General features: G+C 38.8%; 2 protein-coding genes across 3 annotated transcripts in view; one reads left to right on the forward strand and one right to left on the reverse strand.

Annotated features, from left to right (window-relative positions):
* Nucleotides 1–14,173: 14,173 nt before the first annotated feature.
* On the reverse strand, nt 14,174–54,666 carry CDC42SE2 (CDC42 small effector 2). The gene is made up of 5 exons (XM_053467855.1): nt 54,356–54,666; nt 29,498–29,823; nt 20,713–20,814; nt 18,509–18,626; nt 14,174–16,054 (listed from the first exon to the last, which is right to left on the reverse strand). Exons 2-4 carry the CDS (start codon nt 29,549–29,551, stop codon nt 18,528–18,530), a joined length of 255 nt encoding a protein of 84 aa, XP_053323830.1. The 5' UTR covers nt 29,552–29,823; nt 54,356–54,666; the 3' UTR covers nt 14,174–16,054; nt 18,509–18,527.
* Nucleotides 54,667–58,786: 4,120 nt separating this feature from the next.
* Nucleotides 58,787–72,089, forward strand: part of RABGGTA (Rab geranylgeranyltransferase subunit alpha) — a 15,381-nt gene continuing 2,078 nt past the window's right edge. Inside the window, exons 1-16 of one of the 2 annotated variants that reach the window (XM_053467874.1) lie at nt 58,787–58,872; nt 60,204–60,232; nt 60,491–60,601; nt 60,959–61,083; nt 61,692–61,879; nt 61,980–62,177; nt 62,356–62,439; nt 62,526–62,608; nt 66,211–66,303; nt 66,651–66,756; nt 66,861–66,912; nt 68,426–68,514; nt 70,259–70,347; nt 70,825–70,941; nt 71,031–71,144; nt 71,933–72,020. In XM_053467874.1, the coding sequence (XP_053323849.1) occupies nt 60,230–60,232; nt 60,491–60,601; nt 60,959–61,083; nt 61,692–61,879; nt 61,980–62,177; nt 62,356–62,439; nt 62,526–62,608; nt 66,211–66,303; nt 66,651–66,756; nt 66,861–66,912; nt 68,426–68,514; nt 70,259–70,347; nt 70,825–70,941; nt 71,031–71,144; nt 71,933–72,020 (1,540 nt within the window). In that variant the 5' untranslated portion in view covers nt 58,787–58,872; nt 60,204–60,229. Of the gene's footprint in view, nt 58,873–58,941; nt 58,971–60,203; nt 60,233–60,490; nt 60,602–60,958; nt 61,084–61,691; nt 61,880–61,979; nt 62,178–62,355; nt 62,440–62,525; nt 62,609–66,210; nt 66,304–66,650; nt 66,757–66,860; nt 66,913–68,425; nt 68,515–70,258; nt 70,348–70,824; nt 70,942–71,030; nt 71,145–71,932; nt 72,021–72,089 lie in introns of those variants that run through there. The other variant, XM_053467879.1, reaches the window with a different exon arrangement.

Raw genomic sequence — 72,089 nt, forward strand, 5'->3', positions numbered from 1 at the left:
GTCACTTCTAGGAGGCCATTATGTAGAAAACTGTTTAAAATGTTTTAGGGAGTTAAATATGTCAACATTTAAATGCTGTTTGTATTAGGTGGTCATATTGTATTATGCATAGTATTTTATTGTTTTATTGCTATTTTAATGTCTCCCCTGTGCCCTTAGAGTCTACAATGAAGGTACCAAGAGAGGCTTTAATCTGGAACTGAGCCAATAGAAGGGCATACACTAGGAGAACATGAAGGAGAATCTTGAATGGGGGCTGCTTCCATCACAGCTTTTTATTCCTAGCAGGAATAACAAAAAAAGCTGGGGGGTTACATGATTAAAGAATTATTTCTGGGAAGGATTTGGGTATTCAGTCTTTGATTTATTGATACTACTTTTATAGCATTTTTTTTTCTTGTCAATCGGTGTAATTAGGATAAAAGACCAGATCAATTTAAGACACCTAGGACAATATTTAGACCTATAACACAATACTAAAATATAAGGGCAATATATTCTTTCCACATGACATTGCCAGTTTATGTTCAGCAGCCCAAAGTACAGTCACACGCTACATGAATAGGTTTCTGAGAGCCAAAACACCCTCTTTCATTATACTACTCTATATTATTTTAGATACCATTGGGTTGGTGGGTTTTTATTATTATTAATAATAATAATGTTATAGTGGGAAGGGAGCGAGTTGTTTGGAATGTTTTGAACTAAACTTAACTTTTTCATTTAAAAAAATGCTTTAACTTTATTTTTCTGTTTTGTTGTTTTTGTAGTGCCCTTTATCGAGGAGCAATGTTACACTATCTAGATAACCCTGGGAATTTGTTTTATAACAACAATGTACCGTATTTGCTCGATTATAAGACGAGGTTTTTTCCAGAGCAAATGCTCTGAAAAATACCCCTCGTCTTATAATCGGGGTCGTCTTCTAATCAGACCCCAAAAAAATGGCTGGGGCCATGCTGCTTACCGGTCGCGAGCAGCGTCTCTTCCGTTAGAAGCAGGAGGACAGGAAGCTTGTAGCTTCCTCACAGAACTCTATCTCCCCCTCCCTCCTCTGGGGGCGGGGCCAGAGAAGTTGCTGGTACAGCCGGTCCCCTGCAGAAGTCTTCGAGTGAGAGATCTGCAGTTCAGGTAAGGGGGTGGGGGAGGGTTTTTGGGTAAGTATGTGTGATTAATGTGTGAAGTATGTGTGATTAATGGAATGAATGAGTATTTAAATGTTTGTGAATGTGTGTTTGTGTGTGATAGCATGGATGTGTAAGGGGGGTGGGGGTTGTAGCATGGCATAGGGAGGCTGTAATCCCACTACTATCATCCCCAGGTTCCAGCATGTACTGGCTGCCTTGGCTTGATAGGAGTGTGATTGCTGTTAGCAGCAATCACACTCCTATCAAGCCAAGGCAACCAGTACATGCTGGGTTAAAAGGCATATCATGGGGCTGAGTGGCATATAGGGGGTTAAAATGCATTTCTGGACCTCCAGAAATGCATTTTAACCCCCTATATGCCACTCAGCCCCATGATATGCATATATACCTCCAGAAATGCATTTTAACCCCCTATATGCCACTCAGCCCCATGATATGCCTTTTAACCCCCTATATGCCAGAGTGGCATATAGGGGTATAAGGCATATCATGGGGCAGAGTGGCAAATAGGGGGGGTATAAAGCATTTCTGGGGGCAGAGTGGCATAACTGGGGGGGGCAGGTTGGCAAATAAAAGGAAATTTAAAAAATATATTTACATGAATTAATATTTACTGGTAAAACTTTTTTTCCTATAGGGTCGTCTTATATTCAGGCTTTTTGTTTTTTTCCTAAATTAATATTTTGATTTTGGGGGGTCGTCTTATAATCGGGGTCGTCTTATAATCGAGCAAATACGGTACTCTTGATGCACCGGGAACTTTACTGTCTATGACAGACAGCCTCACAATATATATATGTACATAAATATATATTCATTTACATTGCATTTATTTATAAAGCACGGGCAGATTCCACAGCCCTGTTACAGTCAGAAGAACAATTTAGAAAAACATACAATAACACATACAATAACAAACTGTTGCGAAGAAGAGGAGGGTCGGTGGTTGAGGGGGAAGTGAGACAATAGGAGAGGACTGCTTGGATGGGGATGAGTTGATCTGGTTCAGATGATGTGTTGAAGCTGTTGATTGTTCAGATTGATTATGATGATGGTTGGGAGTAATGGGAAGGAATGTTGTACGCTTCCCTGAACAGGTGGGTTTTCAGAGAGGTTTTAAAAGTTGTGTACGAGGCAGAAAGTCTGATGGAACGGGGAAGGGAATTCCACAGGAGGGGTGCGGCGCGGGTGAAATCCTGCTTTCTGCAGTGGTACTTGGTATGTCGTTTCCCTCCAGTTTAACTCCAGTGTAACTCTTAACTGCCCACTTATGAAGAGTTCATGTGTGGTAAGGCCACAGCAGCTACATTTCCAAGCAAGCTTGTTTCCAAGTGAGGCCTGGAAATTTATAGGGCTGCCTCACAAGTGGTCAGATAAGGTGATTGCATGTATATTTATAAAGTCTGACTTGGTTATCAGTAGGATTTACTCCATCTAGCTACATATATCTTAAAGTGCTAATCTGTTGTGTTATAACATTCACTGGGGCAGTTAATAATGAACCAGAATTTCAGGGAAATATATGTCCATTGACTCATTGCTTTATACACAATGGCTTACAAGAAACTGATGACCTTCTTAAAGGAGCTAAGGGAAATGGATGAAGTTATTTGTGGAAATGTCTAGGGAAAACTTAGTTGGTGGGATTTCTAATTTTGTAATGTGAAGCATGACTCATTCTTATGTATGTTTTGCCATTTATAACATACCTAAATGGTGTTCCGTTTGCTTTCCTTGGGCTTACCTCATCAAAATTGTTTCAGTTTAACCACATAAGTTCAGCGGAAGGGCACTTGTATTACGTCAGTGCCAGACGGTGAGAACTATAAAGCTTGGAATAGCGTTTGGTGATATTTTTAATATACCTATCTATGACGAAATCTAAAAAAAAAATGATGTATTTTACTCCAGGGGAGGTTAATATACTATACAAAGTATTCAAAGAATTTTATTAGCTGTATTTTCCTTGTGAATATATTGGCAATACACTGGCTAGATAGTTTATCTACATTACTTACTATGGAATTACTGCAGAGGTTTGAAGCTCATATATTTGACAGCAACCAATGTGTATATATACCGACATATATAGATAGATAGATAGATAGATAGATAGATAGATAGATAGATAGATAGATAGATAGATAGATAGATAGATAGATAGATACATAGATCTAGCTCTCTCTCTCTCTCTCTCTCTCTATACATGTCTAATAAGACCTCATGCATGTGAGGAAAGGGCTCCCAATTAAACACTTTTTTTCACCATTTATTACATTGGATTGGTAACAAAGTGGGCATTGCGTTGGCTTGGTTATTCTCATGTAGCTGCTATAAGAATCGGCGCATAGAGAACTCAAGTTCATCATGAAAATGTAATCATTTTTTTCCGTTTACAGACTTTGTTGATTTTGCTGTGGCAGCTATTTAATGGCTAAAAATGTAATTCAGCCATTTAATTCATTGTCAGCATCGTATGATTTGTAAATATGTAATTGTACATTAAATATTTTGGTGTAAATACAAAATGCAGCACTATGCAATTCAATTGGCCTTGCCTATTTTGACTTTTTCTATTCTCCCTGTGCTTCTGGTATGTGTTATGTCCATACAACACAATATCTTCTCTGTATCCATTCTGACCGCAGTATACAGACACATGGTCAGATTTTTACCACCTAAGTGAAAATGCAATAGGACGTTTGGAAGAACTTGGCGGATATCTTCAAGTTGGTGTCTAATGTGATTAATTAGTACGGCCACAAGGGGGCAGTCACTCTGCATGTGAGTCACATGACATTGTATTACAGCGTAAGCATTACATTACATTTATTTATAAAACGCCAGCCGATTCCGCAGCGCTGTTACAGTCATTAGAACAATGTGACCCATTAGATATGTGACCCTTATCTATAAATGAGTATGAATGTGTAATGTGTAACATGTAAGAAAACATCGCTTTAATAAACCATTATTTTACAATTATTATATGGCATTTTAGAGTTGGTACAACACCATAAGGGGACATTGAAACAGAGGCCTTGTGCTCCAACCACAAGACCTAAGAAGGCAGAAAGGAAGATAAATTAGGATTAGGGAGATAAAGAGAAAGGGGAGAGATCATGAGAAAGGAAAGAGAGAAAGGTTGGAGTATAATGAGAAAAGGGGGTGATGGGGAGAAAGGGGGGGTAGAGTGTGTGTTTTTAAAGTGTTTGTACATTAGGGCAAGTACTGTATGTCTAAGGGCAATTAAGTGTGTGGGTGCAAGAACAGGCATTTGTATGTGTGGATTTTGACAGTCTATCCATTACGATTACTTTTCTGGGCCTAAAGGATATATAATGATTCACTCTAACACATTCTGTAACCTAGGGGAACTATCTAGTATGGTTTTAAAGTGAAAACAAATGATAGTGTCCTTCACTGAATCCAGCAACAGTGAAAATGTCAGAAACATCAGAAGTAATGTGAAATAATGATACGCATTTCCCTGACACAAAGTTATGGTAGCCCTTCATTTTAAAAGAAACATACCTGTCTGCATGGACTCCATGCCGTTTTTTCATGGTCATGCATAGAAATATATTTTTTAATGGGTATGGTACCCATTTGTTCTTATGTTTGGATTTTATTTTCTGGTACCTGCCTCTTTTATCATCTCTACTCCTTCATTACTTGGGTTGCCTAGCAACAGCATGCACATCAGATATGAAGCAATTGAGGTGATAAAACAAACAAGTACCTTCCCTGCTTTGTTGGTGGAGTTAAATATTGGGATGAGAATTATTTCATTATGTTGTATATTGATTATAACTATGTGTCATTTCATGGGCAACCTTCAACATCACCTCATCATTCATTATATACTGTGTCTCACTGTAAGTTAGGATCTAAAATTACCACTTAATATGAGACCTTGTTGATAACAACATATCAGCAGTCTTCATATCTGAAGACCGAAACTAGGTTCCAGTGTAGTGACAGAATTGGAGCAAAAACCATCCAATTCTGAGTATAATTCAGTGTATAACACACCTTCACACAGTCGTAGATTGGCTTCTTATAGCTTGGGGGAATAGTGCATAATTTTATTCAAATGCATCAGTTGTAATAAATACATGGGAAAATATAGATTTTTTTCTGCTATATCACCTTGAAAATATGTACATACCCACGCATATATTCATGGAATATGTTGTGTAATATGTACCTTGTATTTCCATGTATCTATATATCCCAAGTGCCCATATCCCTCTGGCTTTTTTTCCTCTCCTGATATCCCATACCAAGAATGTTTGGTTGGCATGCATGTCACAGTGTTCTGCAGCTCAAACGTTATTATATTATCTAAGGGAATTACATTATTCTTCTTCACTGGAATGCCTTGTGCATACTAACATGCAATCTTACTCTAACAACCACACACACGCAAACAACATACAGAAAACACAAAAACTCATCAGAGCTTTGTTTTTGTTTGTTTCATTGGGTTTTCCTTCTCGTTTACTGAGATTTTTGCAAATTGACGAAATTGGCAAATTTTGTTAAAATTGAAATGCACATCTTGTAGTGGAAATGTCTAAAATCCTAGGTTACTGAATACGCTCCATTGTTACATGGTCTGTGGAAAGACATGAGTATCTTTAGGAGAACTCTTTTGCAGAAGGGCATTGGGGAGTAACATTTTATTATAATTTTATACTTTCAAAAATGTATGAATTTCTTCTCTCAACATGTTTACAACAGGTTGGTAATTATTCAGGAATTGCAGGAATATAAAAAGAATCAAGCATGTGTCCTGTGAGAAGATATTCTAAAGGGTGTGACAATGAGAAAGAACAAACAAACCTGTGAATAAAACACTGCATAATAACAAAAAAATGAGTTAATATACTTTCTAAGTAGCTTCAAGGTAACTATTGTAGACAGTATACCAACTTATTCACAAAATGCAGTGAAGTGTATAGGCCAATATGAAGTGAATTAAGAGTTAATAAACATAATGCAAACAAAGATTACAGAAATCACTGATGATAATTGGCTATTCTACAAAATGAGAAGTAGTTTGTGAAGTATCAGTAGCGATGGGGAAACCAAAAGCCAATGGTTAGTTAGCCCAAATAAAAATGGCATCGTCATGCCTAAAGGACAGTCAGGGCTTCCATGGGGCAGGAGGGGCAGCTGCCCCAGTCACTACAAGGTGAGGGGCACTTTTGAGCTGAATGGTGGCAATGCCCATGCCCTTCCTTGCACTCCCTTCCTCTGAAAGTGATATTACATAAGAACACGGTTCTACCCATAACCTTACCCAAAATGCCTAGTGAAAGCTAAGGGTAGTCTGTTCCTACTCAAGCATGTTAATAGAGGCTGTAGAGTATTATGCGATTTCCGGGTGGTATTATTTGTATGTCTGGTGCTTTTAAATACCCATTTTTTAAATAATAATAATAACATCTAGTATTTATGTGGCACTCAGAGCACTATTTTTAGCACGCACTAAACCGAATCGGCAGCTGAATAATAGATGTTTTTATTACCCAATGAATGGTAATCATTTATCAGTCTCAAAAGAACAAAGGGCCAAGTTGATCCTGATGGGATTTGAATCTGTGCTGCTGAGGTTTTAACAGTCTCTGTGGTCAGGGCATTTACCAACTGAGCCATCTTACCAGGAAACATGCTCTTTTTAGTGACTTCTGGGGTTCCTAGAATTATACCCATATGTTCTTGTGTATTAACCCTCCGAGTAAACTATTATATATAGTTTATTATTGTGACCCTCTTTATAGTAGTCCTCCCTTGAAGATAAAAATAAAAACAATCTATTCTGGGTGTGCAGTGGGAAGGGTGGTTTGGGGTGGCAGAAGAAGAGAAGAAAAAGGTTGGAAAGAGGAGAAAGAGACAAAAGATAAAGAGGAACTGGGTGGTAAGAGGAGATGCAAAGGGAGAAACAGCAAGTTGGACAGAAAAAAGAAAGGCATAAGGGAGAGAGAGAGAGGAGGGTGAGAGAGAAAAAAGTGAGAGGGTGTTATACTCAGGGTGTCAAAGCCGAACCCTGAAGCGGAGATTCATGTATACCAAGAGAAGAAAGGCACCCTTAAAGGGGGAGAAGAAAGAAAAAAGAGAGCAAAGAGCCTGACACAGTTGCTGTAACTCCGAAGAGTAGATTTTGCTTTCCGCAAACAAAGATCGGCAAAGATCGACATTGTTAATTTTAGATTATCCTACACTGATTCCCATCCATTATTCTGCAACACACCTTTTATATACACAAGCGTCATTGATGAATGGGAGTTGGGCCTCGATCTGTGGCACAGTACAAACATTTTGTTTTATTTGGTCTGTTTGTTCTGTATATACATGACAAGCGCAGAAGAATAAGTTCACATACACCTGACCAGACAGACTTCTTTTTGATACAAGAACAAACATATTCATGTATTCACATGCTTTCTGATTATTTTGCTGTACAGTGCCGCTGTAATCTAGCTCTACTACCTGCAATGGACCTTACTCACTAAGCCTCCGGTTAAAGTCAAGAGGCTCATTTGAAAGATACATATAGATATTCCAGTGCAATAGAGGTCCTTTAATACACAGGTCAAGGTGATTTCAAAGGCAATTTAATTATTCATGTGCTTCCAATCTGATTGCTTTTTTGTTTTTCAGATGTTGTCCCAGGACTACAGTTAATTGTGTGAGCTAATAATAGGGCAAACACTACGGTATATTCACTAAACAGGGAGTATCACAAAGGTTTAACGTGTCATCCACCTTAGTTGGTTTTACATTATGAAGGGTCAACCCCAGCGAGCTTCTCCTGCCCCTACATTATGTATAATTAATGTATGGAGATTTTTTTCCAGGTACATTTACCATTGCAAGAACTGGAAACTGGGTGCCAACCAAAGTTCTGCCTGGTGGTTAGACTTTTTTCCCCGAACGACAACTCAATTCTGGCTTTCGTTTGACTGTGAGCATCACCAGGCCTGACTAAGCTTGGCTTCAGGCAACAGCTGCTTTCATTGAAAGTGATGCCACATGGCGGACTGACATAAATACCATGGACAGTAGCCATGACAATTTGGTTATGAATGTTGGCCACTAAGAGTAAGAAGCAACGGCATGTGTCTTTTATTAATGTCCTCGGCGATGTAACTGTGTAAAATATGACATTCATCATGTTAATAACTGTGATTTCTACTCATATATAGGATTTACAGACATATATACATATATAAAGGGATTTGTTGGAGGGATTGGCAAGTAACTTGCGTGATACTGTTATTTATATCTTTCCAGTGAATTACTTCTTATTTTTAGTTGTTCTATGGAGTGCCTTTACAGTTATTTATTGTCACACAAGACATTTTATGACCGCGGGCCAAAAATAAATATGGTCCGTAATCTATCCTCTTCTGACAAAGACAATTACTGTGTAATTTTATGTTTCTGTCAGAACCTTTTTTTTTTTTTGGAATTAAGAAAATGCTGACATGTTGTACTTGAAGGTTATATTGTGGCAATTTTTTTTTTATTAAAAAAAATCTGTTGACCAATTTGAAGAAATATTGTGGAGGAACTAAGGCAACTGGTTTAGCATTAGAAAAAACAGTCTTATTTTTGATTATAACGTATGCCATACCACTTCCCTCATTCTTGCATCTCAAGATTGCCATTTGCCAGACCACTGATCATGAGTATGATGCTCAACAAACTGCCTAGTTTGCGTCTCAATCATTTGATATTTTTCAGAGGAGAAAAAGCTGAGCTTGCAGAATTCCCTCTCAACAATCAATGTTTTTAATGAGAAAATTGCCAGGTTGTTTTTTAACCATAGTGCTAAAGCTCACAGTCTCTGCAGTGGAGTTTCCAGCTACTCCATACAGAATCCCAAGTGGGTCCGAATGACCCGTCATATATTATTTACTGAGTTTCGAAATTGATGGTACGTTTAAAGTAATTCCTGATGCTAAACCTTATTTTGTGTTCCAAAGAGTGGTAAATGATATTTTCCCTTGGGTTCTGAATTACATCGCTGATCAGAAATATGACAACCTCATCGTAATAATTTTCCTTGAAGATTAATCAGTCCATTATTCTAGGAAAAAATACCTGCATTAATTCCCCTAACAGATTCTTTGTGTAGGTGAGGGTGAATTATTTTACTACTCAAATTTCATCGACAGATGACTTCAAAACAGGAAGATTGAATTAACTGCGGACAGTGCTTTTTGTGCAGACAACTTACATCCCGAATTAAACACTATCATACGTCGAAACATAGAATTTGATGGCAGATAAGGACCATACAGCCCATCTAGTCTGCCGTTTTTACTGATGTATAGACTCACATCTTATTCAGCTCTTGGTCTTGTCTTACATGCAGGGTAGCCATATGCCTATCCCATGCATACTTAAATGCCCTCTCTATATTTGCCTCCACTACTTTTGCTGGGACCTGTTCCACTTATCTACTGCCCTCTTATTAAAGTAAAATATCATTATATTAGATCTACATACCTGGGAACTTCTCGGCTCCAGCTACCCGGAGCCTTCCCTTGTGGGACGCGGCCAGGACTGCGCACTAACGTCAGCGGGCGGTACCCGGTGACGTTGGTGGGCAGTCCAGCTGACGTTGGTGGGAGTTCCCCCTTACGTCAGGGGCGTTCCTGCTGACGGCAGCGAGAAATGCCCCCGTTTCAAGGAACAAATGTGTGGGGAGCGGGGCGTGTCAAGACCCCGCTCCTACGACCCGGAGGATTTGGGTCTTGACATGGAGGACCGGAGGAGCAGCGATCACCTGGCAATCTCCGGGTCAAACCCGGAGAATTCCCAGGTATGTAGATCTAAACCTATATTATGACCACTCGTTCTAACATTTCTTCTCCTTTGAAATAAACTTCCCTACCTTACTTTTTTTTAAATCCCTTTATGTATTTAAATGTATTTTTATTATTTTATTATTTTTATTGATTTTCTATTTTCTTAAAATGTTTGGTGGATATGAGTGTATTAGCTCTAAAGGTTTATTAGCTCTAAAATGCACAATAACGTATAGCAACAGCAAAGATGTGTTTATAAATCAAATATTGTAAATAAAATACACTATTTTCTTAAATGCCTTACTCAAATAGTTTTTCATAGGCTGGGAATCACATAAAAAGTCCTGGTAAAGTTTTCAAAATTAATAAAACCTAGGCTAGTTCAGACTTCTGTAAATACACCTGTTTTATCCCTAATATGCTCTTCCTGGATTCCTTAATAAATAGATATTGTTTAAGTATGCTTTCTAATTCTAAATTAGCTTGGCATTCTATAGTTTTATTATCAGACCTGGCTAATAATCGAGAGTAGTACTTAAGTATCATCTGATGAGCTACTTGTAGATATTTTGGTAAATGATGGAAATATAAACTCCAACCATAGAAAAAAGGAATAAAAACCCAATGTTTTGCCTTTTCTGTGCATGTGCTGCTGAGTAGACTAAATTAGATTAAATTAAATTTAAAACTGCTTTGGTGCAGTAAATGTATACAAAAGTCATTTTGTAGATATTATATTTTTAGGACTAAGTGTATCTGGCTCTGTTTCTGCAATATGATCCGTGTTGGAATAATTTTTATAAAGCAGCTGATGGATACTGACTCAACAAAGATGTTGCATATTTTTTTTCCCGAATGCCCTTTTGAACCTTATCTCACACTTAATCTTAGCAAAAAAGATTGTGACCCAATCACAATCAGCATTCCTGGGCACTCACTGGGTTTGAACCTTTTCTCAGGGCTTTTGTCCCAATCTCAGGATGAAGTGGCATATTCTAGAGGAGACTCTCTCTTATTCTACGCTGCTGTGGTCATATCTAAGACTTCCGATTGGGGCTTTTGCTAACTGTATGTTATGGCTGATTTCCTTTGTTGAATGCAGGTCACTCAGTTAAGTTTATCTTTAAATAATGACAAGTCAAAGTATCCATGAGAACGGTATTAGAGCTTTGCGGTGAGTCACTACTCTTCAGTATGGGCAATTAAAGTTCCTAAGTATGGGAATCGGGCTGCTGAGCCAAGACCCTTGTTGACTCAGACATACTTGCCTTGGGAATTCAGATGTTTTGGTGCTCCATTGACTGTTATGGAGAATTAGCACTTTTCACTTTGCCCCAGAATCACTTTTTTTTTTATACACACAACTCCCACTGTGTTAATATTTAGTGACCAAGTGACTACTCCAATTCTACTTAGTCCATTTGAAGACCTTCATACGCTTATTTGCATCAGCTTTTATTGCAATACCTTTCCTATGTTTATACACTTGTTGTGGTAACAAGACTTGATGTAAATCGTAATTTTTTTATCCCAAGGGTCAGTGCTTTGTGTTATTATTGGCAAAAAGAGAGCTATTTAATATATTTAGTTCTCCTAATCCCTACACTACAAGGCACAGTTCTGCCGATCATTGTCTACACATACATTATGTCTACATAATATATACTTGATGTTATTCTTTGGTAGTACCGTTTTGTTGACTAAAAACTGCTTCAAGAGTTTTAATCAACAGTAGTTCTTTAAAGTCATTTACCCGTATTTCTGTTCACTGTAGTTTTGTGTACCTTAGATAATTTTCCTAAAGTCCATGAGTCTGAAGCTTATGCAGTTACATGAATTCAGAACATAAATGCCAACAAATAATTCCAGGATGTCTAAAGAGATTCCCCATAAGAATAAATGTAACAATGGATTGGGATCTATTCACTAAAGGGAGAGTTGATACATAACACAGCTCAGCCCTTCTTGCTTGAGAAACTAGTCATCATCGTGAATAGTGACGTGAGGGAGTTGAAGCCATAACTCTCTCGCAATCCCGCACTTTACTGAATGAAATCATTTGTGTTAAGAACAATGAATTATTATCCAATAAGCAAACATACTTATATTGTTTTCTATAAACAATTTGCATTGTAGAGATATGCCTTACCATCCAGATATGTGCAGTATAATGTTTCCACAACAAGGCCTCCAGTTTTGGAAGCAACATATTTATAGTTATGTGGCTGATGTACGGTAATTGCAGCTTGGAAAACCAAAGCAAAGGAAAAACTGATGTGTGGCCATTTAATTTAGTGTTCACAAGGAGAGACTTGAATGTTCCTTATGAAATAGGAGCCTGGGTAGCCTAGTATCGGCCTTTGGGTGTGGGAAAGAACCCGAACAATAGTGGAATCTTCTTAAGGAAGCAAGTGTGCATCTTTCACTGAAGGAAAGGTCTTGTCTGAGGTTTGGTACTGAGCCCGTGAGCGGAGAAGTAAAGATCTTGTAGCTTCTGCTTTGAAAGTATATCATGGATATCATTAAATAGATAGGCTTTTGGCCAAAAGTACACAGATATAACATTTTCAGTGTGAATCTTAATCTCTGAAGTTTGGATGTCAATTTAGGATAGCGTTCTTTGATGCTTTTCCAAGTAGCATTTTTCTGGTTTGGCAAAATTTCAAAAGAGGCAAGGCTAATCTAAAGTGTCTTTCTTCCAAACTGGGTGCCATGATCCCAGTTCAACACATATGTGGAGTAAATTAAAAATAACCCAGCACTACCTCACAACGAGGGCCTCTAAACCTACCCATATTGTTGACACACACATTACCATCTCACCTCCTCTCCGTGGATCTCTACCTGATACTATGTCATTCCCCTCAAATGTTGGGAACTACTCATGCTTTTTGTTATCTTTGCTACATATCCTCAATTTATATATATATTTTCACTTATATTTATTCCACGACATTCATGTTGTGATGGCTCTGTACCCCTTCAGGTGAATTTGTTTGTAATTTGAGATTTACCATGGATCTGAAGGTGCATTATTTGTAACTCTTTCTTTCTGTATCCTTGACGTGAAGAACAAAAGAAAACACAAAAAAGAAAAAACTTGAAATAAAAAGAAGTTTAAAAAAAAAAACACAAAACCCCAGCACATAGGAAAAAGGGTGCAGAAGATATTTCTGAAATGTCATTTTATACAGTTCGGATTTATTCTAAAGGTTTTCCAGGAACGAAGAAGGCCAACATAAAGAGACTATGAAGGAAGCTGCATACTAATGAGAATTAAAAAAATATATATTTTGTCTAGCCACATGGAAACACACACGAATAAAGAAGGTAGTGTATGTGTTATTTGGCAGTGACACCAATTCTAGCAAACCTGATGATCTTCTTACAGCAGCCTCACATATGAAAAGATACTGGTGTATTCAGAGTTATAGCTAGAGTGTGGACTCCAACGCCCGTCATAGCACCCATAAAGTAACTCAATGGCAAGTCTCACAATGTGTGGGCAGTACAGGAGGTGGCAAGCAAACCGTCCAGACGATCAGGACATAAGACACACTAATTCAGATGTTGAATGCAATTGTGTCTTTACCGTAATATCAACTAGCAACTGCAAGAAGCATACATTGTTATCATTGGACTTCCTACTAATTACGTTTTTGTACAGGGCCACTTATAGTGTAGCATTAGCGGATAGCACTCTAGTAGTTGTCGAGCTTCCACCCTTGTAATTGCCACTGTGACCAGCCACATATATTATACTATGCCATTTTTCTATATTTGAATAGATAATTCCTTTTATGCCATTAGTAATTTTTTTTTTTTTTTTTTTTTAGAAAAAAAAAAGTGGTAATGCATTCCATTGCCAAACTCTAGGTTAAACAGTAATCCACTGCTCATTACAATATTTCAATCTTTAAGAATATTATTATTTCTAAACTGTTGTAACATACTTCAACTAAAAGACCTATGTAATCATGGAAGACTCGTTTTCCTTTCTATTCTTGAAATGATTAAGTTATTTAGTACTGATGCACATTGTTTAGGTTTGAACAGGTACACTGAAAGTTGCTACCTTCTTTAATGTATATATATATATAATTATATATATATATATAATTATTTTTCAATGAGCACCTTTGTTTTCAGGAAAATGTACATTTACCAAACATTTCGATAAAAAAAACTCCAAATAAAATATGCAACAGAGATGAAAGAAAACATTTATTGAATCAATGTCAATACTTCTCTGTAATATCTACAAGCCAACACTGAACTGACTTCATTCAAGAATGAACACAATGTACAAAAAGTATGCTTTGTTATAAAAATATGTAAATTATTTTTTCCTCTTGATCAAAGAATCTGAAAATATTGATAAATCTGCTGTTCAGACAGATTGGTATTAGGATGATAAAAGCATTGCAAATGAGACTGGCACACTTTGATAATATATATATATAAATTTCTCATACAACGTGTTTAATGTCATCATACAATACTGGATCCTGTGTGGCTGCTGTAAAATTCAGGGTGCTTTAACTGTGGGATTGCGGCATTTATTTGGCTTACACCTTTTAACCCCTTTTTAAAGTCAACACCAACTCTTTGTACTCCACTCCCCAAAGAATTAAGGAATAACTTTGCCCAGCCAAATAGGTATAGCAGGTTCTTAGAAAATCCCTTCTTTTAGCACTGTACAAAATCCATAGTCTATGTAATTTTTCCACCACGTCATTTGATAATCTGATACAGTATACAGGGTTGGGGTTGTTACCATGAGATTCTTAGTTTTACACAGTACTTTTGGCTTCATGCTCCTAGAGAGGCATTACATCAGTCCTATACTATATTCTATGTGTTCACTACTGTGCTGAAAATAGGATAGAAGGCATTCTGACTTTAATGAATGAGACTTCTGTGTCTGCGACTCTGGCATGCCATGAAAACAGAATTAATAACATACACATCCGGAGAACAGTGCAATATTAAGATCATACTTTTCATAACATACAATGCTTTGGAACCTGAGCAAAAAGACTTTATACAACTATTGTAAAAAATATAAACTAAAAAAACAAAATATAATCACCCTGTCCCTCTAGTCAGTTTGCAGATTTCAATTCAACCTGGTATGTTTTTGATTCTGGAGGCTTCCGCTTCACACATGTACAGATTCAGTGAGCAGAACCCAGAGACTACTAATCTGTAAAATACATTGCAGGCAGTCTGACATGCGTAGCAACAGCTTAAATTTGGGGGAAATTAAAAAAGGTTAAAAAGCAGCCACTATTAATTAAGTCCTATTTCTTTTAACAGACAAAAGCACCAACACAACACGTTATAGGTTACTACACTGGTTTACAATCTCGAGGTCAGATCTTTCAAATAAATATATTGAACATTTACAACAGAATTCCTTATAAATGGAAGTATTGTTTTATTATTATCCTTTATTATTATCTTCAGTTTGGGTAGGATTAAAATGCCATCAGTCTTTTTCTTCGCTATTTCTTCCAAAAGACTGGTGCATACTGGTGCTGCGAGACAACATTTTGGCAGACACCAGTCTTAAGCAACAAACAGGTTTGTGTTTCTTGGCCCCAATGGCCCACTGTACAAAGAAACAACACATAGCATGCAAGTCATCTACTTCACTGACAGTCCGAATTTCAATTAGCATTGTGCTTGTAGGTCCCGGACCTTACTAAAATCATATCTGCAATGACATAGAAAGTATTAAGAGCTAAAAAAAAAAAAAAAAAGTAAAAAAAAAAAGAAAATGAACCAAATGTAAATAAATGGGTTGGCCTGCAAAAAGAGATAATTCTAAAATCCATTCAACTTGGGGATGATAAGACGTTTTGGCATGGACCAGTGCCACACACTGAGGTGAAGAGGCTTGGTATGATCTTGCTGTGTCCTCAACACAGGGCAGCATCTTTTTCCAGCTGTCTTCACAAAGGGTGAACGACGGACCATCTTGCACGGGATGAAGAACACAGAAAGCAGTCACCAATGCAAAAATGAGGGCGGTGAAGAACAATGGGGAGGCAAAAGGTATAAATCATCCAGGTGACTCTATGGGGGGAAAAAAGAAAATATATATACATCACTTTATTCAAACATCATTCTCCTAGCATACGCGATTGGTCTTAACCAACAGAAACATATTCCCATTAATAATATGGCCTCTTGTCCACCGCATAGATAAAAATATGGATGATTCCCACCAAATAGGATGGGCAGCTATTTGCCCAGAAGTTGGATGAGTGTTTAGTAGAGAAGAGTTTACGTTATCCAATCATTCTATAGCCAGTAGGGTGCAGGTGTGGAGTCCTGTCATGCAATATACATTGTTATAATGTGATCTCCCAAACTTGCTTCCTCATACCTGATTTGTGAGAGAGAGATTACAGAGAGAGAGAGAGAGAGAGAGAGAGAGAGAGAGAGAGACAGAATGTATGGAAGTCGTAATTTCCAATTTAGAAATTTCTAATTCTAATTTGTAAAGGTGTACCAGATTCAGACAGTTGCATTTTATTTGGTGCCACAAAATCCATCTCTCCTCTACTAGCTCATATGAGACAGACTTCCGAGGCCTTGGGGGTCTGCTAAGTGTGAAGGTGTTGGCTTATTCCTAGTCAGAGAAGTCATCACAGCACATTGGGAGCCTGTCCCATGCAGGATCTACAAATAACTTACCCCGAGTAATATCTCTCTGTATTCTCATCTGCTCCCCCAAATGCCTCCCTGTACCTCCATCCCTCCAATTCCACATGTATATTCTTCATAAATGTGTATGCAACCTTTAAACCACGGGTCTCTATTTATAAATAGTAAGTAAAAGTAGGGTAGTAAAGCAATCCGATACAGCGCTGAAAACTAGGCAGAACTTGACCTCACTTACCAAATAACCTGGTTACGACCCAGGATAAGGATCTAACATTTTTACAGTGCTTAACCTTGTCAGATATTAAATATCTTCTGCAGTTGCCGAAAGGTCTGGTTCTAACAAGACCCATATTTACTAGAATGCAACAAGAGTTGCTCCCAGCTGGTTACTGATTTGACAGCAATCAGTTTTAAGCTTATTACCGATTCTAGTATAGTGAAAACTGGTAAGTATGGTGAAGTCATTATAGCAACCAATATTCCAGATTTACCACTTTCTACCAGAACCGCTCTTTATACATAATCCCTATACTGACATTATTAATGTTAATGTTACAAAACTCTCATTTATAACTCACAAGGAACATTAATATACCAGCAAGTGGAGCAGAAGTCAGCTTTCTACAGCAACAGTTCCCCTTGTAAGAATCATTCCAAGCAGGATATGGGAACCTAGTGTTATCGCTAGTATGCAATAGTATAGTGATATTACGCCAAAAATATATTTTGATAGGGGTAATATACAATCACATTAGGAAATCAATTTCTACGGGACAGCGCTCTGGAATAACCATCAAAAAGGGTATATGGCTTATACAGAATTATTTTATTACAAATAACAGTTTGTATGCATTGTTCTCTGGAACACCGTTCCACGTAGGCATTTGGTATTAAAATATTTCACTATCTCAAAAAGTCCCCTGTGTGCCCGAGATGAAAGCTGATAAACATATGCATTATTGATGCAATAAGACTATAATTGGATGTTTTTAGAACCACAGTATTTAACTGTACCCTCTGAAAAGCAATAACAGGAAACCCAACTCACTTTAGAGTATTACAACAGGACATGGGCTACGAGTAATCACCCAAGTCAACTTGTTTTGTCTACAAAACACTACAGGATACGCAAAGAGGCCAGTGCGTCTTTTCTAAATTGCATTTAAACATAAAATAAAATTTAAGCTCCAAGTATTATTGAAGGTTATCTACCCAAAAATAGTACATATATTTTAAAGATGTCTGCAGTACAGAAGCTACCCCTTAAGGACAATGGGTTGTTCTTAAACCCATTAAAAACAATGCATTGTGGGCCCGTACATGTACAGTCTTTGTCATGAAGGGGTTAAATGTACACTGCACAATTTACTTACAAGATGGAAAAGGATGCTATAAATATACACCCCGGAAAGAATTTTAAGTATTCATCAAAAATATTGAATTTCTATTTTATTACACCCGTCTCTTTTGATCAGACAATTCCCGTATTGGCTGTTCTAGGGCGACGCATGCCACCCCATTTATATCCCTATGAGCATCAAAACAAAGGATCTTCTTTACATACAAAATGTCGAACCCACAGTGTAACTAATATAAAGGTGCCGTCTTTTCTGCTGGTTGTAAAAGTAGACATGGTTCTACAGTATAGTTAGTAGAGCAGATTTCGTCCCTACTACAACTGGATGAGTTAGATGCCTAGAGCCGAACCAGAACACTTCCTCTGCTCCTTATTCTTCAAGCAATGACAGCACCAGACACAAGGAAGAGGCCACAGTGAAATATTAAATTGGCCATCTCACCGCGTAGTTTGAACGGAGTGTTGGTGTACAGCAGTTCTTTTATGATTGGCATAATACTCACGGAAAATGTAGTCCTAACGTTATCCTGCCTTTGTGTCCACAAGTTGCATTTGAACATTTGCCGACATATTTCCACCATAGCCTCCCTTGGACTGCATTTGGTTTTGGATAGAACTCACCTATAAACAAGAAACGTAATTTGAACCGTGTTTCTCAAAACAGCAAAGGTAAAGCATTGTATGTCTACAAGACAAAAGCCTGGTAAACAGTGGGACGGGCAAGTGGAGAAGTAATAAATGGCGATGGTCCAAGGTATATACGCCTGAGTCTTGTCTTTTTGCATTGCCTAAACACATCTAAGGCAACCAGAAAAGATACAAACATATATGGGGTTTATTCACTAAACTGCGTCTTTGCAGAGAAGACATTTTTATTCAGTGTGTTGTAAAGGGCCAACCCCGATAAGTTTTCACTCCCCTCAACCCACTTGCAGTTTAGAGCTTATTCTATACATAATATCGACAAACAGAAACTCTGATACACAAGCCTGAATTTCTAAAAAAATAAAATAAAATGACAGTGGTAGAACACCCCCATCATTGTGTAGGGCTTTTGCTTGTTCTTTCATGTCCCATGCTCGCTAACATCTGGTGCATGCTGAAGAGCACCAAATCTCGGCCTTGGCTGCAGTGAAAGGAAAGGAACTGGGCTGTCAGCCTGGTGTCACCCTGCTTAAAATCAGCAGTGAATATATTCTAGGGGACAGAACAAGACCTACCTTGACGGCTGACAGACACCGTCTGTATCTGTATAGACTAAGGACAATATTATAAATTCATATGTATGTGTGCCTCAACTTCCGTCCATGCAGAAGAGCTGGCGGTGTCTGTTGTGGCATTGTGGTGGCAGCATGCAGAGGTGGTTTATGGGAGAGCCAAGAAAAAGATGGAATATCGAAGGAGGTCTGCTAGGGAGAGTACCCAGAGCTTTCTCTAGCTAATCTCAGCACCAACAAATATTGTACATGCATAATATAAGCTGTCTTTCATTGTGGACACAAAGGCTATGGAGAAAATAATAAAAAAAAAATGCCTTAATATGGATTTTTTGCACACCGCTCTGGTTCTGGTTACAATGAGCATCCTTCCATCAAGCAGCCTTGTATCTGGATTGGTTTTATAGACTATGCTGACCTTTTTAAATGGTCTCACTAGACATTCCACCAGCAGAATTTCTAAATATATCCCTAATTGTTCACAGATACTTTTTACTTGCTTTTAGAGATAACGCTTATCATACTGCACATGCTTGTGGTCTCTCTGGATAGAAGAGGCAAAGGCAGCCAATACCTAAGGTAAAATCAATTCTACTATCAAATCTGCATTTATACATTAGCCTGGAGACTATGGAGAATACTATATGCCTTTCAGGCACAGAAAGGTTCAAACACAGTTTGGCGGGAACTAAATGTTTCTGTAACACTTTGGGGGAAGTTTACTGAACTATGTAGATGTTGGAAAGTGAAGATGTATATGTTATTCTACAGAGGACTATTTTATGAGAATGCAACAGTATACCGTTAGAGCCACTATAGGCTAAATAAGTTTTCTGTAGTACCCTTAACCTTTACCAGCCAAAAATGCAATAGTTGTCTGTCGTCAAATAGTAGATGGAGTACTTGAGGGGCCACAGTTGACTACACTCAGCTTTGGGATATACCTTCATATATTGCCACACTGCTTTGCGTAAGGACTAGGCTTAAAAAACCTTCAAAAAGACTGTGGGTACCAGGACCACAAACAGGCCTATTTATGGTGGTATGGACATAGGCATATTCTGGCAGTTCCAATAGGGTGGCAGCCCCTCTGCCACATATCCTATTGGACGATCAGGCTCCCTGGCGCCCATTAACCCCATGGAGGACGGAGCATAGCGTAGGTGGCAGAGTCCTCCACAGTGAACTTACTCTGTGCCATGAATCCTTAAAACTCAAGGTGTGGGATAAGACATCTGGCTAGGACAGCATGCAGCTCAGGTACATCACTGGGTATGGATGGTTATGAGGCTTCAAAATATTACTATTTATAGCAAAAATGCAGCAAATTTACAAAGTTTACATGCTTTAGGACAAATCTCTTTTTTAATATTCTAATAAGTAGCATTAAAACTGGGAAATTTCTGCTTGCCCACTGCCTACATGTGCATGAGTCCTAAGTACATGGCACACGCAAAACGAGTAAGGCCATGCTTGTCACAGATACTCACTGAATTCATTCCGCTAAACAGGTCCCCAGATCCTACGTGTGCCGTGTGAACAAAGTTCGTCGGCTCTCCGATCATACTTCTGTCGATCCGCCGTCGCCTTTTCTGAAAAAAAGAAATGAAACAAAACACGGATATTTAAAAGCAAGTCTTTTAAAATGAGTGGTTCATGTGAAACTGGCCTTTCATTCATTCTCTCTTTTTTTATCCTAATCCCTTATTGGAATAGTTAGACTTGCAATAGTCGGATTCCCTGTTATTTTCCATACCACGTGGACTATTAAAGCAGGCTATATGCACAGAGAAAGGCCAGAAGGCTCTCTGACCGTGAAACTCAGCAGTATGAAAAAATGCGACAGCTTTAGAAAAGCTCAATAATACACAATGTTTATTCACCAGACAGGCGGCTTAGTCTTTGTGTAACAAGGAAACAAAAAAAGGAATAAGGATGTCCTGCTTCTAAAGATTAAATAAACCAGCCAGGGTCATACAGAAGTTGCAACTTCTGCAGTGTTCAAGATAATTTATGTTGGCTGGAAGTCTCTTATTATAGGGATTAACAATATATACCGTAATATATTTCTGGACAGTAAGTGCAATTTTTTTTTCACTAAAGCTACAATCATTCTTCACCCATAGTTAGCACTTTTTTTTTTCTTTATTATAAAACAAGCATTACTGAGTGATGCATGGATGGGCCTAGGTTTCATTCTGATTTATAGAGGAGGTGTAAGCGTGAAAAAAATGCAGAAAATGTAATCTGCTCCAGTGTATAAATAGTTTCATGTCCAAATAAAAAAAAAAAAAAAGAACACAACGATGCAGTAAAAAGTATGTATGAATGTATGTATGTATGTATATATATTTTATATAATATTTGTCAGGTTTTAAAAATATCACCCTTATATTTCTGGGTGTCAAAGTTTTTAGTGCCTTGTTCCACCTCACATGGATTTACTCTGCCATAAGATCACAAACAGAGGCTCAGGCCTACCAAATACGCAGTGTGTCTCAGTGTATGTGCTCCATTATGTCATGTAGCTCTCATTCCTTCACGGCCACTGTTTAATAGTCACGAGCATTGCACTCTTTAAAGTTGGAAACAAACCCGGCAACAATGTAATCTCTAACAGACAGCATTCTGGCCAACAGAATGTATTGAGAGATTCCTTACGTCGCAGTTGGAAAGAGACAAACTGTTAAGGAACATACATTTACATCATTTCATTGCGGTGGCAGATAACACATCTAGTATAACTTTTCTGTACTTTAGACCCTGTTTTGGGATTTGGCCTAGTCTTGCCTTCAGAGCGCGTTTATGCCTGTCTTGTGCATATTTCAACCACCTCTGCTTGAAATTCTATGTATCCACCATCCTCCCAGGGCCACATTATGAGGATAAAATATAACCGTGCTGGCAGGGAGAATCGACTTCCAGCAACTCACAGCATTTCCCTGCTATTTTATCCTCATTACAAAGATCACTCCGATGGGTTTACTACAGATTTCAACCAAGTCATTGAAAGCAGTCATATAATCAGGGGAGGGCCAACAGCGTCTGTCCTAGCAGGCAGGTACAGCAGAGTGCACCCTCAGGCCCATGCCCCCCCAATAATACATACACATTATCACACACACACACATTCCCTCTAATAACAGTTACACTAAAACATACTCACTCCTCACATGCCTCTAGCCTTTCTCTATAGCTGCTTGCACACTGTCCCATTACATGACCTCAATGCACCCTTGCCAGTGGTTTGAATAATAATTATAAAAAATCTTTTGTTAGGAGGAACAGCCCCTCTATGGACCCTACCCTATTCCCTTTACCCTTCATTCCTCCCGGATGTCCTTTTCTAGGAGCTCACAATGTTTGCTAGGCATCACAATGTTCTATAGCCATAAAAGTCACAATCACGTGATAAGATACATAAAACACATTTTTGTTCTTCTAACTACCTTTAGTGGCACAAATTGCCATTAACAGGTCAGAAAGTCTCATAGTCAGGCCCCCTCTATGGTCGCCAGAAAGTCTCATAGTCAGCCCCCCTCTACGATCGTTTCAAATGTATGCCATTATATTTACCTCACTAGATAATACATATCACATGTGACTGACCACTGATGTACAAAATGTGGCCAATTTTGGGAGCAAAATACAAATCTGAATAAGCTTTCCAGATATTAATAAAAGTGAAAAACATTCTTCATAGGAAATCATTTGGAGCCAAGACTATCACAATCTCTGTGTGCAAGCCTGGAGAACTGTTATTTTAATTTGTCTTCCAGCACAAATGTGATGACATCACCTCCGTGTCCAAGTGGAAATCGGTTATTATGTTGGGTGTCACACGTGTGGTCAGCTCTCTGGTGTCAGGCATGTGACTCAAACCTTACGAAAACACGTTATGTGGCAAATGGCAAAATTGGCCTCATTAGACCGACGGATGCAAACCAGCTGTGCTGCGTAATCTTACACAGTAGTACATTAGCATGCTAGTGACATCACATACAGATCATACATAACAATAATGGTACTCGAAACAGCAATTTTGTTTAATCTGTGAATTTATAAACCCCAGGGGCACAATGAGATGATTATTATTCTGGTTTAGGTATTTCACAGCATGCAAAGAGGTTAAGCGCAGAACTGAAGAAAGGTGTGTCTTATGTTGTATTGCCCCAATAAACATCAGGGGTAATATATGAAAATAACATGATCGGGGAAGAAATAAAAATTGGCTCCTAAGTTTTTTTGGCTGGTTTCTAGATTCAAACCAAATTTGTTGGCCGTTGCCTTAAAAACAGTCCCCAAAAAATAAATTGGACTCGACAAGGAAACAGAATTAGAAACATTGGGCAAATTCCTGCTTCTTAAGATTTGCACAGACTCGTTATTAATTCTCATAGGGCTCTCACAATTCATTTTAATGCCAATATGTCACTTTATCAAGCAGATTTTCTGCAGCAGATTTTCATTAAATTAATGAATAAGTAGTTTGCGGAGCGTTGTGGCTCTCCAAACATCAAAATTAAGACTTCCCCTACATCAACCAGCTAAAATGCAATTGTAAAAATGTAATTTCATTTTTAATGTATAATTAAAATGTTAACATTTATGCTGCATTTAAAGACGGAAATTGCAATTACTTATAGTTCATACCTTTACATTGTAAGCTCGTTTGAGCAGGGCTCTCCTCACCTGTTGTCTCAAAGTCAATTTGTTATGTTACATACTACTTGTTATGTCATGTCTACCCATTGTACAGCGCTACAGAATTTGATGGCGCTATATAAAACAAATAATAATAGGTGTTTACACCTTTTTTCACCTACTGCTGACCAGCAAGTGGTGTTTTACAATATGCATGATATACAAACTCATGGAAGGAAATTAGTATTTCAGTTTCCCTGTGCCGCTCGGCAATACCTGAAAATTATGTCTGTTCTAGAAAACATGGCTAAGTCTGGATTAATAGGAGAATAATCATGCAATAAATTTACAAAAACATTGCAAGTTGTAAGGAAGCCATTTGGTGAATCCACTACGGACTTCACTTAATAGTGCAAGTCATAGGAAGTTTGGAATACCAGCGAAAACACAACTCAGACCACAAGCTTTGTGCTACAGATTTAGCAAAAAATAAACTTACTCTGTGTTCCAAAAAAAGAATCATCAGAACGTTCTACAAATCCATCAAAATTATGTGACATCTAAAGCTAGGATGTCCACTCAAATGGTGAGTAAAGCTTTGCAACAGATGGTTTTGCAGAGGACTGCTAATCAACCAGCTAATATTAACCCCTTAAGGACAATGGGCGGTCCCTAAACCCATTGAAAACAATGCATTCTGAGCCCGTACATGTATGGGCTTTGTCATTGAGGGGTTAAAATGTTCCCTCAGCAATAACTTTTCACATTTTGGTGGCCTTTGCATATCCATCGCTTCTTTTGTTTTCAAGTGGTTCCTGAGCAAAGTTGCACAAATCTACCAACTCATGCATGCTAGTGGTTGTTGCGGGGAGAATATATATATCAACAATTGATTTCTCTGGTATCTTGCTATATTTGAATAGAGAGGATTACAGACAGTAACAACAATTACCCACTTTGGTGGGATCATGTCTTAATTCAAGACAGTGTTCACCAGTAACACTTAGCACTGAACTGGAAGCCAAAAGTCCAGTCGGCCCAGAATTAGCCACCGTGCTGTAACAAAACTACCGGTATTTCAAGGCTTCGCTGAAGACATGTCTTGCTAGGATAGGGATCAGTATCTGATGGAACAGTTATTGTGAGATGGATGGATTATATTCATGTCACAAGACTGGTCAAAGACCGATCACAAGCTTCAATGTACTCCTCCCAGGCACATAACGTATGAATAAGATCTGTTAGCCACATTTGGGTGGGACAGGAACACATTTTTCTTAAATTCACACTTTATAAATAATTTGGGTACTGCACAGAATACAAGAGGAATTTTAGACAACTCTTCCTAACAGAACCACTTAAGCACAAACGTATTCTTGGGTTGTCTGGACTGAACAATTCTCAAGGTCATTCCACAGAATCTCTAATGGGTTAAGATCTGGGCTCTGATTGTGCCACTCCAGAAGGTGGATTTACTGCAAGGTGGGTTTACTGCAAGGTTTAGGGTCATTGCCCAGCTGCATCACTCAAAATCTACTGAGCTTCAACTGATGGACAGCCACCCTGACATTATCCTGTATGATACTTTGATAAACTTGGGTATCCATTCTCTCAAACTCACTGTACTTCACTGTTGGGATGATGCTTTCACGTTGATATGTCATTTTTTTACACCATAGGTAGTGCTGCGTGTTCCTCCCAAACAATTCAACTTGAGCTCCATAAGTCCACAAAAGTTTTTCCCAGTGGTGTTGTGGGGTTGTCAAGGTCCTCCTTCGCAAACTTCAGGTGAACAGCAATGTTAAATTGGAGAGCAGTGGTTTCCTCTGTGGTGTCTTGCCATGGACTGTTGAAGGTTTTGCATAAGGTAGACTTAAGAATAGTGATGTTAACTAGTTCCAATGATTCTTCCAATTCTTTAGCTGTTATTCCAGGGTTCTTTTCTTACCTCATTGAGCACCCTGTGTTGTGCCCTTAGAGTCATCTTGGCTGGGCACCCACTTCTAGGGAGAGTAGCCACAGTACTAAATTGTCTTTATTTATAAACTGTAGACTGATGAATATGAAAACACTTTGAGATGACAAGGGAAAAATTGTGATGGCTAGAAGACTCGGTCAGAGCTGCATTTTTGGAGATGCTCTTGTGGGGTGTTCCGGGTCTGTAGTGGTCAGTACCTATCAAAAGTAGTCCAATGAAGGAAAAGCAGTCAACCAGCGACATGGTCGACCAAGGGTCATTGATGCATGTGAGAGCGAAGGCCGGCTCGTGTGGTCAAATCCAATAGATGAGCTACCGTAGCTCAAATTGCTCAAAAAGTAAATGCTGGTTGTGACAGAAAGGTGTCAGAACACACAGTGCATTGGAGTTTGTTGTGTATGGGGTCAGTCAGGGGGCCCATATACTGTGCCCTGTCCACTGTCGAAAGCACCTACAATGGGCACGTGAGCATAGGAACTAGACCACAGAGCAGTGGAAGAAGGTGACCTGGTCTGATGAATCCCGTTTTCTTTTACATCACATGGATGGCCGGGTGCATCTTCATGGAGGCCCCACCTTGCAAATTACAAGGATCTGCTGCCAACGTCTTGGTGCCAGATACCACAGCAGGCCTTCAGTGGTCTAGTGCATTCCATGCCTCAACAGACCATAGCTAATTTGGTGGGAAAAGGGGGACCGACACAATATTAGGCAGGTGGTCAATGTTATGGCTGATCGGGTATGTTTATTTTCAAGCAGTTCCATAAAACCTGTCTGGCATATTGATGGCATATTATTCAGTAAAGCCAAAAGATTAAAATACAAGAATATACTAGAATGGGCACTTCATTGAAAAGCATTAGAAGTACCTCCTGATTATTTTTTCACGATCACATCGGTTTAATTTTTAACCCTCGTCATAAACTAGTTGACAAAGCACAAGTGCTGCCTGTGCTAGACGATAAGAGCAAAGTTAAATACACTTTGACCCATAGCATACGCTATAATACGAGGAACTATGAATCTTTACTTATGTTTCAAGTAAACAGGTCCTCTAGGAGTGTCAATAACAGAGAGGTAAAAAGCATAAGAAATAAATGATAAACATTAAACTCATCAAGAATATATTTGCTGGGTGTAATCACACTAAAACACAATATACAATAAACCAAAAAGGTTTCCAACACACCAATAGGATATACAATGAATGCAAAGGAGAGAATAGGCTGACACCCAGTGTGACATCCCTAACGTTTCAGCCTTTGTCAAGGATAGGATCTGACTTCCTATTTCTCTTCTAGGAGTGTCAAACCTTAGCTTGGCATGATGAATTTATAGGCCATTTTCTGTACGGCTTTGTGTCTCAATACTTTCAACTAACGCATTGTATTTTGAAATACCCAATCCTGTAACCAATACCATGCTATCATTATAGAATTGGCATGGTCACTATATCCGTTGGCATGCGTCTTCAATGAACTTACATAGTAGGAAATCTACTGAAAGAAGGCTGTTGTGTGCGAATATTTTTTATAACTTTCCATTTCTGTTGCGTTTCAGCTAGTAGCCAACGCCTAAACCAAACATCCTTTTCCTTATTTTGCAGTGGAAGCCTAAAAGTTTAACACCACCAAACTAAAGCTTCACCTCTCTGGATATAACCTTCTCAGTCATATGATAGAGTAGATTCCCTACCATGCAATGGGAAAGATTGCTAAAAGGAAATGTTTTCATTGAGTTTTCAATTAACAATTCGTCACGGACAACATAATAAAATACTTCATGGAAAGCTACATTTGGTTTAGAATCAGCATTAAATTAATGGCACCCTGTCTGCAACCAATTCTGTCTTCCATTACTATAACAGCGTCTTGTTCTCTACTTCAAACAGAAAGAAAGCACCGAAGAGGACATAGCTGCCTAACTATAAAATACAAAAACAAGAACATGCAGATAAGAAGATGGCCATTTCTTTGAAACAAAAATAACGAAATTAATTCTCACTCTATAAACAAGTTACAGTCAACTCATAAAAAGTTATATTATCAAATATTATACAAATAGTAGCACCTGTCCCTGTCTGTCTCTTCATCTTCTTAAGAAAAAAAAAAAGAGGTTCCCCCAGCTTGTTCAGCAAGTTACTGTGCCAATGGTAAAGATCACATTTTGGTTCAATGATGAATACAATCACTTAGGTTGCAAAAATGCCCTCCAATACCTCTGTGTGCTGCAGCTCACATGTATGCACAGAAGCCAGGAGGCTGCTACTAGGAAAGTAAACATGTACTGTTTCTAAGTAAAATGCCACCCTTAATGGAAGGGAATCAGTGACTTTTTAATGTAATGTAATGTAATAGAAGGTTGGATAACCTACGTAGCCTTGGTAACATAGTAATTTAAGTCCATAAAAAAAGGAAACATTCCTTCCCGATTCCTTGCCGGCTCAACAAGCTATAACTAATCATGTCCTTGTAACCTGCTAAACCCTTTTATGTAAAAACCCAAACCTCAAGTGTAAAAGCATCAATTGATAGCACAAAGGGCTAGGTAATGAATTCCACATCTTTGTTGTTAAGAACTCTTTGGTGTATTAGGTGAAAATTCCTTTTTTCGAGGCTTAGTCGATACCCTGTTGTTCTTTGTACAGTCCTGTTTATAAATAGGTCATCGGTGTTTGGATTGTCCTCTTATTAATTTGGCTCCTATGTTTTTGTTAGAGGTTAATACAGTGGGACTTTAAAATAACAACAAGACCAAGGACCAAATAAGATTTGAGGTTTTTACCGCAGGAAAAAATGGAGAGACTAGATGGACTGAACGGTTCCTGTCTTCTTTAAATCTCTATGTTTTTGCCTATTTCGTTAGTGTTATTTTTTTTCCCGCTCTACGGAAGAAATGTCTTTTTGGTTAATAAATAAATTGAATCCGATTTAGTCCTAGACTCCTACATTATATGTTGGTCAGCCCTTCTTATGTTCAGGATTTACGAGGACAGCCTGTATTACCTAGGTGTGGTATGTACTGAGAAAGACTGGATTCTGTGAATTCATAGAAAACATTTAGAATCTGCATTGGCAAAAAAAAATGTAGCTGTCATATGAGCTTTGCAAACACGCAACATAACGGGTCAGTGTTCTGCACTCAGTGTACCTTTGGTGACCAGTGTCCTGGAGATATGATACAAAATGTGCACATGGGATGTGTCCTTTTAATGTGAAAAACATACAATGGGCCAAGTATCTCCAAAAGCTGTAATGTGAGAAAGCCTGATGTGATGTTGACCTTTTTCAGAGGTGCTTCCTCATACTGAGGTTTGTATAAGAAAGACCACACTCATCACTGCAGGTGCCAGAAACGAGAGGATATACTTTTACATAACAATTCTGGGCCTCAATGACACTGTTTTTCCACAAGTCATAGGAAGGATCTCCAGAACTCTCAATGCTTTGTCAGAAGGTTTAACATATACTCATTATTTTGAATCAACTGAGTTGATTCAATTTTACTAATAATTTAATTAATATGCAATACAGTCTTCTTACAGAACATATTCATAATCAAATGTTTACAAGTTATGCCGGTGTTAAGGCAGGTACACGGAGGACTAAAACCAGTTGACTGATTCAGAGAAAATCATACCGATGCATACTTACAGGCTGGGGCTGTTCTGCGATACAGCAGTTGAAACACAACCAGAATTCACTCATTGCTAATAGTCCAAAAGTTCCAGGCCAAACACTAAGCCAAGCGGAAAAAAAACTCCTGAGAGCAAGGAATGATCAGTCCTTCAAGGCAGCTATATTAATCCAAACAGTCCTCAGTGTCCTTTAAAAGAGAGTTAATCTCAATCCAGTAGATTGTTTGAAGTGTGAAGACTTCTGCAGTGTGGATGCCACCAAATATATTAATGTGTATATCCAGTCTTCAGTACCAACATGTATTCAAGTGTGCAATGGCTGGCCTTCAAGGTCTTAAAAGCCTAAAAAATATGAAAAAAACCGAGAGGTTAGATTTTACTTAAAATAAAAGCATATGTATGACCTTTATTGCAAAGACATCAAGTGAGGAGCCGACTGTGCCCATGTCAGTATGATCTCCAGCCCCAGTAATATCACATCTACTTCCCCCACCCCTTCTGCTATATGCAGAAGATGAAGCCTCCAAAATCAAGCATAGCTCTGATATGTCCTTCTATTACACACATTAAAATGTGAGCCTTTAGTGAGAAAGAACCTGACACGGAGAAAGGAAAAGTGGCCAGGTAGAACTTGGGACACATGAAACGTTGCCCTCTCCCCAGAAACCAGGAGATGCAGGGTTCCCAGGGTGTTCCCAGGTTTTGACTGATACTCCATACAACAGAGGTGGAATTGGTGGGTACTTGTTCCTCTCAGTTACACAAATCATTTACAACACGTCAGCGTAACCATAAATTCAGACACACCAGAAAACGGTCCTGATTTAGTTGATAACAGTTTTTATTAAACTTAAACGGATTATTAACAAAAGAGTATGTTGACCAGAGAATTCCCCCCACATTACCTTGGGGCACAGCAAGGAGAATACACTTATGACTTTTTTGGGTGTAAAGTCAATTGGGTCTCACACTGGGAATATATTATGTCATGCATTTTTATTTAAAAAATAAGTAAACCATCATTAAAACACAGCTGGATTTTTCTTACTGGAATTTGGAGAATTCTGAATATAAATCTTATATTATGCAAGATAAATTGTAAGTAGACTATTGGAAATGACCCCGTGATTTAAGACAAAGATAAATTGGTCCAAGTTCAGGCATGTTTCAGCAAAAATAAATAATTACAATTACGTAAAGGTAAATAAGTAAAGGCTGTATTTCAAGATTTAAATGTACTTTTATTTTTACATCACAAAATCATCATGTCCATTTATGCAGATTACATCACAAAAAAAAAGAAATCATTTTTTACAGGTGAAATTCTGGAAATACAAGAAACTGGAATATCCAGTTGCTCAAGCGATTTACAAGAACAATTAGCTGAATGGGTTATGTCAGGGCATAAGCAGGGACATACCTAGAGTATTTTGGCACCTAGGGCGGATCCTGTATGTAGCACCCCCCAAAAAAAAGATTTATGTGGGCAAGAATATTTTACAAATTTGTCAACTGGAAAAAACTAGGAATCTGAACAAATTAACATAAATACGTTTAAATAACCATCGTCTACTGCACAGATACAGCGTAACTCCCATCACTATATACTGAGCCAGACATTGACAGTAGTGCAGTATAACCCCTATTACTATACGTTAACCTAGACATTGATGTGGTAGGCCTATGCCCCTAAAACATCCTCCCCGTGCCACCGCTGCCCCTAAACAGCCTGCTTGTCCCATTCCTGCCCCTAAACACTCACTTCATTCACTCTCCCACACCCCCTTACCTCTCTTGCAGATCTCACTGGTCCGGGGGCCGGTCGAGCATCACTGGGGCCGCGCAGACGTCTATGTGGCCACCTAACACAGGCACGCAGCTTACTGTTGTGACGCCCGCGCACTGTGTGAGGAAACTCCTTCCCCGCCCAGGGGGAGCAGGAACCTAAGCGGGAAAAGAGTTTTCTTGCGCAGTGTACGGGCGCCACAGCGGTAAGCTGCAGGCCCGTGTTAGGCAGCCTTCACGGCATCCCCCTAATGAGTTGCCCCCGGGGTGGACTGCCCCCCTTTAGGTACGCTACCGGGCATAAGTCTTCCTATGGAAGAATTTCAAGATCAAGTAAAATTCACAAGCTATGTCCTGCTATAATTTATTGCTACCTTTTCACCAATCTAACATTTCTCAAATCATTAAACTGTGGAACAGGATTACTGTAATAGTTTACAATAGCATCCATATTTAGGGGTATAACTTACAGGCATGGGCAGCCCTATATCCGAGGCAACATGGCATTTATTTAAGCTGAAAACGATAATAAAAAGAACATTCACAGAACACTGTATGAAGTTATCACCAGAGGAGAGTTGGCATCTTTTGGCTGTTGTTGAGGAGGTAAGTACAACTGAGTGGCATCAAGACCCCTACCCCCCTCCTTCCTTACACACACTATAATTATATATCTCCATATAACTTCCTTACATAGAACCCGGCGTCAGCCTTGCTGGCCTATTACTCTAACAGTATGTTAAAATGGTTGGCTGTCCAGAGCGTCCGTCTCCTTGAGGGGTCTGCCTATAGGAGCAGTATGGGAAGGGCTTGCCTTCTCAAACTTAGGTGAGATGTGGGCAGAGGGTAGGTGAACCTCTGCAGAGTGGTTATGACCAAATGCCACTCCTATCCCAAGAGGACAGAGCTCATAGAACCCGTAGGCGAAGCTTCCAGGAACGTGTGTCATTGTGCCCTACGACACTTAGTCACAATAATTTGTACAGAGGAATCAACACTCATTTCCTACACCTCTCTCACTTTATGGAAACTGCTCACCCAGACATGTACTTCAAAGGGACACTACAGCCACCAAATGTACTTTTAACGCACGTGATATTTTTGTCTCCCATTAGATTATGGTTTTCTCCCCTTGCAGATGCACAAAATGATCCAGCAGAACCCTTCCACTGCCACCATCCATTTGCCTCTTTACCTGTCCCTCAACTCCATGACATGCAGATGTTTGGATGAGCACATCGCTCGCTTGACACTGCAATAACCACCTTATGGCTCTCACAAGGAAGTCTTCCTCCTCACATGAGTAGAAAGCGGTACCATTTTATTGGTGTGAAAACTAAGCCAAAGAGAGGGCAGAACAACTGCTGACAGTTGTCAAATAAAAATTGAAAGGCAGCCAGATTAGATGGCTGGGTGAAAGCAGCACCAGAACAGGTTATATGATGGAAAAAATGGATGAAACTAAAAGTATGTAATTTACAGAAGTTGAAAATATCTATTTTTGCCGTGTCAGATGATATATACATTCTGTTCCCTGTAACATTATATAATGTAGTTAAAATTCTGGGGTTTCCCATTCCCTTGGCTTCAGATCATATGATTTTGGGCTTAATGTTACATCTCATATTACATACAGCTACACTGGAATTTTAGGTCAGCTATTAGCCAGCAATTTGTAAAAGCAGGAGTTACTGGTGTTTTATGTTAGATATGGATTGGGCTTCTCATTGCTCACAAAACAAGCAACGTACCGCAATCTGGTTTTGGCACTGAATTTGAACATAAGGACAAGGCCATATTATAATCTCATCTTGACATTAATGTATTCATTACTGCTTATTAACTTGCATTATTTTTTATTCCAACTGCTGCATTAACCAATAGGCTCTGGAACTTTATAAATTCCTATGTTGAGTCAATTGCATGTACAGACTTCTACAAAAAATGTACTGTGGAGAAAACAGTTCAAAGAAACTTTCGCTTTCCAAATGTTTCACAATCAAATCCTATGCAGTAAACGCCAACTTGTCTTGCTTACTTGAGGAACAGATGCACATATGCTTTAAAACTATTAAAAAAAACAGAAGAGTTTCATAATATGAGCCTGGTTGTCACTTGACCGTCCATAATGCTCAGTCCTGGTTGGCACACCAAGTGTCCTTGAAGGTCAAGTGACCCTGAGCATCCTGAGATGCAAGTCACAACCTTCACTCTTAATAGTCCCACCCAGAGTTTTCCAGAGATGTTACTGGTTACTGGTGAGCAGTTTACCTCTATGAGTTGCACATTTACTAATGTGTTTCTTCTTTTTAGTTTCTTCTGGGACAAAATAGCTAAAAATATATTTGCCGTCACCAGGAGAAAGCTTGCTTTCTGTAATCCAGCTGGGTATTGCTGTAAAGGAGCTCGGTAACCAGAGCAATATATATTCAACACCATTGTCTAATGAGCACACTGTATAAAATGTAGGAATCACATTTCACGCAGGCAAATTTAGTTAATCATTGTGACCATACAAACTGTTTTTCAGGACCGGTCCAGTGATTTAGAACTATGTCCCCAAAATCTCATTCCTGGAAACATTAATTATCGTGGGACTGGTGCCTTATTCTTGTGGCCACATGAGCATGGATAATGTTAAAGGAACAGCACTACAGGAGTATGATGGTGCTGTATAAAACAAAAAAAATACTAAGAATAGTAAGAAACCAGGAGATTGGCTAGCTATGGTGGTACAGTTAGGGGTTGATCTTTTCACAGCAATAGCAGAACACTCTCTCCAGCTACCTTATACGTCCTAGTGAATATATCGTAATTATTTGGACATCTGTGCATCCAGAAGACTTAAATTCATCCGATTTAAAAGTGTACTGAACCTTGTTACTGAGAATAGAGAGGCTATTACGTAACTCCCATGACCACCATGCTACGGTTTTAGAGACGGCTGTGCATATGAACATCTCGTGTCTGGGGTCTAGAGCTAGACCTCTCTGAATGCAATAACTGCAGGTGATTTGCAATCAGGTTAGTCTCTAGATTCCCTCCATATGCATTTGCCTCCTTCCCCACCCCCAGCTGGTTGATTTCGATGGGAGCTCTATACTGCTACTGATTGGCTGTTTTAAGCAGCCAATTAGTGGCAAGAATTCTTAGACCATGGAGGAGGAAGGCAGCTGCAGGGTTGCAGCTACTACAGAAGGTAAATGCTTTATTATTATTACTGGGGCTGAACATTAAACATTGTCTTTAATATTGGAGTTCTGCTGCTAGGAATCTTTAACGACAGCATAACCGATCAGCGCCTTAAAGTATAATCTGCAGGGAACATGCCATTTCTAAGTGTAACAGTGTATGTATTTTTATCTTTTTATTAAAATATTGTTTCCATTTACCGCTAGATGAAACTATTTATTACAAGCAGAAAACATCCTGTCGTTGTTTACAATATATTTCTTATTTTCTCCTTAATGTGACAAAAATGTGGGGGATGAACTATAGTAGGCATGCAACACACAACAAGTGGGTGGTAAGTGTAGCTACATTTTTTTAGTCCCCATAGTAACAACTCTGTTAGCGAGCAAGCAAAAGGAAGCATTTGTCTCCTGGATGGTTAGTGGTTACATAAAACATATCTGAAGTCTCTGGGTTTTTTTTTACTTAAATTGCTGATCTTGCCAACCCTACCTATAAGGATAAACATTTTTTGATACACATCATAAAAATATATCTAATTATTATTTGTAACAGTATCAGCCAACTAACCTTGGTGTTTTTATTATACAAGTGAAACATCAAATGAAAAGCAAGAAAGTAGCAAAAGTTCTTTAACCATCTGAGCACCAGTCACACGAACAAAGCATGGCTGATGGGACTGTTACTTTAAGACAGTGGGCTATACGGTAGCTGATCTACAAAAATGTTGAGCTATGCATCAGCCTGCAGTCCTGCTTAGCAAGGAACGGAGTACAATTAAAAACGTTTGGTGGTGAACAACCAGACTTACACAATCTTGTTCAATTAAACATTAAAGCAAAGTGCTACGTGTTTTGCAGGCTGCATGCGCTCGTCTTGCAATCTGTCAGGATGGAAAACGATCCAGGTTAGATAATGTGTTTGTGTATTTTATGCTAGAAAGCCTAATAACCTATGAAACCCAATAAGCCTCACCATATTTACAATGTTGTGGGCCTTTTCACATTCTACATTACGGACAAACACAATGAGAAAAATGCTGGTGTGGAAATTTATATTAAAATGTACCTATAATACGAGCCAAACAAATTAATTAGCCATGAGCAGTTAGGGAGCTTTTATTCTACCAATTTGCTTTTCTACAATTCTGCCCGATTAACAGTGCTTGTCATCTATAGGCCTGAACATCTTAGCATCCTCTCATCTTCTTAAAATCTTCCCTGCCTTTTTCCTTCCTCCTAAACGTGGCCCTCTAACAATCTTACTGCCTCAAACTCAGTATGGTTGCCCTAGCAGTAAGGGATTATCGTAGCTTCATTACACCAAGGAGGCCATTCCAAATTAAACTGGATACAAATCTTGTAATTTCTTTTGGCCATAACATAATAGAAAATTAACTGAAAAATATATAATATGCCTTTGAAACCGACACTGTTGAGCCGTTATATAAAAATATAATCACATAAATATGTTATGCCCTAGTGCAAAGCCAAGATATACAGGGCCATTTTCCAAATGGCGCCCTAACAACACTTTTTTCCCCTCCCACCCCAATCCATGTTAAATAGCAATTGTGTGCTTTCTCTACATATTACCGGTTATTTGTTAAGCGCCAAGAAATTAGGCAGCTCTGTACAATTTAAATGGGGCAGTTAACACACACACACCCACCCACCAAATATATATTAATATTTACAGATACATGAGGTGTTGAGAACCCTGCCCGGGAGCTTGCCATGTAGCCTTCTGATAATTTATACAAAGTTCCTGGCAGGAATGGTGGGCTTTCGAGGCCCTGCTTGAGAGCTTACAATCTAAAGGAATAGTATTTAGCCACTCTTTGTGTCGAGGTTTGATCTACACATTATTGTGATATTAAGGGCTGCACATTATAAACTCATATGCACCAAACATTTTGAGCTCTGAGAAAAGAGGGACATCAGGGGAGGAAAGAGGAACATCAGGGGAAGAAAGAGGGACATGGGGATTTTGGTCCCGACACAGAGATACACAACAAGTGACCCAGGCGCGACAACGGAGCTGTCCCACTAGGAAGGAAAAGCCACTACCTGGTGGCCTAGGATTCAAAATGCTAATAGTGCAGATATATGACACAGGGGGGCAACACAACAAAATGTGAAATCTGTTCTCCATACCGAAGCTCACTGTTGTAGCATTCAAAGGGGTTAAGAGCAATTGAAGATGAGAATGTTAGAGAGCTGTTTTGTGTTTCTTTGTATTCTTGTAACTGTCTGTACATTCCATGTGCTAATACAGGTGAGTCATTCCAAAAAACAAATTCAGTCAAGTATTGTTGAGAAATTCCCACTACGTTCGACCAAATTAAAATTGTATATTTACATCTATCGTCCAGAAAAAACATTACTCACATATTTCCAGGCACAGGTCTTAACAAAGGGTTATTCTAGCTGTAATAGTGGACTGTTTTATTCCATCTGACGTACACTGTGCAATCCAAGGATTACCAGGCACACAAAACAATCTCGCAATGATTAAATGCTCAGTATTCATCTTTGCAATGAACGGCCATTAAATTATTACTACAAATTCAAGTTTTATTACGAGGTTCGTGATTTTATTCAATCTTCCCACTGGCGAGAAGAAATGTAGGGATTTACAGTAACATAAGCAACCAAAGTAAATATATTTTATGATATAGCCCTAGTGAAAGAAATATACACATATACAAATGCATACTTATACAGAGAAAATAAAGCTAAATATATAAATGCCGAATTAATCATGTCTAAGCAAAGCCATAAATCACAACTAAACAAATGTTTCAGCATAGTCATTTTTTTTAATTTCCTATTCTAAATCCTATATAGTATATAATCAAACATTCCCGTTTATTTCAACCCACTGTCTCATAAGCTACATATGTTTCAGTCTCTTGGTAATCTTTATAAATTTCTCCCCTCCAGGTTTAGATTTAATATTCTTGTAGATTGGGACCTCCAAGGTCCAGACAGATGGAGAAGTAGATAATTGCTAAGGAGACCCCATGACAAAGCCTTTGTTTCAGTCTGACTCCTTACAGTTTAGACCTCTCTTGTTAGTCTACCTGAGATGGTACCAGATTCTCTTCAATGTCTGTACACTGGGGACACAACAACTGGCAGGAATGATGTTTATCATGGCAATTTTAAATCCTGACTGGACACATTCAGAGAGACTGGTGTCTAAGAGATCTTTCTTCATGTGCCCATTTTCATATCCTAAAATATAAATACACATATCCACCACCGTGGCAAATCAAGGCAAAAATGGGTTTCAAACAATCAGCAATGGTCTATTGTAATTTCAGGGGAATGATGGGGTTGATATCATTGGGGACATCTGAATGTTGGTTGGCTAATGGGTTTGTACAGACATACCTTAAAGACAATATGCGCTAGCACTGCAGTGGAACTTTCTCCAATTACACACAGGTAGGTGCCTTCTTGTCGATTGGAAGTGTTAGGAACAATACAAATTAAATTTACTAACAACAACCCTGGAAGTGCAAGAGAGAAGAAGGATGTCATGGTCACCACTTGGCAATCAAAGTAAAGCACAGGTCTGGCACACCAGCTTAAGTCCACATCGTTGCAAAACAGTATGGATTTAGTGGAAGACAAGAATTCTCATAGCCCCCCGACAGCTAGTTTAGTGCGCTCCTTAATCACATGTGGTTTGTTGCCATGTATGCACGTACTAGAGCTGCCTATTCTACGCCTAATGATGCCCTAAGAGTTTGCCTAGCTGCTGGGTTATTAATGAGACAGACAGCGTTTCCCTTCCGACCGCTCCATCTACAGAAGAAACCCTCATCACTCCAGCAGATTACAATACTGACAACGCTAATATAACCACACAGGCGACCAGACACGGAAACAATCAAATAAATGAAAGGATTTGATAACAAACAAGCTCAAATAAGTACTTAAACGGAAAGCGTCAAACAGCTAAGAAATTAATTCAATAGAATTTTCTTCTCTATTAACAAAGCATATACCCTTCGGTGTGAAAGTTATCTGAAGAGCATGTACGCAGCTCAAAACAGTTACCTTACTGTAAATTTGCTGTTCAATTTACGTGTTCAAAAAGTGCTTTTTGAACGGTCTGCTTCAGCTGAGGTAAAATACACCGGGCTAAGGTTGCAGCAATACGCTTAACACATGATTTGTTATTTTATACCAGTTCATGATGCGTCCCCATTATATGTAAATCGTGCATCATATGATATTTTCTTTAATCACCATGGCAGCCAGCGCAGTACGATTTATCCAATAAAAAAAAAAAAACGGAAGATCAAGATAAGAGGCACCTCCTAGCTGTTTCATGTAGCATGGAACGGGGCATTCTTGGTATTGTTGGATTTCACATTAGTTCACTGGACTGATTTGTCTGGCTGAAGGCACGGCTATGCTTTGTGCTTGGAAAGCTGCCTGTTTTTTTGTTCTGCTTTTCTTTTCTGTGTTGCTAAGGTTGCAGCTGCACCATTAGTGCCTGCTAGAATGCATGAGTGGGGGCACAAAGACATTCATTATGCGAACACACATACACACAAACAGTGAGGACACTGTGGCATCCCCCTCATCCCTTCTACACCCATCTGCAGACTGCTCCTGCTGAAACAAAACAAACAAAAAATGCCCATGAACAATAGTCACCTTACTTTATTGTGACTACAAAAGAATTGGAAATCAGGTAATGAAAGGGACAGTCTCTAAAGAACACATTTCAAAATGTGCCTTCGCACAGACGAGTGCTAGTTTTTTTTCGAAATCAAAGGCAACCTCAAACTTTGCTTTTCACCAAAAACAGATTGAGATACAATTAAAATAAAAAAAAAATTAAAAAATGTAAACAAAGAAATAATCCCCAAGATGTTGACTATTGTTTAATCCTTAAGCGCTTGGTGTATTTTTAATAAAATTGACAAACTATTGCCATAATGAATACATATGTGGTAAATTGTGGCCCACCTTTTTCAAGACTATATACAATTTCATCCAGAAATCACATACATATATACGACCAAAATATGAACAAAAAAACAAAAAAATCTTAGGGGATGACCAGAAAACTAAAATGTGGCTAAATCCACAGCTGCAAACTTCACATGTAACGAAATGTATGACAACTATTCATGAAATCAAGTGAAGAGCCCTGGTCCACAAAAGCAAGGAACCAAACTACTGCTCTATATAACAAACATATACATATTTTAAGAGACATGGCTTTCCAACGCTATATATATAACCAAACACAGCAATGTAGTTATCTTTGGCACTACCCTAAGCCTGACCCTTGGGAACAACATGCTATGTAGGCTGTACTGGCTAGATACAGTCCTCCACATGGGCTGGTTGGTGAGAACAGAAATCTCCATCGTAACCAGCCTATTGGACGCTGGCCCACCAGGGAGTCTTGTCACCCAACAGGGCAATCCCCCCCAGTCTGGTGGCAAAGAGACTGCTGCTGCTGCCCTAGACTGAACCTGAATACTCCACTGACTGCACAGTATTATGTATGAAACATCCAGAGTTGCCAAGTTTCATTTCCACTTTGCTGCTTTTTACAGTATTTCACAGTTTAGTGTCTAACATGATTTCTCCAGGGCACGGAGTGTGCCATATAGTGTATGACAGCCAATGCACAGTAATGGCTCTATTCCAGGTGTCAGGCAGGTACAAGGCAGCTGCCAAGCTGCTCATTCCCATGTGCAAACCAGCATCCTGCTTCAGGACTTTACTTAGAATAAAATTAACAGGTAAAAGATATTTTATACATGAAGCAGCTCCTTCAGCTCAGTGACGAGTTGTAACAACACTAAAAGCTCATTCTAGAAATATAAAATAAATAAAGATTCCTCCCATTCAAAAGAATATCTTTATGTGATCATTGTGGCAATGATCAGATTTTGCTCCCGGGTTAAGCCTCCGTCGGGCACCGTGATTAGATTCAATAATGACCTGTAATCACTGATACATTGTAGTCTGGTTCTGGAAACACAGGACCATCAAAGTAGATCTCAAACGCTAAAACTATAAGGGGAGAGATCAGGGTGTATATAGACTAAACAGAATGTGACACTGTGTGTCCTTAGTACCCAAGGCAAATCATGGCTGCGGGGCACGTCTTCTTTTACCACCTCCTAATTAAAATTCAATGGGTTTTATAGTGTGCTATTTTTGTGAAATAGTACTGTTGCCCTGGTCTCTTTTCCTTCCACTTATTTCGTACAACCATTTTATTTCTATAAAACACTATTTTTATTCTGACAACAAGATGGGGGTAGCAGCACCCATTCTGCGGTTTTCCGTGGCTTAGTCCAATTAAGGCATTATTGACGGAGACTCATTTCTCCATCTAGTGCACTTTTCTGAACCAATTCTGCTGCTACTAGCAAGACAAATTATCGCTTTGGGAGATAAAGTACATAATTAATTGAGGGTCAAAAAAACACATACACTTGCTGTACAATTAATTTGTGATTAACCACCACGCTGGAAATTAGTTTAGCAAATGACAACACGCATCTGCATTTTTTTTTAATACTACTTGGCAAGATAAGGGGCTGCGTTCACTCCATAAAGCATGGCACCGTGATGCAATATAGGTCAATATCGATCCTGCGTTGTATGTTGCACATGATTAATGACCTTCGCGTAACACATGACACTAATCTAACAAATCAGTTTTTGACAATTGGGTGTTCAATGAAACATGGACTTTGTGACAGATCCCATACTATTATTTTATCCTGTCCCTTCTCATCATTCACCCATCCAATCAACTTAACAATTAGAAACTTAACACATAACCAAATGGACAATAATCATGCAGATTAAAATGAGTGATGACCAAGGTCTAGTGCTGCGAACACAGAAAAATAAAGGTGAATACTTTTCCTGTTAATATATGGAAGACATTCTTTTTTTTTTCTTTGAGGATGCTCCCAAGATAACATTGTACAAAACAAAAGAAAAACCTCTAAAAATGTAAATATATGCATCATATTCAGCCCTTACAGTATTTCAGTGAATTAATGTATTCATTATAAAAGATTGATGAATACATAAATCATGAATATGCATTTATGGACTTGCGCTTGCATTATTTCCACCATCAAACATCTGATCCCCTCCAAAAAAAAGAAGATTTCAGGGCAATGAATGGATTGATACGACCAGCAATTTAAAAGCCATCCATATTAATGGAAAACGTGCCAAATGCAGTCTAGACTGTTTTAGTAAACACCCATGAGCTATTTTTATATGCCGTGCATCCATTTCACTTAATGCTTTTTCACGTACAAGTTGGCCACTTGAAGCTATCTGCTAATTCTGTCGTTAAGGCTAATTCTTTTTTATTGCCAGGCATGAACAAGGTATGTTTTATGGTATTGGAAGCTCATGTCAAGCAATGTTGGAACCATGAATGCATTTGCTTTATAATGTCTACATGTATTCATTATCAGCAGGGTAGAGAGGACATGTTCCTGGTGAGAAGCTCATTAATCACACGTCTGTCAGAGAACACTGATAGGAGGGTTTGCCCTCATCACAAGTGTGACAGTCTCTCCAAAATTTACAAAAGATCGCATGATCCAAAAAAGTTTATATTAATAAATGGGAGACTAGCTAGGCAATGGCGGTAATCTAACAATCATAATTTAAGGATCACGGTGTTGGTTGAAATATAACATGAATTATTTTTTTTTTTCCTCTTACCTCTTTTTGCTTTGTATAGTTATTTTCGTTTCTCTATGCTTTGTGTTCTGTACGTTTTCTATGTATGTTCTATTTTTTAAATTTTGAAAATATATAAAAAAAAAAAAAAAAAAGTGCAATCCATTTCTGTGTGATAATGAGTCTCTGGTCACGAGCTGGGATATCTTACAAGAATGATGCTTTTAGAAAACAAACAGGGCCTTGTTTGTCAGGAACAGAAACAACCATAGAGGCCAAGCATGTCGTGAAAGTGTAGGCATTTGCTACTGCAAACATTTTCAATGGCAGGCTGGGGCAGTGTATATGGAAAAGACAAATATGCATATTGTGATTAAAGTACTTCTTTCTACAGAATTTAAAAGGTTCTACTTTCGTAACAAAATCCTAGAAACCTAATGACACCAAAGCAGGCACTAATAGGATTTTGCTACAGAAGCAATAAAATAGGTTTTATTTGGAAGTAAACTTTCAGAGGAGAAAAAATACAATATAAAAGGGCCTTTTCTCTGTTGGAAAGAGCAAGTTACTTAATAGTAACGGTTATAAACCGTATGAATTACATAAACGATACTTTAAATAGCCTAAGAGGGACACTTTTTTGGCTTTACCCAGCCTTTTTGTAACATTGTGCCATATTGAAAGCTATTTATGTACTTAAGTGTTTAGAAGAACTTTATTTATTCAGTTTGATTTATGCAAACGCATTTTTATAATTTATATAGTATTTATATTTGTGTATATAAAATGTATAACTTAATTTAGCCAGTAACAGAAATAAAACTACGTTTATCAGTTAGAAAAGAAAATTAAACAGTCTCATTAAAATAAAAATGAAATTAAAAACATAGATTATATCAAAAACCTAAAATAAAGATCACATTGCATATATGACTCATTTAATGAACTAATCAGGTTTTAACTAAAATGCCAAGAGCAATACACTGTTACTTAAGCAGTTTTACATTCTATTGTCATTTGAGATCGTACACGGCATTTCTAACCGTGAAAGGTATTAGTAATAATTCTAGGGACTCCATCATTGACTCCCACATCACATGTTGCTATGGAGATGAGATATCATCTCGCATTAAACGCAAGACTGTCACGATCTGGTGTATAGCTTGTGAAAAACGTCACAACCCAGAATAAATGATCTCCTAGATATACATTACAACAGAAATAATAGTCTTACATGCTCATCTAATCAATCAAAGAGTATTGCCAGTGCTGTGTAATACAATAGCATTAAAAGGAATAACACATTAGGTAGTGAAAAAAATAAGAACTTAACAGCAGATCAGTCATGTTCCCAAATCCTTTATTTTACTCCAAATAAATCTGTGTGATGGTGCTTTCTTATGGTGAGCAACCCATTTGTTTAGAAACACATTGTTTGTGTATCCTCAGATATGTTTCCAGGCCTAGGCTGATCTCAGGCGATCAAGCCCCCCCCCGCCCTGTGTCCCACCACAAAATGGCCTAACAGCCTCCATTAAAAGGCTACATATCCTGGCACTCCATTTATTAAAGAGGCGCGCAGCGTCTTATTGTACTGGAGATGCTGTCCGTGCAGGTGGAGGGGACTAGGGTGGCCACGAAGGTAAAACCCCCACTGTGTACACTACAGTGAAAGGCGTCTTAACTTCCTGTTCTTAAGACAGGAAAGTGATTAAATAAATATTAGTTGTGCTACATTTAATACAGATCTCAGGATGTATAGATCACTTTGAAGGGTCATTAAGGGCTAGCAACAATATCAGTTGGTGCTCATCAGGATTCTCCATTTTTGCATCATGGGAAAGCAATCCTGATAAAAGGATTCTTAGTAATCTGGTGAGATAGATAAGAATTGCAAAACCAGACACAAGAATTTGTTAATTCTGGCAATCTAAGTGGTATCCCCAAATGGACTAACTTTATGCAAACAGGTGCTTGTCACAAGTTATTGTGTAATAGAGGAACTGGAAGTCTGCATGGAATGAAACCAACTGTAGACACATTTCACACTTTCCACATCTACCTCCTTTGCACATGGGTGTGCTCTCTGCTATGACAAAGCTCATATAAGTCATGAGGCTTCATGGGGTGCCATGACTGCCACATGCTAGGGTTAATTGAAACCAACGTAACCTTTAATATCCCTTAGGGGCATGGGTACATGTCCTCATAAACATAACTACGGTACAATTTTTTTTTTATTTTTTTATTTTTTTTAAGAAGCAACCTGGCTACACAACGTATATAAACTCATTTGTGTGGGTCAAGGTGTGAGTAGGGAGCTCGCCAAAAATCAAGATAGAGAAACCATATATGTTGCATACATATTTTAAACAATTGAGTTTATATCTGTTCACTTTAATATTATGGGTTTTTCTATTTATATTGTACTGTACAATTCTGCTTGCATGTAACTTTTTTGGAAAACACTTTAAAAAACATCCAATGATCTTAAATAATGCTATGGAATTCAGTATTTATGGTCATTAAAAAGGGAATCTATTCCTCTAAGTATACTTTCATAAAATGATCTAACTTGCCAGGAATCCATGTGCTGTCAATATTCTAAAATGCCTTAACCGTTCAGCAATGCTCCCTGCCATCATGTCTGGTTTTATTTTCTTGCTGTTGTTTGTTTTCTTACAGAAAGTTGCCAGAACACTTTCTGGCAGCTGAAAAAAAAATTACAAAACAGCATCAGAAATTCCATTTTAGATGGTCTTTAAAGGGGAAACAACACGCATCTTCCCTTGAGCATTACATACAGTGCTGTATACAGTAATGTTATATTTTGGGTGACTGCCTCTACCCAAACACCACTCTAATTATTTACGGCAATACTAGTTATGTCCGTTCCTCTATAGACTTTCAAAGCGTCCAGTTGGGTGAAGGAACTCTCACCACCTTGCCCAAATTTTTAAATACGATACCGCTAATATCGTCCCTTCACCCATAATAAATCCCTTTACCCATAGTGTCTGGGAGATTAAGACTGAGCCATTCTACTCTTTACAATAAGGCAGGATGTTTGGGCTAAGATTACAGAGCTAGAACACAGATATACTGTAGTTAATATGCAGCGCAATATTTTTATTAATTTAAAAAGGTGGTGTCTGTTTGTGATGTGATGGATTTTCTAGGAAAGTTTGGATTTCTTAGTTTCAGTACGTAAAGGGTTCAAAGAAACCACATATACACAATTTGATAATAACTACGTTATACAATAACAAACATTCCTCACGTCCTGTGTAATGCTGGCGACATGTAACCGTTTGTGTTTCAAGGAAATGTGTCTTGTGTAGGTCAATTGTGTAGAATTCCTCCAACCCAGTATTATGAACAACCGCAGGACAACCTTGGAAATTGTACATTGCATTTCCTTAAGGTATATATATAGAGCAAATAACTTGCCCTGAATTCAAAATAACTAATTTTATCACTGAAAACTAAAAAAAAAGGAAAAAAAAACATTGGTAATTTCCAGCAAAGGCAAAAAAAAAGGCAAGCTTTTTTTGTAACTGTATTTTGTATCTTAACAAAACATGATTTGTTTTAAAGGCTACATTATTGAAAATACAGAAAATTACACAAGCGGCATGGTGCGATCTGGCCGTCAACAAATTAATTTGTTTCTGGAAAAACTACCGCGTCACTACTTGCACACAATTATTACTATCCATAAAATACATAAAGAGTTGCCTGGTAAAAAAAACACAAAAAAAAAAACAAAGATATAACCAGGTATTTGGCAATTAAATTGATATATTGCTAGGGCAGTACTGACGCTAAAGTGACCATTACAATGCCTGTGCCCCTTTGGCCTATTGTTCAGACTTAGAAATGTAGAAAACATAGAATTTGACAGCAAATATGAACCATTTGTAAGGCCCAAACAGACTGGTGTTCCGTGTTTCATGTAAGCTACCATTAATGAACACGCATGGGGGAAGATAGGTGCAGGCCAAACACAGTCTCAGCAGAACCATGAGATTAGACGCCAACAAAGCTGGCTTCGCTGGTCGTTACTCAGGGTCATCCTGCCCCAATCTTGGCTAGTGAGTATAGGAGTTTAGATAATGTTTTATAACAAGGTGCTCTTCCACTGAGAAAGAAAAAAACCATCAGCTGCACAGTGTGTTAAACAAATAATCCTTAGCAGATCTACCATGTTAACCGTTCTCTTGTTTTGGCTCACAAACAGTACAGAGGACCTAGTTAACATCCCCTCTACTCGTTTAGGAGCAATGAGTAACAGTTGGTGATCTGATCAATGCGGGTAAAATGGCGGTGCCATCACCCTGAGAAAACAGCTTGTGGCTCAGAAACAACTTAATGGCAGAAAAGAACAATTTACTTGCTGTATTAAACTGTTAAATACCTTGGTTACAATAGGTATGATCTTTGTAAGAGTACAAAAAAAAAAAAAAAAAAAAGATTCTGTGCATTAACCATGGTTGCCACAATTACTGTACCACATTTTCCACCACAGTTACTTACTTATTCAAACTTGGCAGGTTCATCTTAACATTGTACTTCTGATAAAGGGCAAAAAAAAATAAAAAGGAGAGAAGCCTATTCCAAGAATGCTTAAGAGCCTGGCAGAGCAGCCGGGAGTCGTACATTTTTCAGTAATTAAGAATACTTAACTGGCATGAACCATAAGAACTGTGCTGGGCGCTGGCGATGTTTCAGCAGTTCTTAGGTCTCAGCTGAACGCAGACTGAGCAAACATGACCATTTAACCAATAGATCAGAAACACGTAATAATTTCAACTGTAACAGATCCTAAATAATATTTCTACTACTGAAAAACACATACACAGAATTCTTTTACTATTATACCATTGGTATAAACAGAAGGATAAAGCACCAAGAAGTCTTTTGCATAGGCTTTGTCTACTTCATGTTTGACTTCAACCCTGCAATTTTGTTTGCTTCATATATTCTATGAACTATAACATGTTTCCTTGATATTCAGACAGCACAGAACAAGTTGTTTCTGGCTGGAGCAGACTTATCTCATCATGTAACCTGCGAATTGTAAAGCCCTACGGAATATAATAGCCCTATATAAAAACATATAATACATTTATTGATTTATAGAATGCCATCATATTTTGTGGCTCTGAAGTGATTTTAGAACTGTAGTCCCATTTACAGCAATCCTGGTGTTCTGCAACCAGTAGCTGGACACTTTAGCTGTATCATTCAGTACATAATATCCCGAGCGCGTGTGTATAATCATGAAAATATGTTTCTTTGAAATGTAATCTAGATCAAATTTACGATCGCTCAAAAATGTATGACACTTACACTGTGGGTTGATTACAGGCACTTTATAACTTATTATTTATCTAGAGTTAACAAATTCCACAGCACTGAGCAATAATGTTATTAAAATTATATTTACACAGGGAGAAGGTGTTGAGGGCCCTACCCTCTAGAACTTACAGTCACACGTCAATGCTAAGCAATGAAGGTTGATTAAATCTCTCCTTCTGATATCACAGGAAAGAGAAAAATTAGCATGTGTATATATATATATATATATATATATATATATATATATATATATATATATATATATATATATATATATATGTCACTTTGTAAAGAAACCATGGCCTAAAAACAGCCAGTATCTTAAATGCAACCAAACTTTTTTTATTATTATTTTCCTAAAGTTTTGCTTTCAGAACATTCTGCTGCAACCGGTAATTGGTTTACCTTAAATCTCCAAGAATACATTTTCATTTTAATATTTTTTTAGGTTAATGTCACTAGTAAGGTTGCTGAAGGCAATCAGATAATATGGCAACAACCTTTATGTTCTGTTTGTGTGATAGGTTTAGCAGAGTAATTGGGACTTGAAAAATGTTGCAGATAATAACAGCACCATAACCCCATATACAAAGTGTGAATAAAATGTATATAAAAGAATATAAATATACAAAATCTGTTTATTACTACAAAAAGGTCCGCAGTCGAAGCCATCTAAGGGGAATTCTGAATTAAATCTGTAATGTCTGACCCTTCCAGCTGCAAGATGTTCACAAATCTGAGAAGTGTCTCTGGTGTATAGAACAGTTTTTCTATAGACAATCACTTAATGTAATGCCGCTAGACACTGCTTGATCTGACCTCAGGGCCCTATAGAGAGTGTTAATGAAGACATCTGCCAGTGATGTATTAATAGAGCTTTAACGGTAATAAAAAGCCCTCTGTAAATCACAAGGATTATTTTCATTTTTGGGAAAGCTCTGCTGCCATCAAGGAACTTCTAGAAACATGGCTGCGTATCGCTGCGCATAGGACAAATATATCCAAGTACTTATCACAGCTTAGATAACCACTAAAGATTGAAAGTTTTTAAACCATATAAATTCTAACTCCTCTAACAAAAACATTATTCTCTTTAAAATCTACCCTCTAAAAAGAGGACAATCATAAAGCAAATAAATGCTGCAGAATACTCATTTCTGGCACATTTTGCGTGTGTGACAACTTAATTGGAAACCGACAGCCAACCAACAATTTGGTCTTATTCTTTATTGTTAACACAAAGTACATTCCTAAATAAATTAGGAAAACAAATATTATTCCTCTGAAATTTTTTATTCAAATTCATTCCACAATGGTACATTTTCCTACTAAAGTCCTACTATAGTAACTGTCTTTCATGGGTAAAAGATCCACTCCTAATAATTTTACAGGGTGTCCCCTGAAATAATAGGGTTTTGTCAATTATCCAATGGTAAATATAATGGTCTATGTATTTATTTACTTTTAGAGAATTGTCTAATGCAATGGAAAAAAATATTTTTTTCCCCAAACAAAAATAATTGCTTGTCTTATCCCAGGAGCCAAGTAAAAATTGAATATGTTTATACGATGTCACCTACATTAACAAAATAAAACATATAACATATGCCAACAATTAAGTGTAGACTGTAATACACTTTGTATGTTTTAACCAAAACAAAATTGCTTCTGTGATGAGAGATAAGATGCCCGCTGTCTTTAAATACACATTAGCTGCAATTCCAAACAATTTAAACTATTTGTCTCAAGCATGGACTAATTGGCTGGGAATCGGACATATTTGAAGAAAGGCCGTTTTAGACAGAAATTCACTTTTCCTTGGGCATCCCTGCATTTTCATTTTATAGGTTATTTAGGAAGTTGGTCAATTCACACATTGAATGGATATCTAGTATAGAATGTACGTGCATGGAAATAGGGTTTTAATATTTTTTTCACTTTTTTTAATATATTTATTCACATTTACATGAAGATTGCTCTCCGGTAACAAAATGCAAATTACATTATTATCGAAGAAAGTGTGTAACTTTACGATAAAAGGCAAGTTTATTCACACTAAGAATAATGCGTATTAACCGAACACCCATATGACGTGGTTATAAACTGCTCCTGTACGCAGCTCCTGATCACACGGGCATTACCGACATCCGGTTATGACAAACCTAGAAGTGACGAGGATGAGGCACCTAAAAAATGCAAAATGTGGGTTGTTTTTTTTTTTCTTTTCTTTTGCATATGCTATAGTCTACAGGAAAATGTTTTTTTAAATGAATTAAACGTTTGCCCATGCAAACCAGGTTCACGCGTGCAGACAGTCACGGAATCTTAAGCTTTACGGTTCTTACAGAGTTTTTAAAAACACCTAACAGTGTAGGATTTTAGGGAGCCCTTTATGATGAGCGGAGAAGGTTGTATAATAAGATAAGGATGAGCAGTCACAAGGGCAGAGAGATCCACGTGTGACAAAATGCTTTTACTGGAGTCACATATAGGAGTATAATGATGGGAAATTAATTTTAAAAAAAATCACGACAACAATCCTAACAATTTTAACAATTCAATAAAATATAATAAAGAAATCAGCGACCTGAAGATCACGAAGTTGGGGAAACGTTTTTAGTTTGGTTTTGTTTTGTTTGTTTTGAATAATGCAGGTTGCAGAGTATGGATTATATACTCTCTGAACAGGTAACTTTTTAGTGAGTGTTTAAGGTTGTAATAAACCATCCCTGCGGAATCTGTCGGCGCTTTATAAATAAAGTATACTAATAATAATAATAATAATAATAAACTGAGTATACTACATAAAACTAGGCTGCTTATCTATAAAACACAGTTATGAGACACCTAGGGTATGCATATAAAAGTGAAAAAATGGTGATAGATGAGCATTGAAAGCTATAATTTGTTATAATAAATATATTAAATGGCGCTTAAGGCTATGTAACTGACAGGTCCTGTTTAAAACTGCTAACACAGCAGTGTCGGTGTTGCAATGTATACTATATAATGCATTCCACACTTTATTACACATACATAAAGTATGCAGATCCTATTGGGAAGGAATTCCCATAACAAAGTCATTCACCACCACACCTTATGACAACATTAGATAGGGCTCTGTGTGTTCACCTGACAATTACTACTTGCTACCTAGTAATATCCAACTACTATAATATGGCATTCATGCTATTTATTCTACTGTGTAGAATAGTGACTTAAATGTGGTAGGTGGCCGACAAATGCTGCTGCCAAAGTACAGCGAAAAGTTTTTTTTAAGCTCTCTTAAACAAGCGGAAATTATTTATTGATTTACATAGCGCCATCTTATTACACAGCGCTATAACAATATAAGAATCTTGAAAGGGTTCTGATTGTACGAAATGGTAACATTTATAGTGCACTTAAGGATTTTTATAACAGGGCTTTCTAAACTTCAGACAACTGAGTGCCATGGCACAACAGTTGTGCGTTGGTATTATGAATGAAAGGTGAGCAGGATGAAAAAAAACAACATTACATGGATTTGCCTCAGCATCATTATTTTCCTGATAACGGATATTATAGAACCCAAAATGAATGTGCTTTCCTTCTACAAATATTATCAATAAACAACCCAGAGAGTCACTAAGCACAAATGCCATGGTACGGGGTGTAGTAAGCATACAGTATTTACAAAACCATCCAATGAATACAACAAAATATACAACAGTCCTACTCAATAATAAATACTGTCATAGGCACCCTATAGGTGATTTAGCAACTATTTAGCTAACAATAATACCAAGTATTATTGGTAGCGGTATATTGTCTATTTGCGTCATCCAGTGCGGAAAGCTTTTTCTAATGCTTGTTTAGACCGCAGGATGCCCGCAAGAAACATAATTTGGTATACCTTTCCTAGTACAACTTAGGTGAGAACAAGTTTGTTTGTGAAACTCAAACATGGCTTCTGATATGTCGGTCATGCCTTTCAATATCGTAGTTTTCTTATCTGCATCTGAAATTTGTTCAAAGACATTTTTACTCAAATGTATAACTAGTGCATTAGAGGAAATATTCAAAGCGCTGGCTCTTTAAAGCATCTACACCTGTCGCAGAAAGCAAGCGACGCGTGCGCTTGTCAAAACACGAGACAGCCACGTACTGTCGTTCAAAGCAGCTGTGCCGTAGGGAAAGAAATTCGGAATCCAAGCCACCTTTTCATACTCACGCTCAGTTCCACACCTGGAAGACAGTGGCCATTCATTTGAAATAGCTCTTAACTCCAAGTACTAGCGCTGGTCAGGTATGAATATCCGGTGGGTTGGATATCTTCTCAGTAATTTCATAAGTGACCTTACTACGGCAAACTGTGTTTGTTCATAATCACCTGCATGGAAATTATTTTCTTCCCAGAGATACATACTGTAATTGACCTCGGAATACATGAGCAAAAGCAAGATGCAATCCCTCATCCGTGATCAAGCATGATCTCCAGACTTTACAGGCTACCTAAGTAACGGTGACTCTCTTAGGATTTGGAGGTTGTGCATTTGTCCATTGATTAGCAGTGCATATTGTCACGTCAATGTTTTACCCGTCAACAGATGTCTTCTGTGACAAAGTTGCACATTATTTTCGACTGATTTGAGGAAAGCCTGTTACTGCGGACACATAGCTGCTGGGGCGAGCATATTTTATTTTTGACTCATGAAACATGGGTATCTCACATGTTGCTGACCTGCAACCACAATACTGCCAACTCCATTGACAACAAGGGATATATAAGCAGGTTATTCCCCTACACCAACCACATATTCTGGCCTAGGGCCACAGGTCCACAGAAGAGCTCTAATCTCTCCAGTTGCGTAATTTACACTATGAAGACTCCATAGACTACATTTGGCGCCTGGGTCATGCCTTGGGGCTGCACCATAGGTAAATACGTCTCTGGCCTACGCAATGACAGTATAGTTGTCCTTACTGCACACAACTGGTAGAAGATGTAAAATTTTAGGTCCGTTGTTGATGGAGGCATTTATTTATTTATTTATTTCTGAGCCCGTTTATTGGAAATTGAATTATACAGTGAAAAAAACCCACTACTCACCAATGTTTACAAAGATGTGAGGGATCTTATCAGGACAGCTGTTAATACCATTGTTTCAATCAGACCTACTGGATCTTCGGAGAATTAAATGTGTGACTGTTCCAAATGAATTAAGAAAAACAGGATTTCACACCCTCTCTTGGTAACGGTTTAGCAGGCACAGAACAGAAAACATGTAGACCTTGTTAAAACAGCAGTTATCTGCAGTATCACATTTATTATATATAATAAATAAATAAATATATATATATATATTATACACCGTGGGGTATATATCATGTGAAAACCATAATACATTTCACTCTTGGATTCTTTAATGCAGTAAAGACACACGTGAACCATCGAGCTACTTAAGCGCTACAACTAATTACTCCATTTAAATTGGGAACAAGGGGAGTCAAAGAAATGCCAAAGGGGTTTATACACTAAAGAGAGTTTGAGGAAGTGTTGTGGATTCCCTCGCTTCATTACTCATTAAGGAGGGCACGTTTCTCCATGCTGGCCCTGTATCATTCCTAATTGAAGTGTAAGGGGACTTTCAAGTCACACTGATTTATCAATACTCTATACAGGGCCAGCTAAGCTCCTTGGGGTTGGTTTTGGTCATTATATGAATAATACGTGGATGGATCCTGATGCTGTATCACCTATATACCATTGCATGTGATACATGTCAGTAAGGCTTAGTATTTGAATTGGCTGTAAGGCTTGCGTTATTCATTTGGGGAGGGTACAGGTAAAGGGATACTGGGGGTGATTAATTAAAGGTGTCGGAGATGTTAAAACAGTTATAACATACATGATGTGCCTGCGGTACCCTCATAAATAATCCTCACACATATTCCGAACAGCCTGGGAAAAGGGACAGAAGCGCATACCAACGCCTTTATTATATATAAACACAGCGTGAGCGTGACATCTGTCACTCGGTGCTGGGGTATGGGATTCCTATATACGAGGCCCTCTTGTCAAAGTAATACGATCAGTTCAATAATCCAGCCCGTCATCACATGCAAGTATATTCCTTTACAAAGTGTGTGTGTGTCTATGCAAGCTGCCATCTTCTATCCCGCTGCCGGGGAGCATAGAGTATGGATCACTAAGTAAACCGTCATGTGTCTCACTAAAAATGTGCACATATGTGGCTACTTATTACCACATTTCTTCCATGGTGCATATGGATATAACTGTGCTATTTTTCTGTATGGTGGTATACACGTGTCTGTGGTGCATATACACATATAGTTATATATATATATATATATATATATATATATATATATATATATATATATATATATATATATATCTATCATTATATATGTGAGATATATAAATACATCTCATATATATATTATACACACACACACACACATAGATACATACTCATACAAAGCATACATACACATTAGAATGTGTCATCCATACATAAATACTAGTGTCTATTATGGGTGTCTTGAAAGCAGTAAAATGGAGACATAGTGCAAGGCAGAGCTGTATAAGTGCAGCCCCCTTCCCCAGTCCCCCATAACCAGTGACCCTAAAAAAAATAAAGGAGCCAGAGGGGATCCAAGGACAGCCTACAGGCTCATGATCTGGGATGCTGCTGCTCAGCTCACCCTGCGTCTGCCATAGTAATAAAGCGATCTCTCCCGATTCATTCACAGGATGGAGGAAGCGTGGATACAATTTAGCTGTCTGCAGCTGGACTAATGATCGCCTGGGCATTGAGGAAGCCACTTACCCGGTCACATTCACGAGTGTGCCCACCTTGCCCTGGCTTCAGTCTTGTCTGGGTGGGGGATGCAGGACGGCTGCTGATGGATGGAGGGAGGGATGTGGGGTATCTGGTCCCGATGTCCCCGCACAGCTCGGAAAGCAGCGCACACCGCACCAATGTCTCCCTCTCTGCTGCAGGAGCACCGGGGGCACATACAGATCCGCCGCCCGCCTGGAGTACGGGGAAAGGAGCGAAAGGGAGGGTAGTGATGGGAAAAGGAAGTGAAGATGGCTGCTGGAGGGTAATTGAATGGCTTGAAATATCCCCCTCCCTCAGTCTGAGTCAGTGAGCGATCACGGCTGCAGAGCTGGGAGGAGACAAAGCAGGGGCGGGGGCGGGGCAGGGGGCGGACACCTCCCTGCACTACACAAAGTGGCCACAGGTGGTGGGCTAATAGTCACTGCACTGGGGGGAGATCATCGAGGGGGCTAGCACCCGCCCCCTCCCCTCCTGTTCTCATGGTGTCAGGAAAAAACAAAAATGGCTCCATGGTAACGAGTGGGATAAATAGACACACAGATTAGATAGATAGATAGATAGATAGATAGATAGATAGATAGATAGATAGATAGATAGATAGATGATTAGATAGATAGATAGATAGATAGATAGATAGATAGATAGATAGATAGATAGATAGATAGTCAAATGATTGCTAGATAGATAGATAGAGTTTTGAAAAATAAAGTATGTATAGTATATATGTGGGTATACCATGATGGAAGCAATGCCCACAGTTTGTAAATGAGTACTTTTTTGTAAAAGATACAGTTATTTGTTTCTCCATGGTCCCATGAAATACTGAACCCTCTTGTAGGTTTCTGCGGAAAGACTCTGCAGTTGGCTACACCTTCTTTCAGTATCTGATGCAGCATTTGATGCAGGGCAGCACTTTACATGTGCAAGTCAGCAATATGTGAAAACCATACGTAGGACTGGACTGCAGACGAATATTGAACCTGAAGGGGGCTGATAAATGACGTCAATGCGTCCGCCTGCGGGATACATGCAGCCACACGCTGCTAAAGCGTAGCATGTAGCATACGGTGTGTGTTTCCAGGGGACGGCTGCGCGCTAGTCTCTTTTATAGGGTGCAGCTGCATTCATTCTGCTTGCGGTCATGTATAGGACCTGGATGGTGTGTCATGCCTGGATGGTGCCTCCTAGATTCCTTTATTGGCACTCAGGCACAATTGCCCAGTGTGGCCCACATATGGAATAACTGTAAAAACTCCCTATAGAACATGAAGTGGATTCCTGCCACTCATTGGTAGCCAGCAAGCCAACTTTTGTGGGGTATAGTGACTTCTTAAGTACTTTAAATATATCCAGAATTAATGCTTGTATGTGTGTATTTTACAAAACATAAATATAAATATATATATATATATACCGTATTTGCTCCATTATAAGATGACCCTGATTATAAGACGACCCCCCAAAATGTGAATATTAATTTAGGAAAAAAAGAAAAAGCCTGAATATAAGACGACCTTATAGATTTCATAGACAATTTTATACATTAAATGTTACCCCCTACAAGCTGACATCTTGTCATTTTTCAGTGACATTGTAAAGATGCTAAGCAGTGGCATAGACACACAATACATGACCTGAATCCTAACTCACTGTTATAGAATAGAAAGCTTTATCGCCATCTAGTGTCATAATGCTCTAATCACAACGCACAAAAAATAAAAGACTAAAATGTGTCAATTTAGAATGTGCTGTTTAAGTTATTCTGGGACAGAGATCATTTCATTAGGTTTGGTAAGTTAGATTACTTATTTTTTAGTAACTAGTATTTTAGCAATAGTTATTAGGTTATGTTTCCAACAGACAGCTTTATATCATTCCCCTACATTATATTTTTTTCAAGGACAGATAGGGCTTTCTCCTTCTTCATGTTTTTGTATAATCTTGCATTTATTATGCATATTATGTTCAACTAAACCCCACATGCATAGGTTTTTTTTACAAAAACGTTATAAGGAAAATGCTCTCTAACATACTACACCAGTTATTTTTAAACTTCAGATTGGGGCAAGAAAGGCTTTTTTTTTAAATGTATATTTCTAGTTGGAGGGACACTTTCCAAAGGGACACCAAAGGGTTTAAAAAAAATGTATGTAAAAAAATATATTTTTACATTATTATTAATGTTTAATAATACATCCTGGTGACATCATTGGAGTGTTTGGTGTACAATAAAAGAAATTCTTACTTGAGTCTAACTACTTGGTTACTGGAAGTCTGGAGTATACCGAGGGGACCATAGGAGATCGCTGGAACTATTGACGGCAGAGACCATCCGTCTCTACGGGGTTTGTCACATTAGAGTTCGCCTGGCATCCGCCAAACCAAGATTCGTCCATCAGACTTCAAGATGAAGCGTGATTCACTATCCAGAGATATGTGCTTTGTGCACAGGGGCACAGTCATGCTGGAACAGGAAAGGGCCTTCCCCAAACTGTGTCACAAAGTTAAAAGCATTAAACTGTCCACTTGACTGAAACTAAGGGGCCTACCCCAAAACCTGAAAAACAGATCCAGACCGTTACCCCTCCTCCACCAAATTTTACAGTAGGCACTTTTTTCCAGATAGCATTTTCCAGGCATCCGCCAAACCCAGATTTGTCCATCCGGCTTCCAGATAGTGAAGCGTGATTTATCGCACCAAACACACTTCCACTGCTTCAGAGTCTAGCGCCGATGTGCTTTATGCCACTTCAGCCAACGATTTGCATTTTGCATAGTGATCTTTTCATGAATCCTCTGACACACATTGCTTGGGCTGATGTTGCTCCCAGAGGCATTTTTTTGTTTGCCACACAGGACAGGCGATTTTTATGAGCTATGTGGCCCAGCGATCGTCGGCCACATTCTGTGAGTGTGCGCGGTCTACCACTTCATGGCTAAGCTGCTGTTACTCCTAGGTGCTTCCACTTCACAATAATATCACATACCGCGGACTGGGACAGATCTAGCAGGGTAGACATTTCACCAACTGACTTGTGGCAGACAGCATCTTATGTGCCACATTTAAAGTCACTTGCGCTCTTTAACATGACCCATTCTACTGATGATGTTTGTCTATGTAGATGACTGCCTATGAGCTTGATTTTATACACCTATTAGCAATGGGTGTAGCTGAAACACCTAAACCATATAATAAGGAGAGTGTCCATATATTTGTCATCATATAGTGTATAATTAATCCGGTTACAGCCCAGTATATTCTTTGCAAAAAAAAATCCAGTCCATATTAAAAGGCATCTATAAAATTTGACAGCAAAACTCTGTGGGTAGTGACTGTCACATCTTTATCGTTATTACCTTTTTGCTGCTTTAGTCTTGTACTTTGTACGGTCCTATCAATGAACGGGTCATCAGAGAGTGGCTGGTTTTGTCCCTGTATGTATTTGTATAATTATCATATGTCCTCTAAGATGTCTTTTTTTCTAATATAAACAAATCAACTTCTCTAGCCTTTTTTTTTTATCACGAAGGTGTTCTATTCCTCTTAAGTTTGTAGCCCTCCCCTGCACTTTTTCAAGCCCCACAATGTCCTTTTTAAGAATGATTGCCCAGACGTACACTGCATAGTCAAGGTGGGGTCTTACCGCTGACTTATACAGAGGCAAAATTATATTTTGCATTCATGAATCAATGCCTCTTTTTATACATGCCAATATCTTACCGGCCCTTGCAGCAGCTGACAGACACTAAACACTGACGCTACGTTCATTGTCTATATATATATTTCCAAGTCCTTCTTCTCATGTAGTGAACACACAGAAGTATTTTATTTATTTTTGGGAGGGGGGGGTTATTAATATTTTTTTTCATTAATATATATAATTTTTAAATGGGATAAAAAAAGTATTCAGTTTTAAAATAAAAAAAAAATAACAATATGGCAACAAGTCACATTAATGGGCATGCAAATAGCAAAAAGGATGTTTATAAGGTCAACTGTGTGTTTTATCGTGCTACTTAAGTCTTTACCCGATTATATATGTGTCTTTGTGTGTGTAATTGTGTTTGTATGTGATTTGGTCCCATATATATATATATATATATATATATATATATTACATTTACATATATATTGATATATATTAATATGCATGGTAGTGTTGTGTTAAATAGCGTGAAATTAAATAGCGTTTTTAATGTAGATTTTCTCTCATATTTATGAAAGATCATAAAACCTGCCCAACTACCTAACTGACTCTCGCCACTATTGCCACCACACCGCCCCGGAACTCCATCATCCAATGAGCGGGTTCGATGCAAGCTAACTGTCACACGGTTTATAGCTGTTTTGTTATTGGATGTGACGGTTGGAGGTAGCCATCAAGTTATTGGAAGAGGGACCCGTAGCGTGTACCATTTTTCTAAGGGAGGGGACGTTACATTTTAGTGGTACAACCGGGCTGCTGTCAGCTGGGCGTGAGACGGAGGGATATTCACAGAAGGTATATATTCTATGCCGTAAATGTTTGTGTAATAGCATGTATGTAATCGCGAGGAGTGTGTGACAACCTCTGTGCTAGATGTCACAGATAATGGAGTAGTGAGTATGACTTGTAAAATGGCAAATGACCATAAAGCCCATATAGTGTATTCTGCGTGATATACGTCAAGTAACGCTTAAATACACTTGTATCCTGTAACTGTAAAGGTATTATTTGAATTTGGCTCATCAGCAGCTCATCTCTGATCACAAAATATGTGTGGGCATTTTGTGACAGACACTGATATACCAGCAGCTCAAGAAACAATATACTAATATATATGGATGGATGCAAGGCCCCTCTAAAGTTTCATGGTGTCTGTTTTTTAAATACATAGGGGGAGTCTGCAGAAGTCCCCCATGCCCCCAGCTATTTGCAGTGCTGTACCTCCAGCACTAGCTTGGTGAATTCTATTGGTTGTTGTCTGTTCAGACCCCCCTCGCATATATGCAGCAAATGTTCCCATTAATGTGAGCGGGAGCACTTTCCTTCCGCTGATTGGCTGCTTCACTGGAAAAAATGTCAGACCAGGGAGGAGGAGAGCAGCCGCTGTATCAAGACTGCTACTTCTAGGTCAAGTAAGGGCTTTTTTATTCTGGATGAGTACAAATTAAAATACTCAGTGAGTACTTTAATATGCATTCTTAAGAAATGCACCCCCCACACACACCACACACACACACACACACACACACACACACACACACACACACACACACGTATGTAACAGAGGTAAGTGTCTGTAGCTGCCCAACTCCTCCATGGGCTGATGATTCTTGCCTCTGATTGAAATCAACGGGAGTGCTATTCTCGCATGCTAATGGAGGTCGGGACAGTATATCAGTATATCACATACATGGGGATTTGTATTGCAGAATATATCTCCTGCAAAGAACGGGGGGAAAGTCAAATGCATTTGTGGTTTTCTTAGCATGATGTATTGTGCCCTTGTCATACGTGTACACAGCCCTGGACACACTCTCAACCACACAAGATGCAGGAAATTGGGCTAGAAGTCAAGTTATTTCCTCTCATGTATAGTGTGTCAGCAACATAACAACAGATAGTTCAATATAGTCTACTGTTTGTGAATGTCTGTGTTGTTACAGCCACCCTTATATAGATCATGTGCATTTTCATGGATGTGTCTGATTGAGAGCATGTCCTCTAGTACAAGCCCTTGCCTCCAGTTCTTTTGAGGAATAATTGTAAACTCAGAGCAGTGTACACCCATCAGGAAAGATTGCTGTGACCCCCCCCCCTCTGTAACTCTCTCTCTCATTATGTTGCAGGAGCTGCTCTTGAGTCCTTATTTAAAATGGTAAGTTCAACATCCATTTCTATTTTCTCCTTGTCGTGCTATACATTTCAGTAGGTTTCCACATAGTATAAAGAGGTTTTTTTTATATGTGTATGTTGTGTATTTTAATCTGTAAACATCATTGAGTATGTTTACTATATAGAATTGCGAAATGTAGAATTTGGTAAAAGTGACAAATCTGCTTCAGTCTTATGAGTATGTGTCCGTATGTTTTATCAGCATGCTTTTTCTCTTATTTCATTATTCTTCTCTATTTAGCACGGTCGGATCAAAACAAAGACTTCATTGGAGCAGCAGGAGGCAAAGAGGAAGGAGAGAGAAAAGAAGCTTCAACTTTATGTCAGTGCAACACAGGCTGCCTTGAGTAAGGTGTGTTTGTTATGGGTTCATGTATCCTCTCTTTGGCCTGTGCACTGTAATCCAATTTCAGTCTTATTTTAGTTGCTCCTTTCTGCTATCTTGATATTTCTTCACTTTCTTCGCTTCCTCCTACACTCCTGGTCACATTCAGTTGTTCCTCTTCCACACCTGTCTTCTTAGCCAGTCTAATGTAGTGTAGGAAAAGCTACATGTTCTGAATTTACTCTGACCCAACTGCCAGCACATTATACAGACCCTTATATAGAATGCCACTGAAACAAGTCAACGAGATTCCCTTCCAGTCGTAGTTAAAATCTTGCAGATTTACCTAAACTCTTGTGTTCTTTCTTTTCATGCTGTTTCTAGCGAGATGCTGGAGAACTGGATAAAGAAGCTTTGGAACTAACAGCCCAAATATTGACATTGAATCCAGACTTTGCTTCTTTGTGGAACCTGAGAAGAGAAGCGTTTCTTCAATTTGCAGAAAATAGGTAGAATTAATTTTCCTAGTATAAACACCTACTGTTATTAGAATTCATACTTGCATTACTCATTTTAAAGCTCTGTCCTTTCTAATACAAAACAGTCTGTGATATTCATTCTGCCATCTGCCTTCATGGTTTCATCAAAGAGCATTATGGTCCTTCTAGAGGTTGGTAGGCAGAGGCTAATAAGAGAAAATTTCATCCTGTCTTCTTTTCTCCACCTGTTCTACTTTCTTTCCGTTTAAGTAAAATAACTGCAACCTACTATATTATATTAAATTGAATTTTGTATCTGCATGTTTTTATCTCTACTTTAGTCACTTTGCCAATTGTATGCTCGGACTTGCTGCACCCTGTCATGTCTGCTTGGATTAATGTCCACTAATTGTCACATAGTATAACCAAATTAGCCAAGAATAGTTTGTACTTGCTCTTCTGTTCAAAACTGCTTGAGACCTGAGTCTTACGTCCGAAAATAGGGGCAGACAAATAGGCTGAATAGTTCTTATCTTCTGTCAAATTTTATTTTTAATGTTTAATTGTAGTGCCCTGGGTAGCTACTGTTTTTGCATTTGTTTGCATTTTTGCTTTATTTATTTTAATTTCTACTTGAGGTCAGATGAAGAGATGCGACCTCTCTATTTAGCGGAGCTCTCCTTTCTTGAGAGCTGCCTGCGTATCAGCCCAAAGTCCTATGGCACCTGGTACCATCGCTGTTGGGTTATGGAGCATATGTCAGAGCCAGATTGGGCCCGCGAACTGTCACTTTGTAATCGCTTTCTGGAGATGGATGAACGTAACTGTAAGTGGCTGTTGGGAGTTGTGAGGAAACTTTGAAAATGACTAATCTACGTTGAAACATATCGTGGTACTCACTCTGGTTTCTCCTTTCCCTGCTGTAGTTCACTGTTGGGATTACCGAAGATTTGTCACTCAGTCCTCACATGTATCACTTTCTGATGAGCTTGAGTTTACAAACAATCTAATTATCAAAAACTTTTCCAACTATTCCTCTTGGCATTACCGTAGCAAACTGCTTCCTCAGATCCACCCAGACCCTTTGCGACTTGGTCGAGTAACTGAAGAGGCCCTCCTGGCTGGTGAGTCAGACTATGAAGTGGGGTTAGGAGTTTAAGTAGGTCCTGTGCTGCTGAGTATGAGGACTGTGCTTATAAGGATGAAGATTCGCCTGTGAATTTTAAAAAGGGTTTTACTGCTGACTTCGCAATAAGCAGATTTCATAAAACTTTAATATGACTAATTGTTTCTCTGTCACAGAACTTGAGCTGGTACAAAATGCTTTCTTCACTGACCCCAATGACCAGAGTGCTTGGTTTTATCATCGTTGGCTTCTTGGCAGAGGTGAGGAATAAGGAAAGTAAGCTCTGTGTGTAAAGTACTTTCTGACTTCCTATTTATGCCTCCCCATTATTTTTCTCTATTTCAAGCGGATAAACCCCTCTCCATTCGATGCCTCTTAGTCAATCTAGAAGGACCTTGGCTGTCTGTAACATTTTCTCAACCAGTCAATGTGAGTATCAGAGTCCGGCTACTCATGTCACTGGAGGTGTTTTCATCAGTTGCGATGGTAGAAATGATTTAAATGTAATAGCTAGTGCATCCTTTCAAACATATAAAACCACACTTTCCCTTGCCACTCCTAGCAGCCATAATATGGGCTTCACCCAACTCAGGTAGGACAGGAACAAAATTATAATTTACTTCTCCCTAAACCTCCCCAGGTTTGGAGAAAGAAGCCTTTTTTTTGTTGTCCTTAGGTGAAGGCTAGGTCTAGCCTGTGTGTGCACCCTTAGAAGGGTTCGGCCCATTAAAAACCGTCCTGTTGTACCTTGGGATAGTACAGAAGAAGGTTGGCCGTACCTATAGGATTGAGGGAGTCTACTTTTTCTGCCTTCTATTTCTCGGAAGCGCACTTTGATGAGGAGGAGTAACTTCGGGAAAGTTATTCCCTCCTCTGGGTTGGCGGCAGCAGACGTAGGCAGATCATCTTCTGTAGACACGGATGCCATCAGACGCACACATTGGTTGCCAGGACAACGTAGGATGTAGAAGGAGGAGTTTGGGCCAAATTTAAAAAACAGAAACCCTGTATTGTTTCAGCTTCTATAGCATAGTAATGGATGCAGCAACTGTCCGAAAAACCTGCATAGATGTCACTAGGTATGTAACAGTTGTTGCCTCTGCAATGGACTTTCTATGTCATACAACCATGGAATTTGAGGAGGCTTGTAGAGCCTTATGGTTAGGAGGCTGATGTATGGACAGAGCTTCAAAAAGCAAGCTGTGCTCTTTGCCTTTTGTGAGCAATGATCTCTTTGAGCCAGAAGTGGAGTCATTATTGGAATGTACTACAAGAGATATGTTCTGCTTGCCTCAGAGAAGAAAGTTTCCTAAAAAACATGTCTCCTTTCGAGCTTTCAGGAGTCAGGAGAAGCCCAATGGGTCAAGGTCCTTAAGGGAAAAGCCCTATCCCTCGAGGGGACAATTGGCTTGCAGCAGGAGAGAGCTGGTGACAGGGCCATCCTTCATAAGTTATAGTGCCAGGGGTTATATTCCCAGGTCTTTGTCATCCCAAATACATGGGTAAGCTAAGACTGATCATAAACTTGTGTCTTTTGACCTGACATATACAGCAGGTCCACTTCGAGATGAAGACTGTAAGGTCTACTGTGTTGGTAAACAGTAAGCAGTAAAAAACAATGCGTTACTTCACCAGATAATTGAGGACTCTGGGGAAAGTTATTTCAACAAGGTACGCAGTTTCGTGGGCTCTAGCCACCCATGTTCGGACTCTTCAGTCTTTCTTCTCCCTGGATAAATTTATTCAGCTCCCAACCTCGATAGTTTTCCTTGAAGGGTGTTGGTTAAGAGACAGCAATCTGTCAAGAGGTCTTCTGTGAAGCCCTATGGCAGACGGCATGATTTCTACAGATGCCAGCCTGCCAGGTTGGAGAGCTCATCTGGGAAATGAGATGGCCCAAAGCTCCTGGTCTGTGGAGGAACAGGCATGCTCCTCAAATTGCAAAGAGCTCTTTGTGGTTTGGAGAGCATTACAATTCTGGCAGGACAAAATCGGAAAGAAAAGGATAAGGATCTGCTCAGTCAAAAGAACAGTTTTATATACTGGGCAGAAATCTTGCCGGAAAGTATAACAGCAGTCCGTATGCAAGGTTATGACTGCAGATTTTCTGAGCTATCACCAGATTCTTCCAGGGGAATGGTGCCTGGACTCAAAGGTGTTTTGCACTTTTTTGGAACCAGTAAAGATGTCTCGAGCCTCAACCATTCCTCTGCATGCATGTCCAGGGCTTCTGATGCAGGGCCCAGTGTCTCATCCAGAAGTTGCGGTTGACCGCATGGTTCCTGAAGGCGACCTTCTAGCTTACCAAGGTTTGTCGCTGAAGTGGTGGACGTTAGAGCAGGATGTTTGCCACTTCAGTGACATATTATTTAAAGATCTGGACGTTGTTCCCATGATGGTGCTTTGCTGGGCGAATTTGGTTCCTCAACAGCTCAACTTTCTCCCGGAGCGTTTTGATAGAGGGCTTTGCCCTTCCACTTTCAAAGTACACATTCTGGGATCTGCATCTAGTACAGCCCCCCCCCCCCCCGTTTAGGACACTACATGAGATATCAGAAGAAAAGGCCTCTTATGCGTCCTCAGAAGTGTTTGCCTAAAGTTGCCTCAAATTTCTATGAGAATCCAGAAATTCATCTTCATTTGCAGGAAGATGCCTCTTTGTTGGCTTCTCAGGACCATCAAAGGGGAAGAAGATCTAGAGCGACTATAGGTTGATAGATTATTTATGCATGGGCTTTAGTGGGAAAACATCCCCCAAAGAAGCTTCTTTTATTGGCAGATTTTGGGGAAAAAGGTTATTGAGACGACTTTGTGTTGACATCTCCCTTTATCTTTGTTACATTTCTATATTATGGCTAGAAAAATTTAGAATTCTACTAACAGAGAATTCCTTTTCCTTGCTCATCCCCTCGCAGCATTCGTTCCCAATATAAATATATCTTTTGCCTTATTTGTTTGCTATGTCTTTTTTTAATTGCACATGTTGGGAGGACAAATCTTTCTATATTATATGACTGCCAGGAGATGAGCAAGGAACTATTGGTCAGAAGAACTATATTTTTCTTCCTAAGTCTTACTGGATCAAACTAAGGATTGGAGAATCCTTAGCAGAAGGGAGGCTACCAAGTCTAGCAGGTATCCCACTGATAGCAAGAACTTGTCAGTTTCTGAAACTCTCCCTTAGGTAAACTGCAGAAAGCATTCTAGTCAGTGGGGCTCAGCTAGCTATGTAGACCATGGCAGCAGCCCACCTGCAGATACTGCCATTGAGAGGTCTCTGCTTTCCTAATGAAATCCCTCTCCAGTGCAAAGAGCCAGGAGATAATGTGGTCTCATGCTTATCTACATTATAGGAACGCTAGAACACTCTCACGCTGCTGGACCTCCATTTGCACACAGTATATATATCCTTTCTATTTAGGTTATATATTGATTTGTATAGTGCCATAACATTCTGTAGTGCTGTACAAATGACAAAACAAGTGGTTCATCCCACAAGCATCTGGACTTACAGAAACAAATGATAAACTAATTTCTATTTTAATAACCATTTAATAAATAATATGAATACTGACCGTTGGCTGTTGTGTATGCAATTTCCATACAGCTGGTAGTAAATGGTGTATATATTGTTATATATATAGCATATGTACAGAAACTGTTTTGTTTTTTGTTTTGCTCCAATTTTAAATGGGGAAAATGGTACATGGTATTTAAAAATAAATAAAGCAACCTTATGGTTAAGAAGGTATTGTTGATCCAATAATCAGCAAAGGAAATGGGGAAAAATATAACATAATCTTGAATTAAAATCCCCTTAAAGAATGTTGGAATGCAGATATCATCCAGTATATCTTATTCATACTTTACATTAACAATAACCATCTTATAAACCGAAAGGGCCAGTGTCATCTGCATCACAGAGTCAGCTTCTTTATTCCTAACCTAATGACCTAGCCAAGGTAAACATCATGTCAAACCGGAACAAGGGACCAAAAATGTCTAATGCTGTCAATTTAATCGAATTCTAGGTAAAAGGAGATCTAATATTGTTTATCAACGATAAGCCTGTTATGGTTTCCTGGAAAGCCCCTGGAGGAAAAGCAAAGCCAAGTTTGCTCTGGGTACCGCTGCATCCTGTTTGTTTTGTGTGTTTGTCGCTGTTTTAATCATGTGTTTGTTACGCTCTCGCTGAATCCTACCTTTTTACAGTCATTGTTTCTCCCATAGTTGCCAGTCTTCTGCATGCCCTCCCATCTGGTACTTCAGTGTCCCTCCTTCTGGTTCAGTCTTACATTTCTACACCTGCCTCATTTGTCTTTTGTCTCTTGCTTTTGTGATCTTTGTGTGCATGCTCCATTCATGATCACTTGTGCATCTGCATCCTTTGCTTTTTTACACCCTTGCAAACCTTGCAAACACATGCATTTTGTTTCATGTCTTTATTTTGATTGCTCTGTACTTGTTTCAGGTATGTGACCTACCCCAGGAGTCTGTAAAAGACCTTTGCAGCGAGTGTAAGTTCCAGGTTCTTTGGAATGATGGAGAGGCACAGAAAGAATGCATTTTATATCCAGGTGATTAGGACAGAAAACCTGGCAGCATCATTGGGGTTTTGTGACCGTTTTAAATGATGATTATGAACGTGTGGATATTAATTGTCATTTTTAATTTTCTACAGGAAGAAACGAAACTTGGTGTTGTGATTCTGCTACAAGTGAACAAATATTCCGGTATGAAGTGCTTTGTGAATGCATTCATGCTTCGTCCCCTGTGTTACACAATTCTGATTTCTATACAAATATGTCCTATTGGCATTTCTTCCTGTAAGATGCGAGCAGTATAAAGACCCGTAAACGAAGATACTGTAACAGTCAGGGCCGGCCTTAGGGGTGTGCGACCTGTGCGGCCGCACAGGGCGCCATGGCAAAAGGGGCGCCATCCAGGACTTAAAACATTTTTTTTTGTAACTTTATTTAACAGCCTCCATCTTAAATAAAGTTTTTTTTTTTAACTTTATTTAACACAAAGGATGGTAAATAAAGTTAAACAAAAAAACCCCCGGTGTTTTAATTTAAGTGCCGGGCAGGGGCGCCGAGCGGTCGCTCATGAAGTTTTCAGCAACCGCTTGGCGCCCCTCACTCTCCGTGACTCCGTCATGGTGCCGATGTTTCATACTGAGCGCCGGAATATTCCGGCGCTCAGTTGTGAAGTACACGGAGTGGGACGATGGACGCCTCCCGCTCCCACCGCAGGACTCAACAAGGTAAGTAAGGATAATGAGACCTAGGGAGAGGAGGTAGATAGTGAGGAGGGGGGAGGCAGTGAGAAGGGGCAGAGGTGGTAGATAGTTAGAGGGGGGAGATTTTTTTCCTTTTTTGGGGGGATGGGAGGGCGCCAGAGGAGTAGTCCGCACAGGGCGCCAGAACACTTAAGGCCGGCTCTGGTAACTGTAATCAGATACTCAGAGATTAATTAAAAGTAATGTGGGTTTTCTCCACTGATAGGTGCTGCTCTGACATGTGCTAAACATGTGTGCCAGCTCCTTCATACAACAGATGTGATGTCTGTTATATCAGATATAGTGATCGTTGTCATTCAGTAACCCTATGACGGTGCAATAGAGTCAATATATTCTTGGTGTATTCCATACTTGCACCTCTTTACAAACTCCTTTGAGAGAGTGAGTGGATAAACCAGATTTCTGTATGATTTTGAAAAATAGCTGGCTGGGGTATATGTCTGCAGGGCCGGCCTGACAATGGAGTCGAGTGGGGCAACTGCTCCAGGCGGCACTTTGCCACCCTGAACCCTTTTTTTGAAAAAATTTTTAAAGCGAAAGAGAGAGAAAGGGGCGCCGAGTGGTTTTCACTTACCAAGCTTTCAGTACCCGCTCGGCGCCCCTCTCTCTCTCCTCTGCGGTGAGTCTCCCTGTTCGGTCTCGGTGCCGGCTTGTAATACTGAGTGCCGGAAGATTACCTCATTTCCGGCGCTCAGCATTACAAGCCGGCACCGAGACCGAACAGGGAGACTCGCCGCAGGACTGCTGAAAGGTAAGTACAGGGGGGGGGTAAGGGTAGATAATGTGTGGGGGGGCGGCAGGGACGGAGGGAGAGAAAAGGGTAGATAAGGGGGGGGCGGCATTTTGCCTTGGGCTGGCCCTGTATGTCTGCATACAGCATTCCTGGGTAGCTTTGTAAATCTACCAGTACAGTTTGTTAATGGAAATGTTCAATCTATCCCCAGGTTGGAACTCTCAGAGGGTAAAAGCAACATTTTGCAGCATGAGTTAAAGTCCTGCAAGGAGCTTCAGGAGCTGGAGCCTGATAATAAATGTAAGTTTATTTTGTTACTGCATATTACTTATCAGTTGCCAAGACCATCTCCAGTGGGGAAAACCCAGTTGGTAAGAGCTTTAAAATACTATACTACTAATAATAATACTATATGTATTCTCTTGTCATGTGGTGCTTTATTTGCTCCATCAAATATTTAAATAGGGCTCTTTCTTTTTCATCCTGCCTGTGTCATCTGGAGGAGGAACCTTTTTAGATGGACCTATATGCAATGTACACAAGGGAGGGCAAGCAAGACCACAAAAACACTAGATCTAAAGCTAAGAAAATGTTCAGTAAATGTGTTTTATACAAACTATATAAATGTTTTAGGTGGGGGTTAATGAGAGGTTACTTAGCGGGGTATAGGCTGACTCATATGGTACCAAACATATCTTCTTCCCTTGAAATGAAGTGCTAAAGTAGAGTACCATAACACTCGAGATAATAGCATAAGCAGTGAGTGACAGAAAAAAAATCACACATGCATGAGTGTATATTTGTGATGATTTGTTTATACATATTGCCGTTACCCCTGTACTTCCCGACACAAATCACAGAGAGCATCCAACTGCTCAGGGAGTCAGGAGTATTTCTTGTGAATGTCATTAATGTTACTTGTGTAAAGGATCGTTAAAACCTCCACTGTTGCAATTGCTGCAATACAGAGTGTAAACCACAAGGGGTGCTCTTGTGCTATGTTCAATTCCTGTCAGCTATTATATAGAAGTAGATGGCTTCTTGCTCAGAAAGTGGTCAACTAAAGTGATTCATTTATCCCCAGCTGTTGACCAATAAAAATACAGGTGCCTTTCCCAACTAAATGTTTTAATAATTTGACCATTGAGGAACAGCTACTTTACCATAGGACCAGATCATTTTTTTTTTTTACCTCTTTTTTTTTTTTTCCTGTAGTGTACCCACACATTATGTATTATTATATTATACAGTATGGCTTTTGTTAAACCATATTTATATATATGTAAGACATTGTTTTATTTAATGATATATATATATATTTTTATTTATTTATTTATTTTTATTTTTTTTTTATTATTATTATTATTTTTTTTAAGGAATATACATTATATACAGCCAGTATAAAAGGAAAAAAATACCAAAAATTCATTTGTTAACCTACCATGATTTGGAAACCATAATGCATAATAATAGTTTTCATTTATTTAAAGTGTTTGTTTTTATTTAAATTTAATTTTAGATTTTTTTACCCCCACATACCCCTATATAATTACCCACTAGCCAACCTTAAACATGCTACCTTCACAAAAAAATTAATAACACTTAAAAAAAAAAATCCAATAGGAATATGAGTACAACAGTCAGTTGTACCCTAACTGACATTGTAAAGGGATATAAAAATGCATGTTTATGTTAATACAAGGTCTCTCTTCATTCATAGCATCCTACACATGCAGATTCCATTGTCCTATTAATACTATATGTTATTTGTTTGTGCAGTATGATGCTTTGTATAAGAAATAAGAGTACCTTGCCTTATCTTTTGTCAGAGATATTTGACTATTCCTAACTATACAAAGATCAAACTGTGTGTATATGTATAAAGGTACCAAGGAGGTTGCTATGTGTGGGTTTTAATTCCTGGTTTTACTTCTAACGGTTATAATCGGACCTTCACGTCTGTGAATATGGTTTTCCCTAATTTTGTTGTATTTTTTTTTTCTTTTCTTGAGTTTGTTCTCACAGCTTTCCAATTGTCTCTTAGGGTGCCTCCTGACTATTATTCTGCTAATGCGAGCGCTGGATCCTTTATCCTACCAGAAGGAATCTATCTCCTATTTTGATACTCTAAAGGTATGACTCTTAGTAACAGTGTCGAGACTCGCAGAACGTGCTCTCTGTCATTCATGTCTGTGTTAACAAGTTCCTAAATGTGACTGCGTTTTTTTGTTAATCCGTTATAGAATTTGTATGCACATATTTAAAAAAAATAAATGTATCTTTGGAGATGCAATTGGTATTGCTGGTCACCAAATGCATTGGTTGAAGAAAAGTCTTAAAGTTCATATGAATTATTTCACCGTACAGTATGTAATGAATTATTTTTTAAACCTTGGCTACCAGGGTAGAAGTTGAAATATATACAAATACAGTGCATACACAATGAGTCAGTAATGACTGGCGAGCTTCCATTTTAGAATATACACTAGAATAAAATTAAGCAAGGTCAGAGGTATTTTACATCTATGTAAAAAGGAGAATTGTCATTTGCGTTGTGAGGTTTCTAGTTCAGTTGCGGGGATGCGGAGTGAACTCTGTTTGCATTCACAGGCTGTTGACCCAATGCGCTCTGGTTATTATGATGATCTGTGCAGCAAGTTCCAGGTGGAAAATGCGATATTAAAAATGGAATATGCAGAGGCCCGTGTTATAACTCTTGCAGGAAAGGTAACTTGTCCATTTGTCCATGCCCCCCCCCCCAAAAAAAAGGTTTACAGATCCGTTTGTATATAATACTTTTTTGATGATTTTCTCAGGGGCTGACAAGGTTATGCCACCTGGACCATCTGGTGTTAGTCACGCACATGGATATCTCTTCCAATCGGCTTCAGGCTCTTCCTAGCGACTTGTCCATGTTGAGATGTGTGGAGGTACGGTATAGCCTGTTTTCCAATGGAAAGAATGATCTAGGTTAAAGGAGAATTGTCACTGTGTCAGAAGGGAACAGAATGGATCAAGTTTGTGGCTGCGGGCTGTCTTAAGATTAGGGTTTCTGGGGAATTTCCAGGGTGACAGCACATGTTGTTGTTGTTATTAGAGTAGTTAGTTATGCTGAACAGCAGGAAAAGTTACCAAAGGCTTTGCATGGGTAACTTTAGTTCTTGGTTCTCTACACATGAGTATCCTGCAGTAAAAGACTGCCTTTTCCAGCTACAGACCTTTTAGGCAAATACTAGCTGGTGCTTACACCAGGCATCCCATACATGTGGCCATGTATTCCTGAAAATAAAACTGAATTTTGCTACTTTGTGGCTTATGTCTGGAGCGTTGCGTGTGACATAATCAACACAGTGCCCCAATCTCCATGAGGCTTTAAAAGTACCAGAGTATCATGAGTAGGTGAGTACTTGGCATAAAATATTAGAGTAAGTTATACAAATACTATTTATGGGGGGATTGTGCTAACGAATTAAAATGTAACTCTTCATAAAGATTGTGTTATCCTTTTAAATAAATGGTTATGCCATTGTAGATGTGTGTAAAAATTACTACTAGTTATAAAAGCTAAAGATGGAAGACCTGCTTCATGAAATAAACCTCTTATAGAGCTTAGCATAAGTTTAGACAGTATGCAGCAATCTGGGTGCAAGTATGCTTATACAGTGTAAATATTAGGGGCAATAGTCTTGAGCGCAGAGTTGTAAATTCTGTTTTGCAGGTGCTTGAATGTGACAACAATGAGATTTTGCATCTACAAGGAGTGTGGAACTTGCCACGACTGGAGGAGTTGTCATTGCAGTGCAACAGTATCCTTTTTATGGCCATTACTCTGGCTATATCACTAGTTCATTGTCATGGCCACTCTAGTCAGTTTG

The sequence above is a fragment of the Spea bombifrons genome, chromosome 1 (genome assembly GCF_027358695.1).
Source record: "Spea bombifrons isolate aSpeBom1 chromosome 1, aSpeBom1.2.pri, whole genome shotgun sequence".
Classification (NCBI taxonomy): Eukaryota; Metazoa; Chordata; class Amphibia; order Anura; family Pelobatidae; genus Spea; species Spea bombifrons.

Excerpts from the sequence above, each read along its gene's own strand:
- CDC42SE2 (XM_053467855.1), bottom strand. The coding sequence starts at position 29,551 with ATGAGTGAATTCTGGTTGTGTTTCAACTGCTGTATCGCAGAACAGCCC. Across the intron at positions 20,815-29,497 it reads TCGCAGAACAGCCCCAGCCT|AAAAGGCGACGGCGGATCGA; the intron begins GTAAGTATGCAT and ends TCTTTTTTTCAG. Across the intron at positions 18,627-20,712 it reads TGTTTAGCGGAATGAATTCA|GTGAGTTCTATCCAAAACCA; the intron begins GTGAGTATCTGT and ends TCTTGTTTATAG.